The 72,089-nt window shown below is 38.9% G+C and overlaps 3 protein-coding genes across 3 annotated transcripts; all 3 read right to left on the reverse strand.

The window, feature by feature from the left end:
- Positions 1 to 4,589: 4,589 nt before the first annotated feature.
- LOC307120006 (uncharacterized protein) lies at positions 4,590 to 15,335 on the reverse strand (the record flags this gene model as incomplete). The annotated part of the gene is made up of 19 exons (XM_079806834.1): positions 15,270 to 15,335; positions 14,594 to 14,653; positions 12,801 to 13,274; positions 12,546 to 12,593; positions 12,374 to 12,441; positions 12,133 to 12,225; positions 12,010 to 12,047; positions 11,337 to 11,464; positions 11,059 to 11,176; positions 10,865 to 10,923; positions 10,733 to 10,777; positions 10,571 to 10,638; positions 10,402 to 10,445; positions 9,840 to 9,882; positions 9,721 to 9,755; positions 9,515 to 9,642; positions 9,300 to 9,414; positions 4,940 to 5,441; positions 4,590 to 4,838 (listed from the first exon to the last, which is right to left on the reverse strand). The coding sequence occupies exons 3-19, from the start codon at positions 13,066 to 13,068 to the stop codon at positions 4,590 to 4,592; spliced, it is 2,049 nt and encodes a 682-aa protein (XP_079662960.1). The 5' UTR covers positions 13,069 to 13,274; positions 14,594 to 14,653; positions 15,270 to 15,335.
- A 795-nt stretch (positions 15,336 to 16,130) lies between these two features.
- Positions 16,131 to 30,249, reverse strand: LOC307119277 (uncharacterized protein). The gene is made up of 4 exons (XM_079805467.1): positions 30,022 to 30,249; positions 25,373 to 25,473; positions 18,739 to 19,326; positions 16,131 to 16,415 (listed from the first exon to the last, which is right to left on the reverse strand). Exons 2-4 carry the CDS (start codon positions 25,470 to 25,472, stop codon positions 16,327 to 16,329), a joined length of 777 nt encoding a protein of 258 aa, XP_079661593.1. The 5' UTR covers position 25,473; positions 30,022 to 30,249; the 3' UTR covers positions 16,131 to 16,326.
- A 10,401-nt stretch (positions 30,250 to 40,650) lies between these two features.
- ptchd1 (patched domain containing 1) lies at positions 40,651 to 49,176 on the reverse strand (the record flags this gene model as incomplete). The annotated part of the gene is made up of 3 exons (XM_079805686.1): positions 40,651 to 42,302; positions 46,064 to 46,727; positions 48,829 to 49,176. 3 exons carry the CDS (start codon positions 49,174 to 49,176, stop codon positions 40,651 to 40,653), a joined length of 2,664 nt encoding a protein of 887 aa, XP_079661812.1.
- Positions 49,177 to 72,089: the final 22,913 nt, after the last annotated feature.

The raw sequence follows: 72,089 nt of genomic DNA on the forward strand, positions 1-72,089 counted from the left end.
TGACCGGTGAGGTTATTATATTATGTGTTGTATTTGTTGTACTGACCGGTGAGTTTGTTATGTTGAGTGTCGTATCTCTTGTACTGACTGGTGAGGTTGTTATATTGTGTGTTGTATCTGTTGTACTGACTGGTGAAGTTGTTATAATATCTGTTGTATCTGTTGTACTGACAGGTGAGTTTGTTATGTTGAGTGTCGTATCTGTTGTACTGACTGGTGAGGTTGTTATATTGTTTGTTGTATCTGATCTACTGACCGGTGAGGTTATTATATTATGTGTTGTATTTGTTGAAGTTGTTATAATATCTGTTGTACTGACGGGTGAGGTTGTTATATTGTGTGTTGTATCTCTTGTACTGACTGGTGAAGTTGTTATAATTTCTGCTGTATCTGTTGCACTGACTGGTGAAGTTGTTATGATATTTGTTGTATCTGATCTACTGACTGGTGAAGTTGTTATGATATTTGTTGTATCTGATCTACTGACTGGTGAAGTTGTTATGATATTTGTTGTGTCTGTTGCACTGACTGGTGAAGTTGTTATGATATTTGTTGTATCTGATCTACTGACTGGTGAAGTTATGATATTTGTTGTGTCTGTTGCACTGACTGGTGAAGTTGTTATGATATTTGTTGTATCTGATCTACTGACTGGTGAAGTTGTTATACTATCTGTTGTATCTGTTGTACTGACTGGTGAAGTTGTTATGATATTTGTTGTATCTGTTGCACTGACTGGTGAAGTTGTTATGATATTTGTTGTATCTGATCTACTGACTGGTGAAGTTGTTATGATATTTGTTGTATCTGATCTACTGACTGGTGAAGTTGTTATACTATCTGTTGTACTGACTGGTGAAGTTGTTATACTATCGGTTGTATCTGTTGTACTGACTGGTGAAGTTGTTATGATATTTGTTGTATCTGATCTACTGACTGGTGAAGTTGTTATGATATTTGTTGTATCTGTTGCACTGACTGGTGAAGTTGTTATGATATTTGTTGTATCTGATCTACTGACTGGTGAAGTTGTTATACTATCTGTTGTATCTGTTGTACTGACTGGTGAAGTTGTTATACTATCTGTTGTATCTGTTGTACTGACTGGTGAAATTTTTATGATATTTGTTGTATCTGTTGCACTGACTGGTGAAGTTGTTATGATATTTGTTGTATCTGTTGTACTGACTGGTGAAGTTGTTATACTATCTGTTGTATCTGTTGTACTGACTGGTGAAGTTATGATATTTGTTGTATCTGTTGCACTGACTGGTGAAGTTGTTATGATATTTGTTGTATCTGTTGCACTGACTGGTGAAGTTGTTATGATATTTGTTGTATCTGATCTACTGACTGGTGAAGTTGTTATACTATCTGTTGTATCTGTTGTACTGACTGGTGAAGTTGTTATGCTATTTGTTGTATCTGTTGCACTGACTGGTGAAGTTGTTATGATATTTGTTGTATCTGTTGCACTGACTGGTGAAGTTGTTATGATATTTATTGTATCTGTTGCACTAACTGGTGAAGTTGTTATACTATCTGTTGTATCTGATGTACTGACTTGTGAAGTTATGATATTTGTTGTGTCTGTTGCACTGACTGGTGAAGTTGTTATGATATCTGTTGTATCTGATCTACTGACTGGTGAAGTTGTTATACTATCTGTTGTATCTGATGTACTGACTTGTGAAGTTATGATATTTGTTGTGTCTGTTGCACTGACTGGTGAAGTTGTTATGATATCTGTTGTATCTGTTGCACTGACTGGTGAAGTTGTTATACTATCTGTTGTACTGACTGGTGAAGTTGTTATGCTATTTGTTGTATCTGTTGCACTGACTGGTGAAGTTGTTATGATATTTGTTGTATCTGTTGTACTGACTGGTGAAGTTGTTATACTATCTTTTGTACTGACTGGTGAAGTTGTTATGATATTTGTTGTATCTGATCTACTGACTGGTGAAGTTGTTATACTATCTGTTGTATCTGATGTACTGACTTGTGAAGTTATGATATTTGTTGTGTCTGTTGCACTGACTGGTGAAGTTGTTATGATATCTGTTGTATCTGTTGCACTGACTGGTGAAGTTGTTATACTATCTGTTGTACTGACTGGTGAAGTTGTTATGCTATTTGTTGTATCTGTTGCACTGACTGGTGAAGTTGTTATGATATCTGTTGTATCTGTTGTACTGACTGGTGAAGTTGTTATACTATCTGTTGTATCTGTTGTACTGACTGGTGAAGTTGTTATACTATATGTTGTATCTGTTGTACTGACTGGTGAAGTTGTTATACTATCTGTTGTATCTGTTGTACTGACTGGTGAAGTTGTTATGATATCTGTTGTATCTGTTGCACTGACTGGTGAAGTTGTTATACTATATGTTGTATCTGTTGTACTGACTGGTGCAGTTGTTATACTATATGTTGTATCTGTTGTACTGACTGGTGAAGTTGTTATAATATCTGTTGTATCTGTTGTACTGACTGGTGAAGTTGTTATGATATTTGTTGTTACTGTTGCACTGACTGGTGAAGTTGTTATGATATTTGTTGTATCTGTTGCACTGACTGGTGAAGTTGTTATGATATTTGTTGTATCTGTTGCACTGACTGGTGAAGTTGTTATGCTATCTCTTGTATCTGTTGTACTGACTGGTGAAGTTGTTATGATATTTGTTGTATCTGTTGCACTGACTGGTGAAGTTGTTATGATATTTGTTGTATCTGTTGCACTGACTGGTGAAGTTGTTATGCTATCTGTTGTATCTGTTGTACTGACTGGTGAAGTTGTTATACTATATGTGGTATCTGTTTTACTGACTGGTGAAGTTGTTATGCTATTTGTTGTATCTGTTGCACTGACTGGTGAAGTTATGCTATTTGTTGTATCTGTTGCACTGACTGGTGAAGTTGTTATGATTTTTGTTGTATCTGATCTACTGACTGGTGAAGTTGTTATACTATATGTTGTATCTGTTGTACTGACTGGTGAAGTTGTTATACTATATGTTGTATCTGTTTTACTGACTGGTGAAGTTGTTATGCTATTTGTTGTATCTGTTGTACTGACTGGTGAAGTTATGATATTTGTTGTATCTGTTGCACTGACTGGTGAAGTTGTTATGCTATTTGTTGCATCTGTTGTACTGACTGGTGTAGTTGTTATAATATCTGTTGTATCTGTTGTACTGACTGGTGAAGTTGTTATGATTTTTGTTGTATCTGATCTACTGACTGGTGAAGTTGTTATACTATATGTTGTATCTGTTGTACTGACTGGTGAAGTTGTTATACTATATGTTGTGTCTGTTGTACTGACTGGTGAAGTTGTTATGATATTTGTTGTATCTGTTGCACTGACTGGTGAAGTTGTTATGATATTTGTTGTATCTGTTGCACTGACTGGTGAAGTTGTTATGATTTTTGTTGTATCTGATCTACTGACTGGTGAAGTTGTTATACTATATGTTGTATCTGTTGTACTGACTGGTGAAGTTGTTATACTATATGTTGTGTCTGTTGTACTGACTGGTGAAGTTGTTATGATATTTGTTGTATCTGTTGCACTGACTGGTGAAGTTGTTATGCTATTTGTTGTATCTGTTGTACTGACTGGTGTAGTTGTTATAATATCTGTTGTATCTGTTGTACTGACTGGTGAAGTTGTTATACTATATGTTGTGTCTGTTGTACTGACTGGTGAAGTTGTTATGCTATTTGTTGTATCTGTTGCACTGACTGGTGAAGTTGTTATGATATATGTTGTATCTGTTGCACTGACTGGTGAAGTTGTTATGCTATTTGTTGTATCTGTTGTACTGACTGGTGTAGTTGTTATAATATCTGTTGTATCTGTTGTACTGACTGGTGAAGTTGTTATACTATATGTTGTGTCTGTTGTACTGACTGGTGAAGTTGTTATGCTATTTGTTGTATCTGTTGTACTGACTGGTGAAGTTGTTATACTATATGTTGTGTCTGTTGTACTGACTGGTGAAGTTGTTATGATATTTGTTGTATCTGTTGCACTGACTGGTGAAGTTGTTATGCTATTTGTTGTGTCTGTTGTACTGACTGGTGAAGTTGTTATGCTATTTGTTGTATCTGTTGCACTGACTGGTGAAGTTGTTATGATATTTGTTGTATCTGTTGCACTGACTGGTGAAGTTATGATATTTGTTGTATCTGTTGTACTGACTGGTGAAGTTGTTATACTATATGTTGTGTCTGTTGTACTGACTGGTGAAGTTGTTATGCTATTTGTTGTATCTGTTGCACTGACTGGTGAAGTTGTTATGATATTTGTTGTATCTGTTGCACTGACTGGTGAAGTTATGATATTTGTTGTATCTGTTGTACTGACTGGTGAAGTTGTCATAATGTCTATTGTATCTGTTGTACTGCCCGGTGAGGTTGTTATAATGTGTGCTGTATCTGTTGTACTGACTGGTGAGATTGTTATAATGTGTGTTGTATCTGTTGTACTGACTGGTGAGGTTGTTATACTATCTGTTGTACTGCCCGGTGAAGTTGTTATACTATATGTTGTGTCTGTTGTACTGACTGGTGAAGTTGTTATGCTATTTGTTGTATCTGTTGCACTGACTGGTGAAGTTGTTATGATATTTGTTGTATCTGTTGCACTGACTGGTGAAGTTATGATATTTGTTGTATCTGTTGTACTGACTGGTGAAGTTGTCATAATGTCTATTGTATCTGTTGTACTGCCCGGTGAGGTTGTTATAATGTGTGCTGTATCTGTTGTACTGACTGGTGAGATTGTTATAATGTGTGTTGTATCTGTTGTACTGACTGGTGAGGTTGTTATACTATCTGTTGTACTGCCCGATGATATTCTTATAATGTGTGCTGTATCTGTTGTACTGACTGGTGAGGTTGTTACATTGTGTATCGTATCTGTTGTACTGACCGGTGAGGTTGTTACATTGTGCGTTGTATCTGTTGTACTGACTGGTGAGGTTATGTTGTGTGTTGTATCTGAGCTACTGGCTGGTGAGGTTGTTATATTTTGTGTTGTATCTGTTATACTGACTGGTGAGGTTGTTATTTTGTGTGTTGTACCTTCTGTATTGACTGGTTGGGTTGTTATATTAAGTGCTGGAATGAGTGGCAGGCTTGTCGTATTATGTGAAACAGTGTTTGTTTGATTGGCTGTACTGTTGATGGATGTATTAGATATTAAGACTGTAGGTGTATCAGAAGTGTTGACGTTATTTCTGGATGTTGTGACTGCAGGGTGGGTTTGGTTGGTCAGTGACCAGTCTGTAGTAACTGATGGAGAAGTGATGTTTGGAAATGTAGCACTGCTGTCAGAGCTTGTTTTGGGAGGGACAAGTTGAGTGGTGTAGGATTTAGAAGGTGAGATCACACAGCTCTCATTTAAAAGAACAGCAAACGTCTGACCCTGTGCACTAAAAAAAGGATTGGAAAGTTTGTTTAGAAAGTGCTGGAACTGGAACAACATTCTTGTCAGACAAAAAATCCTAACCATTAAATACTGCTAAAATAAGGATGAAATGATAGGTTGATAAGGATGTTCAAGCCACAAATCCACAATGACATAGAACTTAGGGATGCACCGAAATGAAAATTCTTGGCCGAAGCCGAATAATAATAAAACACTTGGCCGAAGCCGAATACGGGTTTTAGATTTTTTTCCAGTTATTTTGCCAATTTTTTCACCATTTGTCACATGTGCTCTGTGTCTGTCCTTGGACTTTTAAGTTGAAGTGTTTCCTGTGCTTTATTTTGTAGTTCTTTGTAGTTTTTCATGTTGATTTGAGTTTCAGTTCAGGTGTGTCTTATTACCTGACAAGTACATTGTATTGCCTTGTTTATACTTTCGCCTTACTCCGCAGCGCGCGCCTCCGCTGACTGCACACGCTCCTCCCCAAACGGACGAGGCATTTATACTCGACGCGCTCGCCGTTGTACTATTCTTTGAAATGACAGAGGGCGACTCTGAGTAATTATTCTTTAAACCATCAGGAAACAGCATAGAGAAGAAGTGGGCTAATGTACACACAGGTGATGATATTTATTTTAGTACACTTCACCGAAAACCACATTAAAAAAAGAATTGTGTAAAATTCAGTAAACCTTGATATTATTAGCCTAACTTACTTGTGACATGAGAAAAAAATATATGCACACATGTATACAACTAAATTAACGATCTCTTAAATATTTCCTAATTTCACTAAACATTTTCATTTAGTTTCGTCAATCTTTTTTTTATTAAACATGGATCTTTATTTAAAAGGGCTTATTTCTGCGTTTGTATGCTCATTTTGTAAATATAAGCACCTAATTTGTGTGTGCAAACTGGGTACCGGTGTGATGAGACGTCATGCTCGGCTAGATTCGCCTAGAACTCGTTCATCTTTGGATGCGGAGTCGCGCGCACTGTTACAAAAATGCACTGCACACCGCCAGGCAAAATGGGGTCTTGCGCACCCAACGTGCACGAACGCCCACTCCGCGTTGACGTAATTTTTGCTGGGCGCACCCTCTCGCTCTTGCGGACGCGTTGAGTATAAACAAGGCTTTAGTCTTGTCAGCTGTGTCTCGTTTCCATGATCTGTGTGCCTGTGTATTTTAACCCTGTGTTCAGTCTTGTTCTTTGTCTGTTCTTATCATGAAGTTATGTTGGTTGTTCTGTTCTTGTTCTTGTCCCCTGTGATTTTGTATTTGTGAAGTTTTGAGTTTATTTAAATAAAGTACAACTGCATTTGGATCCTGCTTCCTCATCTGCTGCAACCAACCAATTTACATTTTACTATTTTGTCTTACTATTTTTTTAAAGGTCCCATGGCATGGCATTTTTCTATTATTTTATAATGTTTCGTGAGGTGTACTTATATTGTTAGTATGATTTTTACATCAAAAAATGTCATAATTTAGAAATAAAAGGCATTTTTTCTATACTGTTATTACCTCTCTGGCTGAATGCCCTGTTTCAAGGGGCGTGTCTGCTGTGAAACTTCAGTGAAAACGCCCACTGTTGTGATTGGCTGACATCTTTGCATTTGAAATGAGTGTTAGATTATGTTGCGGAGGGGACGTGGTTTAGCGAGGCACTGCACGCACTAGAGAGAGAGAGACTGACTGCGCACTCGTAAACCACGGAGAGCTGGAGGAAGTTTTATTGTACTGAGTTGTTGAGAGCGCTGTGCTGTTAGCGCAAGCTTATTTGTAGCTGAGAGTTCTGAATAAACAGTCCCAGTCACATCGACTCTGTCTTCTTCCACCTTATTCTACGAACTTTGTAACACATGTAATGTACCATTACAGCCGTCGAGATGAACGAATCGTCAAAGTGTGGATTATAGCATTATTTTATGATCTATTCCTTTCACATGAAAGGCTGCAGTGATGATCATTGAGTTCAGAGACAGTCTGTTGATCACGTGAATGCAGTGATCTCGTCATTGCAACGCGTTTTCTCTCACAAAATGCTTTCACCACAACTAACGGCAAACATGACATCGACATGTATACAGTAAGAGCTTCGCTGTACTGCATAACAGCGTCATTCATTATAATGGCAGTTTGGGCAAGTGTGCAGATACACTCGCGACGTGTGATTGACAGATCCGAACGATATAAAGAGAGTGTTCTTTGATCACTCTCTGTAGTTTAATCACTTTAAACGATCGTCACTGGCTTGATTCACTGATGCATTACGCTTAGGGCATCAAGACGGCGATCATTAAACGATCTAGAAAGAAAGTCTGAGTGAACTTGAATGATTAGCTACACATCAGAAATCACTGATCACAGATCAGGCATTAATGAACACTGTTACTCACTGTTTGTCACAGTGCTGTCGAATCCATATCGTAAAGTCTGTTTGTAAAGCCTGTGCTGACATAAACTGAATCCATTTTGAATGCTCTGGGCAGGCAAAGCAGAGGAAGGGGAGGTAACCTTTCCTGTTATGATGTCATAACAGGAAAATTCAAGATCAGCTCGCCTGAGCTGTCCTTTTCTCAAAGGCAGAGCAGGACAGCCAGAACTCAGTTTACACCCATCAAAATAAATGTTTAGACACTTGGGGACCATATACAGGCTAAGGGAACTCATATTAATGTTAAAAAACTTCATGAAATGAAATTTTCATGCCATGGGACCTTTAAAGAAAAATAAATTACAAAAATACAATTTAAAAATATTTAACACTGAACATTTTTTTTAGCATTCCAGCAGACATTATACAGACAAAGCACAATATAACTTAAAATACAATTATTTTTTAATGTAAAAAATGTATAAATATTTTTATTTGGCCATCTTATGCCATCTTATCTGATCTTTGGCCTATTATGCCTACAGGTATCATAATCAAATTAATGAGGGTGCTCAATTAAAACAGATGTAGGCTAAGCAACGGCTCCACCACAGCAGCGAGTGTAGCCTACAGTGAGACATTTAAGATTATTTAGAATTTCAAAAATATTTTGCAACAAATATTTTTCAATTAATCTATTAGTCTGCCTTTACATTGCTTTACTGTGTTACTATTTCACTGTCACTTCCGAAACTTTGCAGCATGCAATTGGCCATTAATCCTTTTTACAACATGAAAAACAATACTTTTATTCAATGGATTATATAGACTGTAGACTCGAAAGCGACCCAAGACTACTTCATTACTAAACGCTGTCGCTATGTCAGTTCATCGCGATCTCACAAAGTACAAAGTTCAATTAAGCTGCTAACAATGCACAATAAATATCTTACTTACGGCGATTCGTGTCTACATTTTGTTTGTTTGTTCATGAGAGGTTTTGCGAGCCTGTCACCGCTGCAGAAAGACGTTGTAATGGATACATTTGACGTTCTACAGACACAAATATGCACTGGAGCATTTGCCAATATACAGTATCAACTGAGGGTGCTTGCTTGCATTTGAGGGTGCTTAGACAGTGTCTGCAAACGGCCATTTTTGCGTCAATCTCAGACACTTTAATGCTTCCACACTTCCGACATGTTTGCTGCATTTAGAAGCGTGCACGCCTCTCTCTCTCACGTGCTGGTTGCTATATTTGATCAAAAACGTAATTGTTTGGTTAAATTTAAATAAATATTTATTTAGTCTTTTCACTTACTCGGCCGAAGTGCAATTTTTGCTATTTTCGGCCAAATAATTTTGGTTGCCGAACATTCGCTGCATCCCTAATAGAATTATATTAAAATTTGAAAATGTTTTATTTGACACAAATGTGGTGTTTGCACAGTTTGAAATCCAGACTGAATACAAGATTTACCATCTCAAATGGTCTTTGATATCATCGCTTTGGCTGGCACTGAGATTTACAGAGAACCATGTAAATGTTGAGTTCAAAGGAATGGTTTCTGAATCAGTGGGCGAACTACATATGGCTGTATAGTAGAGAGATAGAAAAATAATTATTGTATTTTTACTGTTTACACCACTTGGATAAGCTGTAAATATGGAATACCAATACAGTTAAAGACTCACCTATTCTACTTAGAGGTCCATCAAAACTAATGTTGGCACTGTCCTTCCAAAGAACGGCAATAGCAGTACTAACAGTACACACATCCAGCTGTTCTGACAGCTGCAGAGTCAACATACATGTGTAGAGCCTGAGGAATAGTAGATGTGTTAAGCTGACATAAATGCATACAGACACTCAAAAACACACGCATGATAGTAAAACTTACCTTGCTCCATCTCCAAAACATTCCAAGTGTATTCCCTGCAAAGCATCAAACGAAGCCTTTCAGAGCAGATACAGAAAACATGATGTGATGTAACAAGATAATTTTTTTTTTAAGTTTACCTGATACAACACGGATACTTCAGAAAAAGATTTACACGGAGACCTATGAACATGGAACATCACCAACAATTAAGAAATAGCATATAATATTAATAGACTTACTCCATTACTTCCTCCATTAATGTCCTTAGTGCCACATGATCCTTCAAAAATCATTCTCATATGCTGATTTGGTGCTCAAGAAACATTTCTCATTATTATCAATGTTTAAAACAGTTATACTGCTTTATATTTTTGTGGAAACTACAATACATACAGATAATAATTTTTTTCAGGATTCTTTGATAAATAGAAAGATCAACAGAACAGGATTGTTTTGAAATATAAATCTTTTGTAACATTATACACGTCTTTACTATCACTTTAAAAATAATAATTTTAATGCATTTCTCCTGAATCAAAGTATTAATTTCTGTAAAATACAATACACTTTTTTTTACAATACACTACAATTCTGTTCAGTACACTACTGTTAAAAAGTTCGAGGTCAGTGCATTTTCTTTCCGGTTTTTATACACACACATATGTGTTACAGTATATTAGGCAGGAATTGCAGACTTACCCAGGCATTCTGGATCCATTGCAGGGAGTGCTCAACTGTACAACCTATTAGATGGAGCAAGAGAACTAATAAGACACTATAGCTATATCTTGCCATGGCTGTACCATGAAAATCTTTATTAGATTGCCATTTTACCTGTTCACTAAAACCTTTAATCTGAGACACTCACCATGTTCTGAACGTAGGTGAAATTCACATCTGGGCTTGTAATATTTAGACGAACAGCATAATATGTCTCTAAAAAAGAGGTAGGGGAGAGAGCTTGGAGTCTGATTGGTCCACAACACAAACTTGAACATACTCATGCATAGATCCATTGTGTTTCACTCACCGTTGTTGTTAGAGACGTGACACTCACAATGTTGTTCGTTCTCAACTAAAAAAGAACAACATTTAATTTTTGAACATCATACCGGTATTAGTCAGAAAATGATGACCAAGTACAAAGAGTTATAACACTCACCGTTGCAGGATTGATTAGCAACCACGTCTTTAGGAACAAAGCCATTCTCCTTATAAGAGCTAATGCAAGAAGGAAAGAACTTTGGAAAATTAATAATACAATCTCAAATGTTGTAAACAGTAAAAATGTCCACATTGTATGCCGCAGGGCTATTGTAAAAGTGTGGCAAGTCTGTAATCAGTAGTATATTGTACCATGTGATATTTACAGGTCCCTGGGTCTTGCAGATACCATCGTAAGACATTGGAGATGTGCAGTGCACAAAACCATCTCCAGGGGGCGTAATATTGTCCTCTGGGCACAGGCCTTTTCCTATAAACACAAGTCATTCTGTGAGACTGAAAAATGAATCACAATTAATCATGCATTGTCTTTTAAACTGCTGTCTGGTTTTCCTGGAGACGCCACTGCTTAATCAAGCCCATATTTATGTCTATATTTTGATATATATGATATATTTTGTCTCACTCACCCACTCTCTCTACATCTCCCAGAAGCTTGATTGATGGGTTGATACTAGTACAGTTTTCCACCAGCTCACGGATGATGCATGTTTTCACTGGCTGGCTCAGCTGTAGAAGCACAGTGCAGTTTTTCCTCCTGTAAGAATGGGGGCAGTAGTAGTGTTACTTGATGTTGAATTACAATGAGTTCATGTTTGTTGTGTAGCATATACCCCTTTTCCACCAAGGAAGTTTCAAATCAGCTCTTTTTCTTTCGACAACAAAAAGAACCAGCTCTGAACCAAGAAAAGTGGTTCTTAAGTAGCACCAAAACATTGCTGGTCTAGAAGTAAGAACCGCTTGTGTCAGGGGCTGGGTAACCGTGACCAACAAGAGGAACACAAACTTGTGACCGCCATTTTTGAATATAAAATAGCTAATAGCTGCTCGTTTGAAATCTCCGTCTATACAAATTACGGCAAGCTGCACGAATGCATTGAATTCGCTGTGTTTTGATGCCAATGTAGGATCGTAAAGCCATGTGCATCAATAGTAACGCAACGTTCACCATTGTTGATGGAAGGCTTGTCGAGATGCATCGGCGCTGTGCAGACGGCTCGTCAGCCGAACCGGCACTAGCACTGGCTCTGAACTAGCACCTGGTTCATGCTGGTGGAAAAGGGGTATTTGGGTTAGACTTACAGGATGTTCAGTTTGTCTTCACATCTAACCTCAGCAGTCTATAGTAATGGAAAAATAAATGTGTAATGTTAGACAACATCAAAGTTCAGGCCTAACCTTTTGAAAACAAATAATACTACTTACCACAAAAACTATGTAATTTTGTCTTGATGTAAAATTGATTTCTGTCGTTGAAACTCCAGCTGAGCAGGTGCTCGTATTAAAAAGATCTGAAAACTGATTATAATGGGGGGAAGCATAAGAAATAAGAAAAATACTTTATTTGCTAATATATATATATATATTTATATATATATATATATATAGATTCTAACACGACTTATTATTACTATTAAAATATTATTAATAAAAAAACTATTCTTACCAAAATTTTAATATCTCCCTCTGTCGTATTAGAGCCATACGCCTCCACAAGCATCCAGTAGTATGATGCTGTGATGTAAGATGAGAGATATCATTACACATTAAGTTGTATCATTACACAACTTATTTATGTCTTCAGAGAATAAAATTGACATTTTTCTAAACATTCTTACATTCATTAGCGCAGTACTGGGAAAAGTTACACTGTACCACAACTGGATCTGAAACAAGTGAAAAGACACATCAAAGCATTGAACCATTAGAATTCATTTTATAATGTATAAATTATGTAATATGTGGCAGAATGAGAGAACGAGGGTAAGGAATTTAATTTAATATCCTGTAATTATCACCGAAATAGAAGCCATCTGTCTTTTTCCAAAAAAGAAGAAAAAAAGACAATCAGAACACAGTGATAATAGCTGTACCTGTGAATAATGTATTGGACGTCGTTGTTCTTAGAACTGCTGTCTGATTGGTTACTTGAGTCATGACAGTTGGTTCAGTGGGAGAGCTTGCTGTCGTGCGATTGGTTGTTGTTTCAGAGGTACTGAAGCCACTGACTGGATGGCTAATAGGATTGCTTGAAAGTGTCTGGGCAGATATTGACGTGCTCTGGGTCGTTTGAGTGGTTACGTAAGACATAGGTGAGGCCGGTGTTGAAGGCAACATGTTTAATCCACCAGTATTTGACATAGTAGTTGTGTTATTAAGAGCTGATCCAGTCAGAGCTTGAGTGGTGGGTGTAACGGTTGTATTTGATGTGGTAGTTGATGTGAGCGGAATTTGTGTTGGTGTAGTGAGATTCACTGAAAGTTCAGAAGTTGTTGTAGTGAGTCCTGCAGGATTCAATGTAGTTCTGGCTTGAGAGGTTGAAGCACTCGAAGTTAGAATGCTCTGTCCTGTGTAAAAGAAATTAAATGAATTAGTTTTGACCACTGAGGAAATATTAAGAGGAACGTTCATAGTTCCTGTAACTATTGGCGGAAGTCCCCGCTTTTTAGCGTGTTCGCACTGCAGGAACTGGGAATTATTTTAGTTATGGGAACGTCTTTTGGGGGAACTAAATTAGCTCCTACTTCAGAGTAGGTCTAACCTAGAACAATAGGAACTACCAGTGATGCATGCCGTACGAAACACTGGCACCCGCCATTTTTAAAAAGCTGTGTAAACACACAGTTTAAATACACCGATCAGGCATAATATTATGACGTAATATTGTGTTGGTCCCCCTTTTGCTGCTAAAACTGACCCGTCGAGGCATGGACTCCACTAGACCCCTAAAGGTGTACTGTGGTATCTGCTGAAAGAGACCACAACCACAAGGGAATACCGTTTCCATGAAAGGGTCTACATGGTCTGCAAAAGTGCTTAGGTAGGTGGTACGTGTCAAAGTAACATGCACATGGATGGCAGGACCCAAGGTTTCCCAGCAGAACATTGCCCAAAGCATCACACTGCCTCCGACGGCTTACCATGTGTTCCCCAGGTAGTGACGCACCCGCACCAGGCCATCCACGTGATGTAAAAGAAAATGTGATTCATCAGACTAGGCCACCTTCTTCCATTGCTCCGTGGTCCAGTTCTAATGCTCACGTGCCCACTGTTGGTGCTGGTGGACAGGGGTCAGCATGGGCATCCTGACAGGTCTGCGGCTATGCAGTCCCATACACAACAAAACTGCGATGCACTGTGTATTCACCTTTCTATCAGAACCAGCATTAACTTCTTGAGCAATTTGAGCTACAGTAGTTTGTCTTTTTGATCTGACCACACAGGCCAGCCTTCTCTACCCACGTGCATGAATGAGCCTTGGCCGCCCATGACCCTGTCGCCGGTTCACCACTGTTCCTTCCTTGGACCACTTTTGATAGATACTGACCACTGCAGACCGGGAACACCCCACAAGAGCTGACCCAGTCATCTAGCCATCACAATTTGGCCCTTATAAAATCAGATTTTTGATGACTGTAGCAGTGGTGCTTTAACAGGAATGAATTAATGCACATTTCTGTAGGTTAAAAACATGCTAAAACCCTCCCAGATCTAGATGAACTATTAAACCTCACTAATCTTGTTGGATGACTAGTCATCGATCCTGACCCATCCAACACCGATACAACACAAGGTAAATGGCTCACTGACTGAAGGTGATTTGGCACTCTCACGCACACTCCAGCTATTGATATTTAGCAGCATATTATTACATCTGTTTACTGACCTTGGATTGTGCTTTTCTGTGCACTGGTAAATATTGAAGCCAAAGTTGTGTAGAGCGAACCTTAGAAGGAGGAAACAAACTGTCACTCAACACAGCACCAAGCAAATTCCATGTAAATCCAACATGCAAATATACACAAAGTTCAATGTTATAAACTCTGGCAGTCAACAGTTTGTAATAATTAAGACTTTTTATGGTTTTTGAATTATCTGCTCACCAAGGCTTAATTTATTTTATCAAAAATACAATAAAGCAGTAATATAACTACATAACTACATGTTTTCTAATTTAATATATTATAAAATGTAATTTATTCCAGTGATGGCAAAGCTGAATTTTCAATCTTAATTATTCCAAGCTTTTGACCTCCAGTGTAAATAATTCTTAAAATAATAATAATAAAAAATAAAAAACATATATTATATAAAAACATGCATGCACGCACGCACGCACGTGTGTGTGTGTGTGTGTGTGTGTATGTATATAATCAATCAGATAAATAGGTTTATGTATGAATTGATTTTTATGTTTCTGTATGATTTTGTTTGATATATAATTAATAAAATACAAAGTATTGTACCTTGTGAAATATGTATTTATGTATATAATGTAATTTATATACATGCCCATGTTTAATTTCTAGGCCTCTGTTGATGTTAGTGAAGCAAACACTTACTTTGAGATGTCAGAGAAAACTCTCGGCTAGTGGCTTCTCTTTGGGATGCTGTAAGTGGAAAAAACATATATACTGTATATATAATTTACATTTACATTTACATTTACATTTACACACACACACACACACGCACGCACGCGCACACACACACACACACACACACACACACACACACACACACAATTTAACCTTTATGCAAACACCTATGCATTTAATTCTTTAAAAAAAGTTTAATTATAACCTACCTATTTTCTTTTGTTGTTACACATTGTAATTATTAAGCACTTTTTTTCACAAAGGTTTTTATTTATTTTACAGGATTCTCCATGACTACACCTTTTAGTTCGCTACATGGACCTGCGCATGTGTCAATATATTCAATTTTAAAATGTGAAATAGCTTAGTAATAGAATGATTTTTATTAGATGGACATATTTCCTAATCTTTGATGATTAAGATGATATTGGTGTGCAGATCAGCTGATCAAATACTACATACATTTCCCACATCCCTGTCCAAATTAACTTTAGAAGCACAAGATTACCTAACCCGCTCACTATTCAAAACATTAGTTTGCGTCACGCACTATGCCTGGTATGTGTGTGTCTTGTTAGTGCAGCATTCCAATGAGATCGAGGACAAAAAGACGAATTGCATTTGCAGAGCAGTGTAAATTACATCTGACGTTAAAGATAAGCACCGTCATACATTCACAAGAAGTATTTATTCCTGGAAACGATCCTAATGATGTAAATTAACTTGTAAAATATGAACTTAATAATGCCTTCGAAATATATAATACAGGTTTGGTTACTAACTTTCTGTTTCGAGTTTTTATTTATTTAGATATTTAACTTTTTTGATATTTATGGAAAGAAAAATAAATTTGCTGTGAGTATATCAGGGCCTTAATGCTGTTACTCTTAATGAGATCATTCATTTAAAACCCCTTATTGTTTTTTTTGTTAGAAAACAGGCAACTTTAAATTACGAATAGCTTATAGTTTGGGAAGTAACTTTCCCAAGACAGTTACCCACCACCACACAACAATAGTACTCAGTGAAGTGAATGCACACTTGCACTGCACTTACTGATCGATGGGGTCATATCTCCTGCACTGCGTTTCATACGCAGATGCCCTAGGCCTAGAAGATGAAATGAAGAAACAGAATTGGCATGCACAAATGATAGAAAGTCAAGACAAGAGCAAGCGAGTGTCGTTACTACTGCCGTTCTTGTACCCTGCATCAAAATCTGATCTGATCATTTCAATCAAGACATCCAAGGTTTTCCATCTAGCCTTGGCATCTGGATGTGTTTTGAAATGTTTCAAATATCCTGTAGGATATTAGACATTGATTTGACTTCATAATTTCCTGTGGAGGAGAAAAGGCCTGTGTCTTACATGGTGAGCTCAGTCACTTCTAGAACAGAGAAGCCAGATTTGATCTGATGTGTATTGGATTTTACTGTTGACCAAAAGCAAGTATAAATTCTTTATTCCAATGATACTTTGTATCAGGCCTATATTTGTTAAATCATTATGGGTTGAGAAAGATTGTTTACTGCTGCAGTTAAAAAACAATACAATTAGGGAAGATTTCCTGTATACATATGAAACATACACTCTAAAAAAAAAGGCTCGTAATCATAGGGGAACCTTTTTTAGTGCTATATAGCACCAATTTTGGTGCTTCAGTGGTTATTCAGCGGTTCTTCAGAGGTGCTATATAGCACCTTAGTCAAAGAACCGGTGAAGAACCTCTGAAGAACCACTGAAGAACCACTGAAGAACCACTGAAGAACCACTGAAGAACCACTGAAGCACCAAAATTGGTGCTATATAGCACTAAAAAAGGTTCCCCAATGATTACGAGCCAAGAACCATTTTTGGTGCCATATAGAACCTTTTTTTTTTAGAGTGTATCCTGTATACATATGATACATATCACATGAAAAATTGATACCTTCTGATGCAGGGAACAGGCAAGGCTAGTGACTCCCCTGTTGAAAAATCCATAAGCCAGTAACTGTCTTTCGGAACATGATAACTGGTTTCTAGCTGGTTCAAGATGGTCATTAAGCTAGTCATTAGGTGATCTAAACTGGTCATTAACTGGTCCAAGATGGTAATTATCGTTCTCTTTAACTGATCCTAGCTAGTTATTAGTAGGGATGTGTGAGACTAGTGGACTAAACCATACTGCTGCTGCTAGTCCCCATTGGAAATACTAGTCGTTTACATTTTTTTGCACATTTATGTTTTGCTTTATATATTTTTTAGGTAACACTTTACAATAAGGTTTAATTAGTTAACATGAACTAATAATGATCTTTGCTAACGTTAATTTCAACATTTACGAATACATTATTGAAATCAAAAGTTGTATTTGTTAACATTAGTTAATGCACTGTGAACTAACATGAATAAACAATGAACAGCTGTATATGCATTAACTAACATTAACAAAGATGAATAAATACAGTAATAAATGTATTGCTCATAGTTAGTTCATGGTAGTTAATACATTACCTAATGTTAACAAATGTTTTTACACATTTATTTGAGAAAATCTGTTTATAATATTGATTTTGTAGTTATTGGTCCTGTATTGCCTATTATTGATTCAGTTGATTTTAATAAACAGTCAATATAGTCATATAGTCAATATACAGCCAATATGATTGTTGACTGAACAGTATATGACCTATTTTTCAGCAGCATTTAGTATAGGATTTGACTGTTTGATTCATAAGTAGCCTATTTCAAATGGATCACTTATACATTATATGTTTTTGACTATTTTCTTGTGGTTTCTAAGACTAGCTGACAAGCCGGTAACAACATTATTGAAATTAGTTGTGCCGCACATCCCTAGTTGTTAGGTGGTCCAAAGTGGTAATTAAGTAGTCCTAGCTAATTAGATACTTGGTCATAAGCTGGTAGATCATCAATGACCAGCAACAAACTGGTTACCAGCTGATCAAGGTGGTTTTTGGAACATGGTGGCTAGTCAATCAGTTAATGACCACTTAAGACCAGCTAGAAACCAGCTATCATGTTCCAAAATACAGCTACCAGCAAAAAGCTTGATTTTCCAACAGGATCATTATTCAATCTATAAATAATACATGGATGAAAGAGAGTTTTCTTGTGAAGTTAAATGAGTAAAATCACCATGCATCATTTTCATCATGCATGTATATGTTAACACTACACAACCAACTAATCCACATGCTGTTATTTACAAGCAAGACATTAAATAGTTTTAAAGATGTTACACAAAAGAAATACATTGGATACTTTTAGTTCATAGAGAGAAAGTGCTTCAGGCTGTTTACAGTTTGCTAAAGATGATCTGACGCGGGCTTAAACACAGTCATTACGCAACTTATCACTGCTATTTTCAGCCCGCCTCTCTTATACATTACCGGTTAAACAGGCTCTTGTCAATCCCCTGTACTCACCACATTGAAGCGTATAATCTTGGACTCTGGCCTGGGCCCGTGTGAAGGCCCAAAGTTGCGAGTCCCAGCCAATCACAGTCCCGTCCTCACATACTCTGTGCTCTCCTACATCGTCCCAAATGCGGAAAAGGTAGAGCTCCACCGTGGCCATTTTCACTTTAGGGGAGGCCTCGTTTGGTTGGCAACCCAGCAGAAGACGTCCAGAAGGGGGAATTGCTCGGGCAATGGCGGTCCGCTGATATACTTCCGAGCTCCCACCTATTGTCAGGCTGAAGCTTTTCTGAGGGGCATCCCACCGTAGACATATGTGGTACCAGCGACGAATGGCCAGCTGGACGGTGAACTGGTGGCGTACGCCCAACAGCCAGGCGTACAGGTTGTTTTCATCCCCTTGCAGGGCCAGTTCATAACGGGGTGCGGGGGGCGAGACATAGCTAAATGCAGTCCACTTGCCTGGGGAAAGCACCTGTACATCCACGCATACCGTCGTTTGAAAGAGCACAGGTATACGCCCCTGCCCCTGGAAAGTCCAGTAGTCATCACACGCTTGCAGGACAGCCTTAGCATCAGACATAAAGAAGCCATTCACTTGGACGAGAGAGAAAGATCAATTAATTTTCAATAAATATGAGTAATTTTTGGGCCATTTTAATGTTATTGGTATCAGTCCAATAAGTAAACAGGCTGATGTATTCAATAAAATAAATTATAAATTCTGGTCAACCTAATGTTAAAAATAAATGAAATAAAATGTTTCTCTGAGCACATCTTTTTTATTCTTTGCACGCATGCATTTTTCAGTATACATGATGTTTGGTGTCATTTTCTTTTCTAATCAGATTCACAAAATATCAACTGATATTTAATACTGACCGATATATCAGTTATTGTATTCAAAATATAAATAATCGTTGGTTATTGTGTTTGACAATGGGTGGATCCATAAAAAATAATGTCCAATGTCCATAGATTTAAAACACAGTTTATTTAAATGAAATGCAGCTGAGGAGAATCTTGGTGATATCAAATGAAAACTGTTTCAGAAGCAGGGCAAGTTATTATTTTTGATTAAACATTACAAAAATTACAAAGACTTCTTTGGAATAAAGTCGGTGTCATATTTAGCATTGCACTGATGTTATAGGCAAAATCCAGTCATATAAATAGGCAATGAACATGGAACATTTTTGCCTGCACTGGAACTGCCTTTCACTGGAACTGCACTACAAATAATAATTTGTATAAGACCTGGAATATTGAGAAAGTAAATGGGGTAAATTTCCCTCAGACCTGTCCAGTTTACTTTTCACTTCCCCATGAAGCCTGTCAGTTTCATAATGCTTGTGTTTGATGCTTTGACAAGCGAACAACCAGCTAAAACAGGCTGGCCGAGATTTGTCTGAACTTTAGCTCTAATGTGTCCTGTCATTAACACTGACAGTCATATGTTGACTGAAAATGTGTGTGCTAATCTAACATTCCATGAATACTTTTAAAGGTGCGAGGTACATCTATGTCAAAATAATACTAGCTGCTAATTCTGAACAAACATTTACTGGACTCACCCAGACTAGACGGCATATTTGATTATAACAGATACATGTAAATTCTGTTCTATATATCTCTCGGGTCACATCTAAATTGTTTGTCTACTGTAAACTTTTTGTGAAGGCTTATTTTCAATGTTATTTCATCTACAAACAACTGAACGGATTGTATTTAAATCCCTCACAAATATGTCAAATATGGGGTCTAACCTGTCCAGTCTTTAAAACACTAATGCTGCAGGCTGTTATTCTGACAATGTTTTTCAGCATACAGTGTTGGCGAATAGCTAGCTAAAAGTATTGACTCTATTAAAGGAACACGCCGACTTTTTGAGACTTTATCTTATTCACCGTATCCCCCAGAGTTAGATAAGCCCATACCATTCTCATCTCCATGCGTGCCATAACTCTATCTGACGCACACACCGATAGCCTAGCTTAGCACAAAGACTGGAGGTAAACGGCTCCAGCTAGCCTACTGCTCAATAAGTGACAAAATAATGCCAACAATTTCCTATTTACATGTTGTGATGTGTATAGTTACATCGTGTACTAAGACCGGCGGAAAATGAAAAGTTGCGATTTTCTAGGCCGATATGGCTAGGAACTATTCTCTCATTCCTGTGTAGTAATCAAGGAACTTTGCTGCCGTACCATGGGTTCAGCGGCGCAATGATATTACACAGCGCCTGAAAATAGGCTAACTTCCGTCAACATAACCAACGTGACATCCTGCTTGCACAGAGAGCATGCTGGGAACTATTTTCAGGCGCTGCATAATATCATTGCGCTGCTGCACCCATGGTACGGTAGCAAAGTTCCATGATTACTACGCAGGAATGAGAGTATAGTTCCTGGCCATATCGGTCTAGAAAATCACAACTTTTAATTTTCCATTGGTCTTAGAACACGTACTTTAACTACACACATCACAACGCGTAAATATGAAAATGTTTTGTCGCTTATTGAGCAGTAGGCTAGCTGGAGCCGTTTACCTCCAGTCTTTGTGCTAAGCTAGGCTAGCGGTGGTTGCGTCAGATAGAGTTATGGCACGCACGGAGATGAGAATGGTATGGACTTATCTAACTCTGGGGGATACGGTGAATAAGCTAAAGTCCCAAAAAGTCGGCGTGTTCCTTTAACTAAACAAAATTTGTTCATAGTGTAGAATAGTAGTAGTATACTATGGTCTTTCCAGTCACAACCTAATTTTTCCAAACAAGCAGTGTAGTGTGACTAGGGTTGCCACCCGTCCCGTAAAATACGGAATTGTCCTAGCCTGACGTCGTCATACTCAATTCTAGTCAGAATATGAGTCTGATACTGCTCCGTTGGGCTGTGATTATGGGGCGTGTTTCAACCGAACCAGGAAAGACCTCAATTGGATAGACCTACAACCAATCTGAGCAACGGAGCGACGCACAACGTTAGTTGTCAAATGTCAACAGAACTCAACTGCACTGTGTTGCCAAGTCCATGGGTTGAAGCGACCCCAATTATGTGATATACAGACCCAGGAATGCGAATTTTAGCAGGCAGCCCTGCCAAAATAACACATATTTTACCCCCCAAATGCCTTTTTTTCCCCCGGAGAACCCCCCCGTAAAGATATTGGGCTTGTTTTTGGCTAGTTTTGAGTAACGTTAGCAATTGGGCGGGTTTTGTTGTAAAAACTTGGCAACCCTGTCTGCACGCTGGAATAAGTAACCTAACGTTAGAAGAAAAAGATGAGTGTAAACGATCTTTGCCGATGTAGTAAAAAAATAATTTAAGGATACACAGAGTACTTACCAACACGATCATCATTTCTGAGAGAAATAGTAATGGTGAATGCATTTAACGTACGAACAAGTTCTCCGTTTAGGATTAGAACAAATTCAACCCAAGCGCATTTGATGACGTGGATGATTACGTTACTGTTTATCATTTGTCCATCATCGTCTAAAGCCCGCCCTGACAATTTCATTGGTCCGAACAGTTTCTGTTTGGGCATAATTACTTCTCTACCGATCAAGTCCAGACCGAACTGCCCGAGTAAAAATGTTGTGGGCGGGGCTAAGTTCGGCTGGCATCCAGGCTAGAATTGTCCCGTATTTACAAGCAAAATGACGCGTCCCATATCAAACCAATACGGGATGCGATTTGTCCCGTATTTTACACAGGTCCACACATAGTTCAATAAACACATACGGATTTTGCAGTGTGGAGAATACTGATAGAAAATATAAAGAAATAAATTTCACAATAAGTAGTACAGGAGCTCATTTGTGCGTGATTGCTTTTTAGCGCTTTGTTGCCATTGCGGTGGAGTCTCGAGAACATGCGCTGTGCCGTGTGCCTGTAAACTTGCGCAGTTTGTCGAGCTTGCGTCGCGTCCACCGTTTGAACGCAAGAGGATCTCCAGATACAGAGCTGAATATCAAAAAGGTATCAATGGGTCTGTCCAGTAACTCATGATGAACCTCAGGCCAACTGCACACTTTATGTGAGAAGCATTTCAGTTGCTCAGACTGTCTGACTTAAAGCAGCAGCGCTGACAGACCGGTCTATGTGACAGAGGATAAAGGCTTCTAAAGGTATAGGCCTATAGTTTTTTTTTTTTTATATGAATTTTAATATATTAATATAATATTCCATACATTATCAGAGCTTGGCAGACAGAATTATTATTTTTTAGACAGGTTCATTAATAGATTATAGCCTAATAAATGTTATTATTAATATAATTAAAAATTTAGCTATAGGCTATATTAATCATACATAATAAATAATCCTGTCATGTAAAGTTTATGACATTTAAAAAAATATTTAGATAAAAATGGGACAAATAATTACATGATAATATAGTCATAATTTAAGTAAATTAATAAATAAAAAAATAACATTTTTGAAATTCAAAAAAGTGATTACTGGTTCAGAATGACTGGTGACAGTTCACCCAAAAATGAAAATTCTGTCATCATTTACTCACCCTCAAGCTGCTTCACACATGTATACATTTCTTTGTTATGTTGAACACATTGGAAGATTCATTCCTACAATGGAATTCAATGCAGCCTGGTTGCAAACTTTCTTCAAAATATCTTCTTTTGTGTTGAGCAGAACAAAGAAACTCATACAGGTTTGGAACATCTTGAGGGAGAGTAAATGATCACGATTGGGTGAACTATCCATTTAAAGTGCACCAAATAGGCTACTAAAGAGTTCTTTAGAAGTAAATACAATAATCAAATGTAAATTAATATAAAATGTGTTCTGTTGCAAGTTCACATAGCCTACTTGATTTCATGTTTTCTTATGGTTTATTATTGAGCTGTCAAGTTGTCAATGTTGAAATAACCATTTCATGACGTATTCTTTATTTCTATTATTTGTGTGTGTGTGTGTGTGTGTGTGTGTGTGTGTGTGTGGGGGGGGGGGGGGGGGGGGGGGGGGTGTCCCTTATTTTGCCACACTGAAGGTGGCAACCCTAAGTGTGACCAAAAAGTACATTGCTGTTTTTAATGCTATAGCTAACCGCTTAGCGATCTGGGAAACATTAAGTTCTGCTGGTTTTGAAGCCTTATTAAAACAACCTTTAGAGAACATTAAGTTCTGCTTGGTTTCGCCGAAACTAGATTACAGGAAAAGGGTCTAGTTCAGAGAAACTGTAAAAGAACAAACTTCTGCCCGGCAACAAGCAGATACAGAGTGTATTTATATTAAGGAATGACATGCTATGTTTATGTGTTTTGGATACATGACTTTTATGTACAATTCGTGTACAAACTTCAACACAGAAAATAAAGAGGAAGTTGAGTGCGGCAGCTTGTGTGCGCGGGGGGGGGGGGGGGGGGGGGGGGTTAAGGTTTTCAGACACAGAGGGAAGTTTGCCTTCGCTCTCTGAAAGCTCAGAGTGATGAATGCCTTTCTTGCAAGAAATAAACAATTGTTAAACCTTTCAATACTTCTCTGAATCCTAAATACTTTTAAAATAAAATAATTTCCACGACAGTATCCTCTAAGGTTCACAGTGTAACTGTTTAGCTCACTTCTGTTCCCATTCCCATCTTGTAGTATTAGCAGTGCATTCATGCAGTGAAGCGTAGCGCTCTGCGGGTACCCGGATGATGTACTTTTTCAACCGAAAAATTAAGTGTGGAATGTGGCAGGACACTTTATTATGTAACAGAAAGTGGAGGGACTAGTGACAACTCATAACACGCATTTGAAACTTCATTTCCTTCAACTGGAAACAGTAACATTTTAAGTGTCTTTACTGTCGCTTTTGATCATTTTAATGTGTCCTTGCTGGATAAAAGTATTAATTTCTTGAAATCCAAACTTTTTTGAAACCCAATTAGGCACTTTTTGCCCTCTGTTCTGTGTGTTGTGTTGGTGGTTTCTCTAGAGGAATGAGGCGTGAAATGCTCTAAATCCCTTTGTCTTCACTGTGATCACTACTAATTAATTCATTAAGGCTAGGACCATCATGCTGCGGACAACTGGACTCCTCCAAACGATCTCAACCAGTCTTTCTCTTGCTCTCCGTCAGCTAGACGTCCTCTAGGTGTGTGCATTCTCCTGGTAATATTTGAATAAATTCAATCTAAAACGTGATCAGATTTCATAATGTGATTAAAAAACGCTGCTCCCTAAAATCTTGTGAGTTTATCTTCTGCATTGAGTGACTCTTCTGCACAGCTGACTCAGTACTTCCTGTTCGCAATTTACAGCCTCCTTCCATTCTTATTAATCGCTTTACTGCTTGAAGCAGTTTTATAGACTTGCATGGGAGTGCTGGCAAGCAATTAAGCAAATGCTGTCTTAGGAGGATATCTGGACTTGATGCTGAGCCAAATTTCAGACTCTCTGTATCTCTGTGCACTGCATATATAGAAATACGGAAACAATACATACACCTTAGTATCTGTTAACAACACCTGTCAAGATGAAATGTAATAATCTTCATATCATCTTTAACCGTTTTGCTCACCCCTACAGTAAATGGCATGTTTAGACTTTTGTAGGCTTTTGTAAGTTCTTCGGTTTTTCTCTGTGTTTTCTAACAAATTAAGTTTGGTAAAATTGCATCATATTGTACTAACCTTGAGGTAGGAGGTAAACCCAAAGAAAGAGGAGCCAGATAAAGTGATGGGTGGACTTCTTGTATCGTCCACTCAGGTGCTTGCTGTGCTTGTAAAGCATCCTTCAGAGAAAAACAAAGAAACACTTTTGTTCAAAGAAGGAAAGGAAACAGTGTTTTCATCTAACACAATAACAGGGTGTAACTGAGTGAGGGTTATTACTCCTATAAAGCTCTTCCAGTGTGTCAGCGTGAAATTAAAACTGTCCCTGTTTATGTTCTGAACACACTTGGACTTAAATCTGTCCTTGGAGTCTTTTATCAAAATAATAACAATTTATATATTAAGTTTTGGGACACATCACAAATATCTCTTTTTCAATCCTTCCCTTCCAACTAACGTATTCTATGTAATACTTATTCTTGTATATAATGCCTACTTTTCACAATCCATTCTATTCTCTTACATTTGATTTAGCTAAAGGGATAGTTAAATGAAAATTAAAATTAAAATTCTGTCATCATTTTCTCACCTTTGTGTTGTTCCAAACCTGTACAAGTTTCTTTATTCAGTTGAAAACAAAGCAAAATAAGAATGTTGGTAACCAAGCCGGCCCCATTGACTTCCACTGCATGGAGAGAAAAAAATACAATGGGTGCTGTCAATTGTTTGATTACCAACATTCTTTAAAATATCTTCTTTTGTGTTCATCAGAAGAACGAAACTCATACAGGTTTGGAACAACATAAGAGTGAGAAAATTATGACAGAATTTTCATTTTTGGGTGAACTATGCCTTTAAATATCCTGTTTCACAGAAGTGCAAAAATCATGTTTCATTTTGACTTTTAACTCAATACAATTAACTTTTACAAGTTCTAATTATATATATATATATTGTAAAATCTGAAATGTTTTATGTTCTGTATATTCTCTATGCTATTGCTTTTTACATCTTTTAGTAGCATCAGTATTTTAGGTTTATTCTTCATGAAAAAGCAATGTTGGCTGCACCTTCTGGTAAAAATTAAGGTAACAGATATGTTATATTGTATATTTCTTTAAAGGTCAGACAAAAATATATTCAGGTTGGTAGCCTATTAAAGGTGCACTCGTGCCAAATAGACTGTCGGGTAGAAGTTCGCAAAAGTCTATGGTGATTCACAACTCTATAAAAGGGGATAAAAGCCCAACTTGGTTTAAAGATAGGAAAGACAGGAAACGTTAAATGTCTGCGGCTGGTTTACAGTAATAAGACTGGTGCTGAGAGTGATTGAATGGCTGTGTGGGGATGTTTGATGAAGACCGATGAAATGCTCCTTCCAGACAGGCATTACTAACTGTGCGCGAGAGGCAGTAATTCTGTCTAATGTAAAGTGGCAGTCAACTTACAGCAGTCCCTTTCATCAAATCTGTCTGGCTGCTTATTCATTCAGCCAGTCACACAATCTCTCTTTCTTATGTCCTCTATCTTCCTTTCTTCACTTTCTAAACATTGCATTATAGCCGTAATTTCCAACAAGGTCTAATATACCTGGTTATGCATTAGCATTCCCATTTACAGTATCTTAATTCAATTTCTCTGTTGCCGCATGCACATATGGAATTATAATGCGCTTAGGCATGGCTACTTTTGAATAGAAAGCAATGGTTAAACATCCTTTTGCCTACGTAATGGTGTAGTTATGGCACATACCAGCAGTCACTAACCAGCTAAGCTGATGATTTTGGCTACTGTTTAAACTTTTTTTGACACAAAATGTGAATTCGTTGAACATTTTGCGATACAATTCTACTGTATATAAATCAGGCAGAGGTTAAGAGGTTGTACCGTGTGCTCATTCAGTAAGCACTTGCATTCAGTAACTGTGATAACATCACAACCTGAGCTCAATTAAAACGCATTTCTCAACATGAAAACAATAAACAACTCAAGTGTTCCCACTCCAATTAGAATCTCAGGATGTATAAAAGGGACACAGATGAGCTCATTTACAGTGGAACAATGAAACTGAACAAAGAGAGTTGATCAAAGTTACATTTTATATATATATATATATATATATATTTTCTGAGCTGTTGAAAAAAACTAAACGATAATCCGTTTTTTGGCTCAAGTATTTTTTTTTTTTTTGTGGTGAGGAATGTTTTAACACCATTTATTCTATTCATTGCTGTTGACGAGAATCATGATTTTGTTGTTCAAGTATTAAAGTTCACTGATTTGTAAATGGCCAAAGACACTGACTTGCAAGCTTTTAAAGGGATAGTTCACCCAAAAATGAAAATTAGCCCATGATTTACTCACCTTTAAGTCATCCTAGGTGTATATGACATTCTTCTTTCAGACGAATACAATCTGACTTATGTTAAAAAATGTCCTGGCTCAAGCTTTATAATGGCAGTGAATGGCTGTTTCTGTTTTGAAGTCCATAAAAGTGTATCTATCCATCATAAAGGCCTTCTGAAGTGAATCGATGCATTTGTGTAAGAAAAATATCCATATTTAAAATTACACAAACTGTAATCTCTAACTTCTGCTAACTGTAAATGTTACATCATTCGCTGGAACGCCAGTCTCTCGTGAACGCACGTATGACAGTTAGCGGAAGTTAGAGATTACAGTTTGTAAAGTTTTAAATATGGATATTTTTCTTACACAATTGCATCGCTTGGCTTCAGAAGGCCTTTATGAACCCCCCGGAGCCATGTCGATTACCTTTATAATGAATAGATGCACTTTTATGGATGTCAAAACAGAAAAAGCCATTCACTGCCATTATAAAGCTTGGAAGAGCCAGGACATTTTTAATATAACTCTGATTGTATTCGTCTGAAAGAAGAATGTCATATACACCTAGGATGACTTGAGGGTGAGTAAATCATGGGCTAGTTTTCATTTTTGGGTGAACTATCCCTTTAAGCTGGGTTTCTCACAGGTCTGGAGAAGTCATGGAAGTTTCTATGTTAAACATAAATTCTCTGGATAAGCTTTTATTGGCATGAGCTTCTTTGGAACTCACATGGGTATTTTTGATTTCATTTTAAATGTGTTATTTGCATGGATTTTTTTTTCATCAACGATAAGATACATATCTCTTTGTTTGATTATTGCAATAATTCTAAGGAAAGTATTGTGACAACCACAGTACTTCCTGCATCAGTTATTGGGAATCAGAGAGGGGATATTATTAACCAACAGGTTTAGACATTCCTTATTTTTTATAATCTAGAAAATAAAATCAGATTAAGGAGTCTGTTGTTCAAAAGAAGTCAAATTTTTACAGTGTTGTTGTTATTTTTGGAATGCAAGCAGGTTGGACAGGATTTAAATGTGCTGATAATCTCCAGATATGTATCTGACCCTTCAAAGGCATTGGCAGAAAAACTGATAATTTCCTGCCAATCTGGGGGTTAGAAAGCCAAGATAAATATGACATCAAATTCCATTCATAGCTGAAAGAATAGTCTGGATTGTTTCACCTGTCCCATACCTCAGACATCACATAACCCCACATCAGGGCCGTAACCACCATAGACATTGAGGGGGACAAGTCCCCCAAATAATTAGAAATATCCAAATTGTGCTTGTCAATGTAAAAATGATTGAGATGGCCAATCAAATAAAAGTACGCGGGTTTACGTTCTCTTTTGGCTCGTGCACAGGCTTCACAAAGACAAGCGCATCAATCTATCAACTCTCTTCTTTCCGGGGAAATCACAAAACAAAATGCACACAAACATGTCCCTAATCTTAATCATTGATGAAACTTCTACCACGAAACCACTATAGTGAATTCAAATGTCAACTGCAGATCTATGTATTTATACACTCATGCGAAGAATCTCGGGACTAATAATATATTTGACACAAATTAATGCAAATATAGAATTAGACCTAGAATATCGTTCACTGTTCCGTTTCTATATGCTTTTTAAAAATAAAAAAATGCAATGTTCAAGACATACGGCCTTGCCCCACATCTATCAATCTGTAAACAAACTGTTTGTCTGTCTGTCCCCGTCTGTCCAAATCAAAATAGTAGTGCTGTTGCACTGTATAGGCTTATAAACTCAGTATTGTCTAAAAGCCTAAAAGTTATCCAATATGTCTCATCACCTGACCCAAAGTGACCCTCCATCTCTGCACCACAGCAGCTGAAACATGTCCATGTACCATGTATAAGGGAAACTGTTGGCTATATCTTAAGTTATGTAACTTGACCATTTTCCAATTTAATTTCCTATAATCATTTAGCTAATATTATTATGCTTGAACAATTCATTAATGTAGTCTCCTAATTAATACGAGCTTATAGAGGAAAGTATATATATATATATATATATATATATATATATATATATATATATATATATATATATATATATATATATATATATATATATATATATATATATATATATATATATATATAAAACGTTTAAAATAGTTTCAGACTGAGTGGCATCGCTGAACCTGTCAATCAATCACAACGAGCATGGCTTTCTACTTTCCGTCTGACTTTGCCATGTTTTAACCTACTTCTTTTTGTGCTTAAGCTGTGAAATTCTGTTGATTCTTATAATATACTTATTAAATACATACATTTTTTCCTGTCTGACTTTGTGTAATACAGCTGTCATGATTTTTTCATGAAGTCTCGCGCTCACCTATCGTCTTGTGTGATGCGCCTGGAGGCATCCTAAATTCGTGGCTCTTTTCCCGCTCTTAACTCCATCCAAACAGCCCCGCGTGAAATAAATCCTACTGTTGGTCGACGTGGGCTTCCGTTGTCGAGAATTATCACGAAAAGATACCGAAAAATAACAAAGCAACGCAGTTTCAAGTGAAGAGACGTTTAAAAGACAGCACTTAGGGTTGAATTTTTTTTGTGACACTCCCATTACTGTGAGAACTTCTTGTTTCCAAAAAAGGATGACACGCCTTCCTCTATTATTCTACAATGGGTGACTCTTCAGTCAGCAACTACAGTACGGACACGTTTCTTTGTCATAAATATAGTTATGATATTATCTGTCTTTAGCCTAGCCTATTGTCTGACATTGTTGCTTAAGTGAATTATTTCATTAGACCTATAAGGCTAGATTGATTTCTCAAATCTCTGATAGTAGCTATTAATTGGCTATGAGTGAAATTACTAATGTGTGAGATAAATGCTGTGAGATGAGATGATTTGTCCATTTTTAAAAAAGCACTCTTCTCATCTTTTGCATGGTTACTCAATGAAAAGTGATCTGGTGGCAACTGGTTGTTCTTTTAGGCACAGCGGGGACCAGGATGTGGACTCAGACATTTCCTGGACCCTCGGCAGCCTGTCAGTGGAGGTAAAACATGCCCATCTGTGCATGCCTTGTGTCGCCCCTCAGGGTTCTTCTCTCTCTTTCTCAAGGGTCAGACACCCTTGCTGTTTTCAGGATTCCTTGTGGAGAGCGATGCTAACGTCACACCGACAGCTCAAATATTCCATGACTTAGCTTTTGTCATGCATATACCTTTCACCTGACTATGTGAAGTGCGTCAGATGTGAAGACAGGTGTCTGGAGGAGTAATAATCTTTTTAAGCAAGAGAAAGTTTACTTTAGTTTACTTTATACATTAATAATGTTAACATAGTCCCATATATATATATATGTGCATTTTGATGTATATCTCATATATATATGTGTGTGTGTGTGTGTGTGTGTGTGTGTGTGTGTGTGTGTGTGTGTGTGTGTGTGTGTGTGTGTGTGTGTGTGTGTGTGTGTGTGTCATTTATGCAGGACGCACCGATTTTTTTTGTCTTTGAGTTATTGTTTTTACAAAATGTGCATTTTGATGTATAGCTCATATATATATAAAAAAATCGGTGCGTCCTGCATAAATGACAAAGTCCTTTTAGGGCATACATATTTTCTTTGTAGGTGGCACTATTTTTCAGTACTGGCAGGCAGTATAATAGTCTTTTTTTTTTGCCTCTGTTTTTTAGGTTTTTTTAGCAGACAAAAGCTGTACCTTCTAGAAAACATTGATGATAGTGACGGCAGTGCATCAGAAAATGAGGTAGTAAGAAAGGAAGGATCAAAGAGGAAAGAAGCAGTGAGGGTGAGTAGAAATTAAGAACATAAGTACATTATCCTATGGCAGTTTGGAAGACGTGATCCATACTACAACCAAAGGTCAGATGGCATTGCCTATTGACCGCACTACACTCACAAGCATGGATGCTCCAAAAATGACGACTAAACAGGCCAAATTCAAGTTACAGGTGAAAAGTGTGGGGTAGCCTATATTGACAAGAGTCTTGTTGATTTTCACTTGTGCTACAAACATTGATTTGGAATTCCAAGAAGGAAACAATGTTTTTAATGCTTTTTGAAACAGTGAGACATGTTTTTTTCTTGTCTGCATTTGAATTTGTGTGACATTTTCACATGCAGGTTCCAAATGAAATATAGTAGCACAAGATGAAATTGAATGTTAAAAAAGCTGTTTAATGTTTTTTTGAAACACTAACACTTTTCACTACTAGATAGTGAAAATGCATATGAATGTGTGTGAAGTTTTAGACATTTTGCCAAAATAATTTACTCAACAAAGTCAATTATAAATGATGGCACCCTAAAAAAAGATTAAAGGTCAGATATAGAAAACAAATTTTGGTCAATTATTATAATCTTAAATATATGTAAAATATAGTCATTTATTTTTTATTTAGCTGTGATTTCATAATTATTCCAATAGAGGGTTGAAGCAATAGTTTAAATAGTTGCCATTAGTTGTTAATCATCACTCAGCTGTCTCCTTGGTTCCTTTGTTTCCTGCCTCTAATCATTTGTCATGGGCATTCATTTAACAACCACACCTGTCTATATTCACTTCATTATCATTGTGTATTTTAGTTCCTCCTTGCATTCAGTTGTTTGTCCGGTATTGTTCGTGTGTTTGTGCTTGCACGCTGTCTCGCATAATTGTGGATTACCTGAGTTTACTTTGTGGTAATAAAAAAACTTCTATTTGAATCGTCTTCATCATCATTGGACTGAAATGTGACAGGATACTGGACCCTCGAATTGAGAAGAAAATGGATCTTGCAGCCAAACTCATCAACTTCAGTAAGATTCGATCTATCTTTGAGTACTCTGCCTGCTTTAGTCAACTGGTCAAAGATCCAACTTTGATGATGGTACAATCAAGTCTCTTTATTGGTTTGGGGCCAACTATTACAGCCCCCTTACCAGATCTGGGAAAAGGAACCTGTAGAGAGGCGATCCTCCATTGTCTGGATGCATTGTCCATTGTCAACCACTACTGAGCCCGATCCCATGGCAGAAAAAGAGCATGAGCCCACCGTCGTCCTCATGCTCCACCGGGCTCTCTCGTCATTCCGGCTCCACCTTGATCAGATGTTGCTTTCCCTGTGCCGTGGACTTCACCCCTTTGGCTTCGGCTTCCCTCCGGATTCGCCTTGGTGTCGTCCGGTCCTGTTATCGTCTCAGCTTTGCCCTGGTCTCCAGATCTCTCAGCTCCATCGCTGGTGGCCGGGCCGCCAACTTCACCGTGGCTCCTCCCACCATCGATTCCACTGATGCTTCATCATCATCATTGGACTGAAACGTGCCACTTGTCTTCATGCTGTATCAAAAATAAATCAAAAAGAGATGTTTTGGAGAATGTTCCCACTACTCTTTGCTATACAAAAAATGTGTATTATTGACCAGGGGCTGTAAAGCTCTAAAAATGGCAAAACAGGAGTAGAAGTAGTCTGTACGACATTTATACACTGCATAAGTCCTGTGAAGCCACATGACAGCTTTTTTTTAAAAAAAAGAATGAAAAAAATTATGAAATTAGGTTATAGGTATGTTTATATGCACTCATTTTCATCAGTATGAATCCAAAACAATTTTAGATTCTGAAAGTTCTGTTTATGAACCCTAAACTTTGCCATCAGATTCACATATCGTCGCTGTCCGATGAAAACCACGTATGTCCATTTTGCCGATTTTGAGATTTTTCGACGGATTGAATGTCCAGGTTCATTTCCGTATACAGTATGCTTCACATATCTAAATGGCCAATGAAAAGTTGTGAAATCATGTCATCTGATTTTCACGTATATCCATTTGGTGTCAAAGCTGTCAATCACGCCGCGTATCTCCCGCCCTGTGGAAGCATCTCGCCGGTCTCGTGAAGTTTCATCGAAGCTCAGCACTGAATAGCCGAATAACACTGTGAGGTAAAGTATCAGCAAACGTTTGTTTTTGACAACTGTTCTCAAGTTTATTATATATTCACAACTATTATTTATCGGTAAATGGTCTAGACGAAGTAATTGTCACCAAATATTTTTATTTATTTTTATATTTGTGAACCTGGCTGACGAAAGTACGACATTGAAGCTCTCCACAGTTTAGTTCTAATTTAATAAACTAAGACGTAGGCTATTTAATAAACTGAGCGTATTCCTCTGTCAATATGAAACGCGACTTGGCCATTCTAATTAATGATCGGAAGAACGCGTATCGACCACCATTACTGTAAAATATGCACGTATGTCCATTTAAACTCAATTTTGGTCAAATGTGGATTATATCATTAAACTGGCAAGAATATGGTTACATGTAAAGATGCCGTACCAAGTAGGACAACGCTACATTCAACTGCTTTTGAAATACGGTGTTTTTTTCACTTCCTGAAAAGTAACCGTTTTGGACATACGTGAGTTTCATCGGGCAGCGACGATATATTCGATTACATGATTACCCTTTCAGAATTGGACCACGCCACCAATACACTGGAGCTACCATGAAAATTAAGCGTAGCGTCAGTTCTGGCAGGTCACATTAGACAAGCTTGCATCTGCTTACTGTCAGATGATCTTGTCAACCTATAGGAATAGGACGTTACATATATAATACATATATAAGCTCCTTGAGTATCAGCAGCTATCGGGTTTCTCCAGAGCTCATTTACCCCCCTCCATCCCCAGCTCCTCCTCTCGTTCAATCAATCATCTATGACGATAGTGGTCCTGACTTGTCATTTCGCCTCGATGAGAAAGCTGGCAGAAGAGTTTTTTGTGCAATTATTTAGATATGTGTAACTTATTTAAATATTTTGTCTCCTCCACAGACCAGTTTGTAAGATGTAAAACATATGTAATATTATGCATAATGGCATGTTTTAGAATCTGATTGACAAAATAGTCGAATTAAAGTTGTCCTGTTGATCAGATTATTTCAGATCTACACCCCTTCCAATCCGATCTAAATTAAAAAATGTTGAGCTCCATTGTATCGATTGCAGTGTTTAGGCTTTTCAGTCTGATTGAGACCTCAATGTAGTTATTGTATTCACATTTTGAAACACGCTTTGAAACAATGTGTATTGTGAAAAGCGCTATACAAATAAATTTGAATTGAAAATTGAATTAAATTGAACATTTACATGTGTTCATTTAGCAGATGCTTTTATCCAAAGCGACTTACAATTGAGGGATACAATCGATTCATCTAAAGAGGCAATAAACACAAGAAGTGCTATTAATACAAAGTTTCAGTCTTCGCTCAGGAGAGTACAAGCTAGGGAGGGAGAGTATAAGTGAAGAATTAGTGAAATAGAATTTAGCTGTTTCTTGACAGGGATTCGGCTGTCTGGATAAGGTTGGGAAGATCATTTCACTAGCAAGGAACAGTGAACGAAAATGTTCTTAAGTGATTTTGGGCCTCTCTCTGTGGCTCCTTGAGGGCACATATACTTATAAGAGAGATTGGAGGAGGGTGTGGAGCCTGTGGCCGTCCTGTAGGTACCAATGTCTTGAAATTGATGCAAGCTGCGACCAGAAGCCAGTGCAGAAAGATAAACAGTGGTGTGACCTGGGCTCTCTTGGGCTCCTTGAAGACTAGTCAAGTTGTTGCATTCTGGATCATTTGTATAGGGGTTTGAGTGGAAGTCCAGCCAGAAGAGCATTGCAGTAGTCCAGCCTAGAAATAACAAGAGCCTGGATGAGAAATTGTATTGTGTTGCAAAGGCCTGATCTTCCTGATGATGTATGGCATCAGCTAATTTAATGAGGCAACAAAAGGAGGCTGAGCAAATGATTACAGAACTTTAATTTAGGATGAACTACTCTTTAAATAAATATGACATTTTTATATCTGAATAGAATGTGATGTGGGTTGCTTGAAAAACGGGCCTTGAAAATGTAGGAAACATGATGTTTATGTATTTGTGGGTGGAAGTGACTTAGATAAATGATGTGCAGAGGAGCACAGACCGGTTTAACATCTCTTTCTCTCTCCCCCTCAACTCTCCTGTTAGCCACTGTGCTGTAGCTCACACTCACACACACACACACACACACACACACACAGACAAACAAAGAAAATAACCCTCACACTTACAGCGGATTACCTTTTCTATTTTACAGGGTGTGGATACCTGGGGCCCTTTTATCTATTTTTCCCTTTTTCTTTTTGTCAAGTTGTGCAATAAGCGTAGTATATTGTTAGTTGTGTCATATGTTTACACTATTAAGTTTATTCTCATTGATTGATTTTAATTTCCATTTTAATTTGAGTAATTATAGTACAGTTTTTCATCTATTTTTTTAATGTAGCTTAATTATAGTGAATTAAAACAATAGTTTAAGTTAACAATAATAAAATTGCCTGGAAATAATGAATGGTAAATATTTAATATTTCTTTTCAAAATCCTAGGTCAAAATTTCTAGGTTTAAATATAATAAATAAATAACAAGTATGTAGGAAGTTAGATGTATCATTAACAAAAGTGTGAGTATTGAATAATGTCTTCCTCATCATGACTTCCTCCTGATGGAGTTTAGCTTTTCAGCAGAAATTGTTTCCATTGTGATGGATCACACCTGAGAAAACCTCAGCTTTCAAATGGTTCATTTTGAATATAACCACTATTTTTTTAATATGCCACGCTATTATAATATATTGTTGATGTTTCTCTTATCTGATGTATTATGTAAGCTGTGGTTGCATTTCATGGGAATTGTATAGTTAGAAAAGAAAAACTGACCTGCACAAAACAGTATTGGGTTACTTTGGCGAGGAGGCACGCCCTTCCAGAATAGTGTCCTCTTCTGTAATCTCTGCTCATGATCAGTCTCTGTGGTACTGATTAGATCCCACCCACAGCCAACCAGGACTTGAGTTTGGGTATTCCACAGCATCTGCGTGACTGCCAGTGGCGTTACACAGAAGGAATTGTGTCATGTGAAATACAACACTCTTTGTGTCATTTTTGTTTCAAAGAAGGGAAAACTCCCCTATTCTTGTGACTTTTGCGCATACACTCAGTCATACTGCCGCTCATATGGCTCTTGTTGCTCTAGTAATGAACCCTTTACTAATGGTAATGGCAGCCTAGCAATTTTCACAGCTCTCTACGCTAAAGAAGTCCTCCGAGAATCTGAGCACTCTCAATTTGTAGAGGCTGTTGGTAATGTCACACTGTGGGAGTCATTCCCAATTATGTCTGTGGGTTTCTTTGGTTATACTGTAACACTATTAACCCTCATATAAAAGTTTCACATGGCATTGTATTTCATGCTTAATTTCATGCACCTTTTTTTCCCACTTTACGTTGCCATGCAATGGCTCTGGCCACTAGATGGCAGCATGCTGCAAAAGTGACAATAGAGCTGAACAATTGATTTGATTTACTATTTAAGACAAACAAATGTGTCATCGTTCACTTTTCATTTCAACCTCTTTTTATTTTTATTCTTCTGAAATTCATAGAAACAGATAAAAAAACAACAATCATCTCCAGAGGCATATCAGTCAGGTAGAATGCATGTACTATAGGCTAAATTTGTGCACGTATGTGTGTGTGCAAGCCAGTGTGGGTGTACAGTAAATACTTTCCCCCTCGTTCTTCCCACTGGATTTGACATCTTCAAAGGGCCTTGTGCCAATACTGCTTCAGAGCAATCATATTTGGGCTGAATAACATAGTGGAGGTGTTTTACAAACTAAATGAAAGGATGTAAGCCTGAGTGAATCTGTAAAGCAGAGGTATGTGAAGGACTTTGCATTGAATGTTCATATCCAGCAGTTTTGACAGAGGAGGCAAATAAGAGATCGCAATGAACTTTTAAACTTCATTTATAAAATGAAGATCATTCTAAGTCCATGATATTTCTCTTAAAGGGTACACGCTTTCAAGTACATTCAAGTACATAGACATAACTGGACCATTTCACTGACATAAAACCACACTGCTGATCCTACAACATGTAGCTGGATGGATGGATGGATGGATTACATTGCACAAAATAATTTTCTTAATGAGTATTTTTCCCTTAATTTTGTTCTTGGGTCTTTTTTCAGTAAGACAAATTTACTTTACCAAAATTGCATTAAATATTTAAGATAAAACTACTAATTGTCAAAGGGGTATAAATAAACAATACAAGTTTTATTCTCTAAAAAAACAAGCCTTAATATTTTATGCGGTTTTGATAAACAAAAGTACCCAGATGACAACATAGTGTACGTGTGGAATCCACATGTACCAGTTGTGGCCCGGATCTGGGTTGACGCTATGTTGCTGTCTGGGTAGGAACATAATGTTTTATTCAGTATAGGGCCTGTTGACAAAAGTGCTGAACAAACAGGATGTATTTGATATATTTCAGTGCTTTTCAGAGATCTGTGAGTTTTATTTACAGTGCTGTTCTGAGATCAGACAGAGCTGAGTGCTCCACTGAGATCAACAGCATGCTGAGATCAGTGAAAGCTGCAGTTGCTGGTCTGAGATCACTCAAAGATCTTAGAAGACTTTAATTAAATTGTTGAGAGAATCTTGCAGAGCACTATACTTGGATTAGTCTGAGAGAGCCAGTGTATACTGGCTACTGCACGGAGATCAGTAAAATCAGCTGTGAGAGGCTCTAGCACTGAAAATATATAGGGGCAGGTTAAATTAGCCATGTGTAGATACGTCTCATCCAGATGCTTGTGGGCTGTGCAGGGATTCAGAAGTACTAATTAGGAGGAGAATGGAGTATGTAAGGACCGGTGGTCAAGTAGGTGAGGAATGGTACTTTTTTTTTTTTTTTTTACAGCTGCCACATTATGATTGTGTGCAAATGTGTTGTCCAATCACGTACATGTCTAACTGTTTTTTTCCCTTTCTTGTCCTTTATGTGATTATCTGGTGCTATGCATTCTTCATCATTTCACAAGCTGCAACATAACCTTTCTATTCTGCCACAGACATCATAAATGTCATTGTCATTGTCCCCCCCACCCCCAAATGTCCCCCCAAGAATCAAAGCTAAATGGGGACGCTGCTTTACCTCATGATTGATTTGACATCAATTGCTTTTGGGGCTAAGGAGAATTTGAAAAGTAAGTGGATTTGATTGGCCAGATGCTCCTTTCCTATGCTCTCTCTATGCTTCAGGTCTCTCTATATCTCTTTTTTCAAGTCTCTCATACACAGAGGGCAAAGTAGGGTGAAAATGAAGGGACTCATGCATATTTATGAAGAGCGTTGTCTGTGACAAGGTGATTTTCAGCATTTTTAGAGGCAAACAAAATAAGCAAGAAGCAGCAGGGATAAATCCTTCATAGATTATACTCCCACTGCAGTGCAACTTAATTGCTAACCACTGCCCTTATTGAACTTAGGGGGTTGGAAATTATACATACACTATGCAACTAAACTGTGACCAGAGTTGCCATGGAAGCAATGCACAGCATACCAACCTGTCAGCAGAGTCTTGCTTATGTGTATCTCTCCAGCACATACCCCCTTCAGTTCTTCTCTTTCCCCGCCCCTTTTTCTTTTCTCTTATAGATTCCTTTATACAAGATCATGCCTCTGAGACATTGGTTATGGCGGGGGAGGTGACTTTCACCATGGTCTGTGAAAATAGTATGAACCTTCTGATCTTTTCAAACACTGTGCAGCAAGGCCGTAACCATGTCTTGAACATTGGAGGGGACCCATTTTTTTATTTTTATAAAGCATAAAGAAACAGAACAGTGAACGAAATTCTAGGTCTAATTCTAGTTGGGAAATAATCATTTTGGGACTATTTGCAAATAATATTTGCGTCAAATATATCGTTAGTCTCGAGATTTTTCCCGTTAGTGAATAAATACATAGATCTGCTGTCAATATTCGAATTCCCTAGTGGTCTGGTGGTAGAATTTTTGTAAACCGTGTCGAAGGTTACAGGTTCTAATCCGCCCTCATTTTTTTTTTCTTCTTCATTAAAATCAAAGATGTTCAATGATTGTATATTAAGAGCATGGACACGTTTGTGTGCATTTTGTTTTGTGATTTCCCCGGAAAGAAGAGAGTCGATTGATTGACGCGCTAGTCTGTGTGAAGCCTGCGCACGAGCCAAAAGAGAACGTAAACCCCGCCTACTTTGATTTGACTGGCCATCTCAATTATTTTTTACATTGACGAGCGCCGTTAGACCTGAGGCAGACCAGAATAAAAATCTAACTTTTAAATCTTTTTGTCATCCAAACATACAGAGCGCTGTGTAACGGAGTGCAGAAGAGCAGTGCAAGAAATTCAAATATTGGGGGGGACAATTTGGCCATTTCTAACTATTGGGGGGGACTTGTCCCCCTCAATGTCTATGGTGGTTACGGCCCTGCTGTTCAGTGGTAATACCACTATATCCCAAAAATATGGTCTCACCAAAACCTCTAACCTCTGAGAAGAGGGGCACATTAAAGTCATGGCTATCAGCAGATATGAATATGGCTGCTTGGTCTTTAGCTTAGTGCCCTTAAAAGTCTTGTTATGGATCCTGGGACATCAGAAATATTGTAGGTCTCTATCTATGCTTTGTCAAAGCAAAATCGTGTTACTGTTTCCGCTCTACTGCTGCTGTAATACTGCAGACCAGAGGAGCCCCCTCTGTGATTATCTGCAACTGTGCAGCAGTGTGGTTCATCTGGCCTTCCTCGCTCTCATTGAGCTGCAGCAAACCTGCATAGGGCTTTTACCATGACAACGATACACGCAGCACTAAAGGCTCAACCTCAAACTCATCTACTGCTTTTACCATCAAACAAAAGCATTGTTTAAAATGTGGGCTCATACTTGTTTATGCTAAAGTACACCCATAAAGTACTTAAAAGCCACCTCTGCCCCAAGTATGGAAACTGGAAGCCCAGCTGTACAAAGGCTAACTCTCTTATCTCAGGTCTCCATCTGTCACCCCCTTGGGGGTGTTTTGGTTTTTCTCTCTCTAGTACATCCTCCAGCCTGCCTCTCTTTTTCCGGCATGTGGTCAGACAGTGGTAATCTGATCAACCACACGTGTGCTGTCCACCATCTCCACGCACTCAATTTCTTCACTGTTTTCCGCCGCATTCTTTCTCTCATGTCGTTTTTTCTTTGAGGGAGGAAGGAAGGTGAGCAGGACGGGGAGAATGGCCAAACAGTGGAAGGCGGTGATGATGGCGGTGAGAAAGAGGCACCTGAAGAGTGTGCGGGTAAGGTTCGAGGGCACGGCTGCAAGTGGGAGCAGAGCTGCCCCATAACACAAGTAGCTCTGAAGGGCAGGAACTCCATGACGCTCCAGAGCCACTTTCACCCAGCGTGTACGAGTGGATTCCCGGCCTAGAGCAAATGCAGATACCAGCGGAGCACTGGAGTCCACAGCATAGTTCACCCCATATATCAGACACAGCACTGAGACGCAGTCCAGCTCAACCCGCCACAGAGTCATGAAACCCACCAGCCCGAACTCAACAGAGGCTACTGTGACAGTCAGCCAGGCATTCACCAGGGGGTCAGCTGCCAAAAAGGTGGAAAAGAAGAGCAGAAAGAGAGCAGCGATGCAAGAGTTCTTCAGCGGTGCTCCAACCGATGAGGCATAACGGTCCAAATACACAAAGGATGGATTGAAGATGATGAACTTCACCCTAGAGGTCAGGGACAACTTTCTCAGTGTGTCTAGTAGGATTGACATCTCTTCTCGTTTGTTTTCTGTCGTCTTGGCCACGAGAAACATGCGCGAGGCCACCACATCAAATTCCCCATCTGCACGTTTGGCAAAGATGATATCGTCCGAGAAATGCACAAAGCGAGGTTGGCGTAGAAAGCCAGACCGCAGGTGCTCTGTGAAGTTGCTGCGTGACAGGCTAGTCGTGATGTTCAGCCCGTGAAGGTAGTTGAGGTAACTCTCAAACCAGGAGATGCGTTCAAAACCTTTGGTGTACTCCAGTAGGTCCTCTTGCACGCTAGTGTTCCAGTACTCAATGGACTCATATATGTAGAAGCCAATCACGGGGCTATAACTGCTGAAATACCGCTGTTGGGCACGAGTGTATGCTATAGTGCTTGTTTCTGTGGCAACCACATTACTAAGATCTGACCCTTCACTGACCTGAAGGTAGCCCATGAGGGCAAAGGAAACATAGACCAAATAGAAAAGAACCACGAATGGTTTGACGTAGGTGTTGGTGATCCAGTCACAGTAGTACCGTTTCATAAAGGCTACCAGCAGGTGACTCTCGTAAGCATGCAGGGGTCCTGCTTCTGTGGCCTCCTCGTTGTAATGTGTGTACATGAGGAAGCGGTACCATGCCGGCTTCTGCTGCAGCAACTCAGGCTTCGGTACACGCCTGCAGAATAGACTGTGACGGTAGTTGTTTTCCAGGTAGCCAGCAAACACCAGGTTGGAGCCATAGAAGGTGAGGATGTAGAGGTAGTTGAAGAGAACTGAGATACAGGCGTTCCGACAGAAGAGACGCACAGCCTCAATGTTTGTGAATGGACTGGCCCCGATGCCGAAGGTGACCACGTGCAAAGCCGTGCTAGCTGTGAAGGGCAGCATACAGTCTGAGAATACAGCAGCAACCCGCTCCTTCACATGCTGGTCCTCGCGCGTCCGTCGCCAAGACGACAGCATCTCAAATGTGCCAAACAAGCCATGACCTGCAAGAGATGAAGAGAGAGTCTTTCAGTGATTTAAAAACCTTAAATAAATAAAAAAAACGTGGTGGAATGGTCTAAGCGACGTTTGGAATGATTTTGGCAGGCAGCTCTTTCAATTGACATAAATGGCTGCTGGGAAAAGAAGAGACGTAAATAATTGAACAAAACGGTGACAAGACAGTCACTCTGCAGCTGCATCGCAACAATGGATATGAGGGAAAAACAGATGCTCTCTTTCTTCTGTTCTGGCACTGCTTTTTTCTTTCGAAAAAGTGTTTGCCACACGTGTAGCATTTTGCACATTCATCAATGAAATCAAATTCTAATCAAATTCAATTCAATCTAATATATAGGCTTTTCAGCCAATAGAATAACAACATTCCTAATATACTGCAACTGCTGAAATCCATCAAAATAAAGAAAGCGTTCCGTCTAGAAAGCAGAGCGAATGAAGCCTCTTGGCCATCACCACCACCTTTATTTACAGAGCGTGATCTAACTATAGCCCACTCTGTCCTCCTCCATCTTCACAGCTGATGAATTTGTAGCTAAATAAATCTCAGTCACACTCACACACGATAGCCACATGCCATGTAAAATTGATCTGATGAAAGGAGAAAGCCTTATGGATGTGAGGAAGGCTGACAGCCCCTGTAGCCCTGGGACTTCATAGAAGCACAGAAGCCCAAGACATTAGACAAACTGGGTCAGCCTGCTTTTAGAAGTTGACATAAAGGAACCCAGGGTCCTACGATTGAGCATAAAGTCAGTATCATGATGACGCTAACATTCTTACACTGAAACATGTATGTACATGTTTAACTCGAGCATTCACAGTTTTTTCCTTTTTAGCTTTCTACATCACTCGCTCGTGCAGGCAGAGTGAGCAGATGGCTCTCACCTACAGGGTTGCCACGGCATCAGTGACTCATCATTCATGACGGAGGTTCCCTCGGTCTGATATTACCAGTTCTGCCTCTCGCAAATACCTGGGATGTGTAGCTAGCACAAAATCCAAAATCTAGCAGAGTCACCAGACAGCGCTGACTTGAGGTCGTGGCCTTCACGATTGGACTCAAGTGTACTGATTTTCGGCAGAGCTAAAGATCTCAACTGAAATGAATAGGTACGTGTAGATGGATCTGTGAGTAAGAGTAAACAAAGTGAAAGAGAGACTATAATTCCTATTCTCATGCTGTTTTCTCACCCTTTTGCCTTCGCTCTCTTCGTCATTTTCCTCCTTACTAAAAGAACCAACTATTTAATTTCCACTCATCTCAAAACAAAATAAATACCAATGTGACACACAGGCTGATTCTCGGTATGCAAGTCCTTTATCTCCTGAACATCTTCGCTCATCTCTTTTTCTCTTCATAAACATGACATTAATCTTAGCAATTATTATGGCCTATGATATCTCCTCCTTCCATCTTTCCATTATCATCAGAGGACCATCAGATGATTCCTGTTGACAGCTAATATCCTTGTAATGGAATTTGTTTTAAATAAAAGGACGGTGGCTTAACAGAGATAAGGCCTGTTGCTTTGTCAGACATCCGTTATGATGTAATTATTACATATATCCCTGCTTTTCTTTGTACCCTATTCAACCCAGTAAGAGCAGCCTGGAATGACATTTATATGCAGCGACACTGGGCGTTTCTAGCAAGTTCTGTTTTTACACTAAGAAAGTGCTCTGCAGGAGTGCGCTGCAAGGATACGCTGTCATTCTCAGGCTGCAATTGAAAACCAGCGGGGAGAATTCTGAGATTGCTGACGTGGATTGGCACAATTGCCAAGGTAAGGATTGAACTGTTGAAGTGTTTTAAGAAGGACACAGATGTCAGTCTTCTTGAGATAGAAAAGCATTAGTAATTTTATGGAGTGGGTGGCACCGGGTCAATCTAAACGCATAGTCTCTCGGCCTTCGTTTCTCTTTTCCATTTTTTTCTTCTCATTTCTCTGTCTTTCGCCAAAGCCTGTTATTTTCTCAACAGAAGCCTCCCACATGTGGCACTAATTGCTGTGTAAGAGATGGCCAACAAGAGCGAGCGAGATGGATGTGATGTGTCAGGATGCATGTATGCGTGTTGGTAATTATCACAAGATATCGGCTTGTGTGAATCTGTTCTACAAGCACACAGTTGATTCACCTAGAATAGCTCATGGACAGAAGACAAAATAAGGGGGTGGAATTCCTCTAAAGGCTGTCTGTTGGGCTCTATTAGGAATTCCTTTGATGTTGAGTGTTTCATTTTTAATGATACACCTTGACAAAAGTGCAGTGCAGAGCTTTGCAGTCAGTCAAAAGGTGTATTCGTTTAACTTGACAGTCACAGTATGAAAATGGAAGATCAAAAGAATGAAACGAATATGCAAACAGCAATGACGACTAGTGATTAAAGAGAAAAGAGCACGAATCACTGGGATGATGCATATACCAATCAAAAATATAGCTGCAAGCAGCAATTATCAGGGCCAAGCACAAAGAACAAGCACAAGCCAACATGCCTGGGAGTATCAGACGAACTGCAACAATGAGCAATTAAAGATGATTTTAGGCAAATTGGCTGAAAAATCATAAATCTAGTCACTAGTAATGATTTAATGGTTTATCACTTTTGACCAATAGATGGCGCTGTGACCAAATTGATGTGGTGTGGTCAGAGACACGTGCTAAGTTTGGTGTCAATATGCAAAGCATTGCAGAGATACAGTCATTTTGGCATCATGCCTCTAATTTGCTGCTGTGGTATATGAAAAAAGTTTCGTCTATCGACACGAAATCCATAGCTTTTTGTTGGCATGGTCTGGAGGTGATATGATTCGATTTTGGCGCAAATCGGACAAACGGTCTAGAAGGAGTTCGAAAAAGTATGTTTTGAAATAAAAGAAAAATGGCAGACAGGAAGTTCGGGCAAAAATAGCTAAATTGGTATCTCGGCATGACCCAAAGAATCTATTAAGACCTATTCATTACAATAGGCTAATTTAAATAAAAAGTTATTAGCATTTTTGGAGTTCGAAAAAGTTGGAAAATTCAAAATGGCGGAAAAATGTTAATGACGGAAGATAGAATTTGTTTCTATCTCTTACGGTTCAAAAGTTATTAGCACAAACATACTTCAAACTTTGGACAGGTGGTGGCACTAGAGGGATTGAGTTACAGACTATGGTGTTAAGGTGACGGTTCAGACTGTCCTCTATCTGTGTGCCAAATTTCATAACTTTCCTGCAAGCGGTTCTATGGGCTGTCATAGACTTCCCGAGCGGAAGAAGAAGAATAATAAGAAGAAAGCCAACGAATACAATTCGAATACTTTGGTGCTTGGCCCCTAAATACGGGGTCAGTAAGATTTGTTTTCGAAAGAATTGAATACCTAGCAAGGATGCATTAAATTGATCAAAAGTGAAAGAAAAAAATCTAAACGCTGTTCTTTTGAACATTCTATTCATCAAGGAATCCTGCAAAATCCTGTTTTTCAACATTAGTGATAAGAAGAAATGTTTCTTAAGCATCAAATCAGCATATTATAATGATTTCTGAAGGGTCATGTGACACTGAAGACTGGAGTAATGGTTATATCAGGAATAAAATACATTTTAAATATATTAAAATATAAAGTTATTTTAAATTGTAATCAAATTTCACAGTGTTACTGTTTTGAATGTATTTCGGAACAAATAAATGCAGCCTTGGTGAGCATAAGAGACTTCTTTCAAAGCGTTTTGAATGGCAGGGAGGAGTCATATAATCTCACCTAGCATGACAAATGGGATGCCCAGGTATGTTGAATTGTATTTCGCTCCTGTGAGGTTAAAGATGCCTGCAGAGGTGAGTGTAGCCAGGCTGACGGTCACCAGAGCCAGCAGACCCAGCCAGGGCTTCGTACGCACACAGTCTCGCATTGAGCAGCACAGCATGGCCAGTGACAGACACACGGCCAGGCTAAAGAGCAGCGGCCGCTCTGATACACGACTGGTCCTTTGGAAGTCCCTCTGAAGAGAAGAGGAGGTAAAGGGGTATAGACTAAGCTCCGGATGAGCCTTTCCAAAGTTCTCCAGCTCCCTGCAGAACAGCAGCTCCCAGCTGGCCGCCACCACTTCGTTCAGTGGGCTGGCCGCTTGCAGGTAGTACGTGAGTTGAAGGGCTCGAGCAGAACGCACCCCGTCTCTCCCTCCACCTGCCAGGACTCCGCCCAGTTGGTGTCCAATGTAGGCCTCCCGCCCATCTTTGAGTTTGGTGATGGGATAACGCAGAGGAGGTACTGAATGGTTGGATGCACGAGCCGATCTCATCTCTTCCAGAACCCGGAGGATGTCGTCCACGATGCAGCTCTTGCTATCATCCAGCAGGCAGAGGTGGGCAAAGGTGTAGTTGAATCCCAGCATAGGAACCTGGATCTGAGTGATTGTGTTGTGTAGCTGGGGGTGGAAATAGAGAAGGATAAAAAATATTACTAATACGTACAGGTAATAGATAAAATAGGTTTTTGTAAGAAGTCTACTATGCTCAACAAGGCGTGAAAGAAAGAAATTTCAGCATCCTTACTTCAGTCTTCAGATCCTTCAAAATCTTTATAATATGCTTTATAAATTATAATATTTGTGTCGAAAACCATAATGCATTTTTAATTAATAGAAATTTTGAAAGAACATTTATTTTTTTGTTACAAGGTAAAAAAATCTTTAATGATATTGATCAAATGAATGTGTCCTTGCTGAATACAAGTATTAATTTCTTAATTTCGTTTTTTTTTTTTTTTTTTTACGGTAATGCAGGTTCATGCACACATTAGAAATAAATTAAAAGTAAAACCTTTAATACTCCAGAGTAAACTTTTTAAGTATGAGATTATGTCACATTTCAACGTATTCAGTTGCTACTATCTTGTTGCCAGGCAACAAGAAAGCATGTTGCTGCAGGAAGAGTGTGCCAACAAGACAAACAGAACTTTTTAGACTTTCTTCCACAGCAATCCATGTGAGAAGAGGATTGATTGTCCTCTGAGGTCAGTCTCTGTGCGTTGTTAATGTCAGACTGATTAGACTGTGTCAGACTCAGATCACCGGGGGAGGCTATACCTCCTCCAATGCTCATTCGGCCTCCTCGAGCAGCAAAGAAATGTCAGACATACACCAATCAGGCCTCTAATTGCTCAAGCTTGATAATTAACCCTCAGTTGGAGACTAAAGCATGACATCTGCATGCCCACAGTCACTGACCTAGACGGACGTGCAAATGGGCTGTCTGCTCTTTATGCGTAGGAAACAGAGAAAAAACGATATATTGCACAGAAAATCACCTCAATTCCTTTGAACCATGATTTTCCCTTCTTTCCGAATCAGATCAGATCTTGGCATACACAATTGTCACACTCTTTTAAATCATGGATCAGTAGAGGAGAGCTCACCAAAGGTGGTCTATTACTGTAATACAGTGAACAAGGTTATACCGAGACCTGTTGTGTTGTGGTGCAGTGAGAATATAAAGAGGGCTCTATTTCTGGAAAATGCAATGTGAATATTAAAAAGTTCTTACGATGTGGTCGCTGCTCACAGCTCAGGCTTAGTTCAATTAGCTTAAGAAAATTGAAATGAATGTTTTGAGTTAGAAAGGATGAGTCTAAATGCACAAGAAGTGAGTACTTTGCATTTCATAATAAAGAGTCTATGCAAGCAAAATGACACTTTAAAATGTCAAGCCGCACATTTTAATATTTCACACACAAAAAAAAGAGGTCAAATGCTCATTTGGTTTTTGCCTGAAGTTAGGATTTCTTGCCAGTACATTATAAGCAGAAGTTGCCAGCATTATATTTCATGTTGGTGGTTTCTGAGGGAGTGAATTGTGGAGCTGAATTGGGAAGCTGTGTTACAGGACGAAAAAGTAGGCCACAAACGAAAACTCTGACTGGCATGAAATATTTCTGATATTAAAAAAAAAAAAATTCCAGAGAGAGCTGTGGGAACACTTTTATTTGAAATCCAGTTAATATGATAGCACCCGTGGCACAGAGGAGTTAAAATTACAGATTTGTTAAATTTTGAAGGGCAGACTTTTGTCAGTTATTCTCCCACTGATTCCTGAATATTGGGAGAAAAAAAAACTTTTATTTGTTTATTAATTTTTGTATAACATATTTATCTGCTTACATTTTCAGTTATAAAATAATGGGTTTAACATGTATTGTAGCCTATAGTATATTGATAAATATAGCATTTATTTTAATGGATTTAACAGTCAAAAACACTAACCAGAACCTGAAATAAAATGTGATAAGTAGAGGATAAAGATTTGATATTACGTCTGTTTAAAAAGCAGGACACAGTTGTGAAGCTGAATAAGAGATGTAGCCTATTTTATTTTATAAGTACTTGATTACTCGTTTTACCTCTGAAATATGAGAAAGACTAACAAGATAAATGTTGTTAGACCTGTCAAAAAGAAGCTAAATTAACAAAATATTGATTCGTGGAGACCAGTGTGAAACAAGGCAAATGACTTGAGTGAAATGTTGCTCACCTTTAGGACTGAGTTGACGTGGTGAGGGTCCAACACGCTCCCCCTGCGCGAAGTCACGATGACCCGGCCATATCTCCCGGGTGTTTGCAAGTCCGAGTACAGCGTGTGTTTGGACCGGTTCACGGGGAACAAACTATCCACCAAGTTCCCCTCGATCTTCGCCAGGCTGTGTTTGGGGGCTAACAGGTACTCCACGTTTTCCTCTATGCGGTATCTGCTGAAGCTCGCGCCCAGCAGGATGGAGATCAGCACGGGCGCAGAGGCGAAAAACACCGGGTGATTGGCGACAAAGTGGCCCAGTTTGTGGAAAGACGTCTTAAGCCCTTCGTGCAACACTTGTCGCAACATCCTAGAATGCAGCAACAGCGCAAGGGCGATGAACCAGCATCAGCATCAGAGATCCGGAGCATCAGTGTTCAACCCACGCAGCTGGATCACTGAAATGATGAAGCGTTGCGTTGAATATCATCAGGTCCTGCTGGGTCAGAGACATCTTGTTAGTACTGCTTTGTTACTACTGCATTTACTTCAAAAAGACAATTCAAACGCATTCGAAACTCTGCAGCGTTTTTGCGTGTGGCAACATCGGTGTGCGAATTAGCCTAATCAGTTACTTTCAAAGCGGACGACTTTTCTTTCGGGATTCTGTCAGTTCATTTTGGGGCGCAGTCGGCTGAGGTTCGTCACACGCAACCCAAACGGTCTTAGGCGCCGCCAGTACAGTTACAGTTAGCTAACCTTCAAAATACACCTCAAAGACAAAACGCGTTTAAACAAAACGCTAAAACGGTTCGTGATATGTACAACTACAACCAAATGATACATAATGAAACTATTATGAGTTATCGAGCAGTGAAACTGTACAGCCTACGTTTAAGACCCCTCCAAACATTTGTTTTGACGTCGTTTGGGGTTTTATCCTTATGGGGTCAACATCCAACCCCCATCCCCACCCCATAATTCGCACTCTGTGGAGTAGTTGTCACTTTCTAAGGGAGTGACAGGTTATATGCTATTAATAGACAAGTAGAAATAATAATAACAAATAAAACCCTTAAACCAGCCTGACGAGCTGAAAAGTGGCCAAACCTGGCTGGCTTAATATCTTTTTTTCGACAGGGAAAGAAAGGTGGTTCTGAATTATTACCAGTCACGTCTTCGCAGTTTCATGCCATCTGAGAGACCCAATTTCCATAAATGCGTCGTTGATCCGAGTGCCAGAGGTGATATGCTCAATTTTCGTAATAGAAACGAATCACTTTTCTCTTTGAATATGTCCACAGCGTCTTGGAAAGGATGAATCCAGTACGATGTATCTTTAACAGTGAACTGGTCATGTAGTAGCCTACTCACAAACAGTTTCAAATGCGCAAATACAGTTTTGTATATTCCATTATCTATGAGGTGCGTGTCATTGATCCATATTAATCCCGTACCGCGCCCAGCACGACCGCTATCCGCTGTTACCAGCCTAAAAACACGAATCTCCACCACCGACCCGCGGTGCAGAATGCGTGCGGGCTCCGCGCAGCTCCAGCTCGGCCACTTGTGTGCATTTCCTTACTGACTTAAGGCATTCGTTACTGCGCTAAACACAAGACAGGTCCACACACACAAAAAGCCATTCACAAACGAACGAGATGCGGCACTTAAATGCTCAGGTACGGAGCTGATTCAGAAGTTCCAGTTTCCCGAGGAGCTCGCCGGTAAATGCCGGTGGTGCCCCCACCCCCATTACACCTAATCACGAGAATGGGGTTTGTGAAAGGAAAGCTTTTCTGATTGGTCTGTTAACGTTAGGCCATACATAATAACACGCATAGAGACAACGATTATGTGCCGTTTTGTGTGACAGCCTGTTATTATAACATGACGTGTTTGCAGTTAGCCTACTACTATTGATCATGTGACGAGCGCTTCACACTTTAAAAATGAAGGTTCCAGAAGAGCTATGGAACAGAAGAACCATTTTGGTTTCCTCAAAGAACCTTTCAGTGAAAAGTTCTAAAAAGAAAATGTTTTTCATAGTGTGAATACAATTTTTGAAACATTGTTCAACTATAAAGAACCATTGGTGCAATGCAAAGATTCCATGGATGTTAAAGGTTCATTGAACCATAGATGCCAATAAAGAAAGACATTACACATCTTTATACCAAAATGAATACATTTGGCGTGCAAAACCATCTCGCGATAGCTATACAGAGTAAAGCCAGCTGAAATCTAGTGCAGTAGTTTTTTTTAGTATAAATGTTAACACAAAAATGCATACTGACATTTTCAGCATGCATTTTTGAGTTGAAACAACATTTATAATAGTTCTATAAACTTTTAGTTGTTTAGTTAAGGACAAATAAACGTAATTTTTTTGTTTGTTTGGACAATTTAGTTATGTTCACACAAAAATATTTTTACAAATTTTTTTTACAGTGCAGGTTGCAATAATGAAGTTAAAAAAATGTAACATTAGCCACCTATACTTTTGATCAACCCCCATAAAATTCTTAAAATATATTTTTATATTTGCCTCTACGGAGGAAAAAAGTTGCTCAGGAATGAAAGCCATTCATAGGCTTGATTCAGCACCATGGACAGAGATGAATGAAGTACCAGTATTTACCAGTTTGATCTTTTTGGATCTACATTTGAAGACAAAATAGAGGCCCATTACATCAATACACTCGATAGTTTACATTAATCTTTTCCTTTTGATGTGCTATTGATATTATTCCGACAATTACCCATGTTCTCCCAGTTTGTATCATTATATATTCAGAGGAAGTTCAATCTCGGCCAGGGTTAAGCTGTCCCGGCTCTCTCTGAATTCCTCAGACAGACAGATCATTTAATAACACTGGAACAGACAGAAGTGCAGGGGCATGGCTCTGGATTTACCCATGCATGTCTAATCAAGTACTGAGCCCGTGATTGAGCATGGCTCCCCTACCTGGACCGCTCCAGTGCCTTCTGCTCTCCTCTGAGAGTTATTTGATATCACATATCCATATTAGCAACTATATTTTGTATGTGGTTTATTTTAATCCACAGTGAGGTTGTTGAAATAGAAATGTTAGCCTATATGTCTTCTTCCTGCAGACCTGTAGACACAAAAACAGGGCTTGTAATGATCATCACTGTTTTATATGGTTATTGCCATGGCAACGATCGCCGGTGCCTCATGTAGCCGATGCTTTGCCATATCATTCCAGCAAACTGACAAAGAGTGGTTTCCATGGTTACAGCTTTAGGGCACCATTGTGACTTCACAGCTGAAAGTGGTGGTTGTGTTTAATATCTGTAATACCTGCCTGAGTAAATGTTTGGACTCATGTTGTATTATTGCTTCTTTATTGTGCTGGCATTAAATGGCACTAACAACATTAAAGTAATGAGGGTTTGATTCCTAGGGAAAACGCATACTGGTAAAATGTGTAACTTGAATGCAAAAGTTGCTTTGGATAAAAGATTCTGCCAAGTGCATACATGTAAACCTATAAATATTCCTGTAAATGTAAATTGACTAACACAAAAAGGCGGAAACGTCTAGGCTGAATTTATTTTAGGAGACAGGAGAATAACTGAAGTTTGTTACCGTAAAAAAGAGGTAGAGAAGGTTCAGTTTTCAGAGAGAGGGGGGAGTTTGTCTCTGGCTGTTTGGTCTCCGGCAGTAGAAATTTACAATAGGTTGTGGAAAGAGTCAAAGATCAGAGCCCAAATCTCACTTGAGCTGTACGGCCTTCAGAGAAAACCTGAACTGAATAAAGCTCACTTCACTTGCTGTGCAGTAGAGTCGGGGGAAAAGTTGATGTGAGAGGAAGGAGGAGACCTGGATTGAGAGAGGAGAAAGAGAGACAGAGTTAGTCGCAAAAAGAGTAAGAGTGATGGAAGGGAGATGGAGAAGGAGAGAGATGCAGAGAAAGGAAGGGAGGAGAGAAAATGTGAGCTGAATGTCAATGATGTCATTTTCCTTCACCCAATCTTTATCCTCATTTTACCTCAAACTTTTCCGAATCATTTTCTTCATCAGAAATGTATTTTTACACTGTAAAAAAATATTGTTGGTTCAACTTAAAAAAGTAAGTAACCTGATTGCCTTAAAATTTTGAGTTCATTGAAATAAAAAATTTGAGTTAATACAATGACGGAAATTGGTTTAATAAATAAAAACTCAAAATATTATTGTATCTCAACCACATAAATAAAAAAATGTTGTGATAAATCATGAAAATAGCATCATTTGGCATGTTTCAATGCATCATTACAAATAAAATGATTTCAATGCTTTCAAATTCTTTTAATAATATTTGAATAGAGGGTGATGTCAATTCTCAAATGTTCATTTTATTAATTAAAATTTTTAATTTCAATGAACTCAAAATTCAAATTCAAGGCAACCATGTAATTTATTAAAAAAAAAAAAATTTTTTAAAGTGTAGATACACATTTTATCAAAACTGTGAAAGATAATAACGGTTGTTGTCAGATGATGTCTTTGATTCTTTGTTTAAGTTTGTTTTAAATTACGCCAATGGAGAATTGTTTTCCTTTTTAGGCATAAACCTAACCAAATGTTGCTAATTCAAACAAACACATAAACAAACATCATGACTTAATCTCTGAAAACAGTCTTAAAGGGATAGTTCACCCAAAAACGAAAATTCTCTCCTCATTTACTTACCCTCACATCATTTATGACCCTGGACCACAAAACCAGAAATAAGGGTCATAAGGGTTTGTGAAATTGAAATGTATACATCAATAAATAAGCTTTTTATTGATGTATGTTTTGTTAGGATAGGACAATATTTGGCCGAGATACAACTATTTGAAAATATGGAATCTGAGGGTGCAGCAAAATCTAAATATTGAGAAAATCACTTTTAAAGTTGTCCAAATGAAGTCCTTAGCAACACATATTACTACTACTAATAATTTTTTTCTATATATTTACAGTAGGAATTTTACAAAATATCTTCATGGAACATGATCTTTACTTAATATCTTAATGATTTTTGGCATAAAAGAAAAATCTATAATTTTGGCTATTGCCACAAATATATCTGTGCGACTTATGACTGGTTTTGTGGTCCAGGGTCACATTTCAAACCTGTATGACTGACTTTCTTCTGCAGAACACAAGTTATTATGAGGAAAGTTCATTTGTTCAGTAGAAGAGAGAAAGTCATTCAGGTTTGGAAGGGCATGAGGAGTTTTCATTTGTGAGCAATCTATTCTAAGATTTACATGCAGATTTCTTGCTTTAAGGATATTTAAAGGGATAATTCTGCTGATAGACCCCATTGACTTCCATATTTTATTCCTATGGAAGTCAATGGGGTCCATCAACTGTCTGGTTACCACCGTTCTTCAAAATATCTTCTTTTGTTTTCAACAGAAGAAAGAAACTCATACAGGTTTGGAACAACTTGAGGGTGAGCAAATGATGACAAAATGTTCACTTTTGGGTGAACTATCCCTTTAAGGACTTGCTCCATCTCATTGTGACTTTGTAGTTTATTTTGAGGATTTTTCTTTCTTTTACCAACAGCTTTCATTGTCTTAGCTCTTGCTCTATCTGCCAGGATCTCTGTCCCCATAAACCCTAAGTGTTGCTAGACCCTAGTGAATACAGCAGCTGCGGAAAGCTATTTGTGTTTTTTCACTCTGATTTCCCCCTTAGTCACTAAAAAACATTCCGATGAAAACACAAAATAAAATGAAAACAAATCTGTCAATGGTTCTGATATACTACTTCTGCTAGCAAATATTCCATTGAGCCACATCAGCTCCTGTTTAAGTATCGGGGGCTGAATTAAATGAACAAAGAATCCCTCCACTAATATGTCTCTCCATCTGTCGGCCCTTATGATGATATCATCCCAAGAGGACCAACACAAATAAGGGAGAGATGTATGTGTATTTACAATGTGGGCATTTCATATCTGATGGCAAACCCTCAATAGCTTTCTCTGAAGGTGAATAAGTCAAGCTAACTGATAGCCAACAAAAGACGGAAAAATCTGCATAGAGACAGAAAAGGGAAGGGTGCACACAATGAGAGAGAAATTACCTTTCTGACAATTTGAATCCTGAATCCTGAATCTCAAACCGGGCACAAGAATTGCATGGTAATCCCCACCACATGCTCACAGGAAACGCTAAACAAATATTCAACAAATGAGTCAATTCAGGAATAAACACACAAACACACACATGTTCATATAAACCAGTCATCTCTATAGTATATGTGGGGTCCAAAAATCAATCGGGCAATTTTTCTTTGATTTTTCTTTTTCATTAAAGACTGGAAAACATTGATTTGGGATTAGCATAACATAGTGAACATGCTGTATTAAATTGATTTATATTCAAATTCTCACTATTGGTATCAGACTTTTATCGAACATTGCATATCCATTTATATTATTCTACAGCCATTGCATTGTTTTATGTACAGTTGTGGTCAGAATGATTGTTGCCTTTTGATAAATATGAACAAAGAAGCCTGTAAAAATAAATCTTTTGATCTTTTATTCCAAAAATGCACAAACATCTAACCTTTCATTGAAGTTTTTCTCCAAAACAAAGGGATAAACAATGATTTATTTTTATAGCCGAAGGGGAGGGGGTGGTCACTTGCATAAAAAAATTCCTAGCACTAGCATTTTCACGCCAGTATTTATGAGTTTTTATGCTTCTGTCTTCCAAACACATGTTGAACTGAACAATGAGTGCAATCTGTACCCACTCACAGTGATAGTACATTCATCTTCTCTTTCTGTACACTCTGAATTTTTCAGCCTATAATGTCCATCACTTTTCAGCTCCCTTAACAATAATCCTTACAAAATAGGCAGACCTATATTCCCAATATTTGTTTTCCTGGCTTTGCAGTTTAAAGCACATGACAACAGAGGAACAATTTGAAGAAGTGCAGTAAATATTGTTTATAACAACAGCCACATGCACTTTCATTTGCCAGGCAGTTAGATTGAGCTCTGGCAATATGAGAGAGAGAGAGAGAGAGAGAGAGAGAGAGAGAGAGAGAGAGAGAGAGAGAGAGAGAGAGAGAGAGAGAGAGAGAGAGAGAGAGAGAGATTGAGACATCTGTGTGAGCAGCACTGGGAAAACTGAACCAATGAGCCAAGGAGTGTCTTTATCTTCTCTGGCCTTCTCTGTTTTCATAATTCCAGTCTATAAGAAGATAGCTTAGATATTAAAAACAATACATGGTCAAAAGTATGTGAACGCCTGAACACCAAATCCATATGTGCTACAACATTTAATGTCAAAAGCATGGGCATTTTGTCCTCCCTTTGCTTTGGAGTTTCAATAAATCCTAATCTCATTAATTAGAAGAGGTGACCACATTCATTTGGCTCTTTGGTGCAAATTTGAGGGCTGACAATCAAATGTTAAATGTAATTTAAAAACAATTATTTAAATAAATGTAGACTTAAGTATATGCAAAATAATCACAATTATGTGCACATGTCAATATTTGAATATTTTTCATTGTAAATTCCCAAAAACTACTGAATTTGCATTTGGGTTGTCATGACAGCAATGTAATTTTAAAACATTTAACTGTTTTATATATATATATATTTGTAATAATTGCACATACCAAATAAACATACATTCTTAAGGCCCATTCACACCAAGGATTATAACTATAACGATAAAGATATAGTTCTAAAAAATCTTTCTAAATATAAAAGAATAGCAGAGTCCATACCACAATAACGAAAACGCACAGAGAAACAATTTCCTTGGAATCACTTTCAGAACGATTTTTTTTCCAGCTGATGAACAATAAAAACAGTCACAGCCAATAAGAATCCACCCTGCTTTAAAGAACTTTAACATTTAAATCGGCAGACGACAAAACTGCGGTGCGTGCTTGGAATAAACAGAACATTATCATGCATAGGTGTGGAAGCTAATATAGTTATCGTCATAGATGTCTTCATAGTTATCGTTCTTGGTTTGAACAGGCCTTTAGAAAGGATGTGTTAAAACGGACTCAAACTGTGTTAAATTTATCAATGAGTGAGTTTTGGGACAACTCTTGTTATGGCATTTTGGCACATTCACTGTGGTGATTTTAACACAGTGACCTCCGGTTTCACAGACAAGGCTTAAAGCCCGGGACACACCAAACGTCGGCGACTTCGTTTTTTCGGTGTGTTCCGCACAAGCGGCAACCTCCCGCAGTTTTTCTTGAAGCCAATACGGAAGTGACTTAAGCTGCAATTCTTCGACTGGCCGCTAGGAACTGGTTTCAGAAGGGAGCAGAATCTCATTGAGCCCCATGTTAAAATGCCCAACTTTACAGCAGAAAGAAAAATATGTTTACAGCCTGGTACAAATTGTGGTTTTAGTCTATACGGCTAATTTTGCCCTTCATGACAACTGTGAGGGGGGTGACTTTTTTTATAACTCATTCATTAACATTATGTAAAGCCTTAAAGTTCTGCATAATTAAGGGCGTGGCCATTTTGAGTGACAGGTGGATAGCCATTTATTTGCTGTCTGTTAGTGATCGCGTCACCTCAGCTCCACCCACGTCCTTGCCCATTTTCTGTTATTCGGGAGTGACACGAGATGACGCGCTGCCAAGATGACAACGGCCAGCTCGTCCCTACTTTACGCTTCAAAACTGCTCTTCAGAATCCTATGGGTGACGTCACAGACACTACATCCATCTTTTTTTACAGTCTATGGTTCCGCACCGTTGGCTCTAGTCAGACACCGTCGGGGCTTTTTGGGCCGATTCAACATACTAGCTGCGTCTCATTTCGAAGGCTGCGTCCTCCGGGGGTCGCATTTGAAGGGTGCATACGTCATCGAGGTGGTCTCATTTCAGAAAAGTAACAATTAGATTGCAATGTAAGAAATTATATCGGCCGAAGAGAGGTGACAACACCGTCGGCTTTCATCGCTGCTAGTTCTTTGACGTCGGGTTGGTGTGTCCCGCCCTTTAAGGGTTAGCCTAACCCTAACCCTTTAAAACTAGTCCCAGACTAAAATTTAAGTTTGAGCGGTCTTAACTGACAGCAACTTGCACTGACATATCTTAAAATATGTCAGTGCCATTGTTTTGTCTCAAGATGCACACCAGTAATGTTTTTTTAACGTTTATAAAGGTTACTTAAATGTCCTAATTGAACTAAGGCATAATCCTGGCTTAATCTAAGCCCTGTCTGTGAAACCAGGTCTAAATGTGCCAGGAAGGTTAAAGGTCCCATGGCATGGCATTTTTCTATTATTTTATAATGTTTCCTGAGGTGTACTTATATTGTTAGTATGATTTTTACATCATAAAATGTCATAATTTAGAAATAAAAGGCATTTTGTCTATACTGCTGTTTGCCCTGTGGCTGAATGCCCTGTTTCAAGAGGCGTGTCTGCTGTGAGACTTCAGTAAAAACGCCCACTGTTGTGATTGGCTGACATCTTTGCATTTGAAATGAGCGGAGGGGGCGTGGTTTAACGAGGTCTTCAACGCACGAGCTGCTGCCAGAGAGACGGATGGACCTGAGTTCACTTCTCATCAGTTCTCAGCACGTCTCAGTTCAGGGTGAACTGTTGTAGATACTAGAATATACTTCAGGTTATTAGTTTATTTCTAGTCGGAGGGACTGTCACTCATGTCAGAAAGTTAGTAACTTTAGTAAATTATGGATCAGCACTGACTCGAGACGTGAACCGTTTAGAACGATTCAGTCCGATTTGGTGAACTGGTTCGGTTCACTAAAAAGAACCGATTCAAAAAAATGATTCGTTCGCCAACCGGACATCACGGAGACGGAGCGATTGCTAACAAAGTTATTTATAGTAACTACTGAGTTGTGAGAGCGCTGTCTGTCAGCGCGAGTTTATTGTGTTTGTATCTGAGAGTTCTGAATAAACACGAGTCCCAGTCACGCCGAGTCCATCTTCATCATTATTCTACCAACTTTGTAACACATGCAATGTAAGTTTGATTAAAGCATTATTTCTAGATATGTTCCAATCATATCAAAAGCGTCAGTGACGCGCATTGAGTAACTTACACAGCGCAAACAAAGACACAACAGCAGTAATCGAATGTAATCCAGTTTATTGTGGGGAAAGCTGGCCCTCCTTCTGCTTAATCTCACGCCGCGTTTGGTGCCTCCGCTGTGGGCCAGATGCAGTACTGGGGGTCGGGGATGTTGAAGGCCGAGCTTCGGCGTGTGTGAGGTTTATCTCCGATGTTGAGCAGAAACTCCCGACTGTATGCACATTTAAGAACAGATAGACGCGACGAGGACGTACAAAAACACTGACTCACAAGATAGAAAACACCGTTCTGTCGGGAGAGAGAGAAGCCGCAGTGTGTGCACGAATAATAAATAATTAGCTACACATAAGAAATCACTGATCACAGATCAGAAGGAACTGAAAAAAGACTTCTGTTTTCATTTGTACATCCAAACACTGAGAAACTGCCAGCGTTCACTCGTTCACAAGCCATGATCTCTCGTGTGTTTGCATGGGCGTGCCAGATTCTCTGGGCGGAGGAAAGGGAGGAAACCGTTCCTGCTTGGACGTCAAACCAGGAGACTTCAGGATTGGCTCGTCTGGCCTGTCATTTTCTCTAAGGCAGAGAAAGACAGCCAGAACTCGGGTTTACACCGATCAACATTTCTATCCACTTGGGGACAATATTCAGGCTAGGGGAACTCATATTAATGTTGAAATACCTCATAAAATGAAAATTTCATGCCATGGGACCTTTAACAAAAAAATGCGTAAACCTGTAATATTATCACATTATGGCTGTCCTTGGCTACACAGGTTGTTTTGGATGCTGGTAACAAATTCACAGGTTGAGTTCATTTTAAAGCTGCATATAACTATGTTTAAAACAGCTGAATTCTTCCAACACAGTTTTATTTAAAGGGGTCATGAACTGGCTTTTAAAAAAAATGTATACTGTTGTCTGAGGTCAACTTATGACATTTGCGTGTTTTTTACATTCAAAAACATCATAATAAATAGCCTGGTTTTGAGGCTCTCTCAAGAAACGCTCGGTTTTAATGGGCGTGCCGCACTGAAGACTTGGAAGTAAACGCCCACGGCTAGGATTGGATAAGATTTGCATATTTAATGAGTTTCTGCTCTCTGTCAGTACATGAAGGAATTGTTTTGAAAGCGTATGGAGAAATGGCAACCGTAATGAATCGCCCACAGGGCTCGCAAAGTGTCTTTATCAAACAAACACAATGATTTATCTCTCATCCACCCGCGATTGATTGGAATGTTATTTTTTTATTACTTGGCCCGCCCGATCGGTGGATATAAGCGCGAACCGTACACAGTGAACAACGCACATCAAGAAAGGTTATTGTTATTTCACTATTTAAGATAGCCCATTTGAAAAACACATAGCCCCGGGACGTTGGGCTTTGCGAGCACTGGCCCATAGGCTACATGTCCGAGTCTGATCCCGAATCGCAATGAACCAACAACACCACAAATAAAGGATTCTTTAGCCTTTGACAGCGTGCTAAGGTACGTTCAGTTTGACATGTACAGATAATCAATACGATCTGTAACAATGCAAAACTATCACATATAAAAAAAATATTTTACTCACATAAGTGTGTTACACCATTCCTGTCAGATCCAATATAGAGGGCACAGCATTGTGTTTTAATCTCAATATGTCTGCAAATCCAGTCTCGAACTGTGTCTTGTTTACAAACGATACCGCGGTGAAATTAAGTGAACAAACGTGCAATGTCTTACGCACGTGAGCTAGAACTTCATTAAAAATAAAGTTCAACCACAAATTCCTAATATTAGAATCCGAAGGAAGCTTATGCAGGGACTGTGTTCTTCCACAACCAGGCACAGCACAATATCTTGCTATCTTCGGCATGTTTATTGCTCGGTAGCGCAAGCCGTTTAGCTCCACGAGTCGGTGGGTGGGGCGAAAGAATCAGGCATGCATATTTATCTGTTGAGGCGCCGTTTCAGCATTCAATGACGTCAAGGGTCAACATATTCTGAGATTTAGCGTTTTCTGGGCCTGGTGTCAATAAAAGCTTTTCTTTGACTAACAAGGAAGTTTTCAGCTCCGAAACTTACAGGATATTCTTATATTGTGATGAACTTTTATATATCAAAGGCTCCAGGGAAAGTTGATTTCTCAATTCATCACCCCTTTAAAATAATACTCATAATTTGTGTAACTTTTCTACACATTTCCTACACTCCCGTTCTAAGCAATTTACCTTCCTATAGCAAGTTAGCATAACGTGCAAATTGCCCTAAGCTAATTTGGTGGCCGCGGAATTATAAACGTTAGCTAATTTGAATGAGTCAATCTCCAGCTCATTTAGACAGCTGATGTTCTTGTTTAATGTGCAACAAAGAACGAGCGGGGAGCATGAAAAGGTAATCCACTGTCCCAGGAGGGGACGGAAATCAGGGTCCATTAGGAGAAAGCAATTAATGATTAATTAGTTAATAAGCAAGATAACAGTCAGTGCATGGTTGTATGGGATATTGCAGATTATGTACCATTTAGTTTATTGCATAGGGACGGAGACTGAGTGTGTAGCCATTCAGGTTGGGCTACAATAAGAAAGACCGCAATAAGCCATTCATCACTGTAATTCAGTTTCTATCCAGACCCTTTAAGGCCGGCTAATAATTCACTGTCTTATTGTCCTATGATTAATTCAGGTTTGTTTAGAGGAGAGCATACCCAAAGGGACTGTCTGAGTAAGTCGATGAACATAAAGAGGGAAAGCGAGAGGATGGATGGATGAAAAGATGGATGTTGCGTGGAAGAGCTCTAGGGCTTTTCTGAGAGGACACATTGCTGTTATATGATCCCAATCCAGCCAGAAGCACATACAAAGAGGTAGTTCACACAAAAATGACATAATTTACTCACTCTTATGTTGCCTCAAACCTGTATGCTGCTGTTTTTTTTTTCCTGTGGAACAGAGAAGATATTTTATTAGATTCGAGGCAGTTTGTAGTCAGCAAAAAGGACAGAATATATTAAAGTACCATAGAAGTATAATAAAAGTAGTCATGCATTGTGTTCCAAGCCTTCTGAAGCCATATGTCCATATTATAACCATATATTATGTAATGAAAAGACGTCGTAACGTCTTTTTTTCACTGATAATCTTGGTCTTCCTGGTCACAAAATGATGACAGAATTAACAAACCCTTTAATTCTCAACCAATGACCGTTTATCTTATGCATACTGGCATAAACACTGGAGAATGTGCTAGTGTGTCAGTCATGAGTTGTCTAGTGTTCTTACTGGCTGAAAGTTAAATATGTAAATGATTCAACTATGTTGTTTCATCACACCCACCTAGACACAAATGCACAAAACGAATAACAAACTATTTGAAGCATACTTTTATACATAATGTGTCTGTCGCTTCTGCATTAGTCACCATTACATCAAACTGTCAATTTAATGGAGAAAAACTACAACTGAAGCACAGAGAGAGAGAGAGAGAGAGAGAGAGAGAGAGAGAGAGAGAGAGAGAGAGAGAGAGAGAGAGAGAGAGAGAGAGAGAGAGAGAGAGAGAGAGAGAGAGAGAGAGAGAGATCTATTCTTACACAATGACTCAGCACATCCAGTCTTACACACATACACACTGACACACTATACTGTGTTTGTACATTACAATTTCTCTGTCTTTGTATGTTTTTGTCTGTCTCTTGGAAAGGTTTGGGTGAATTGCTCTAAAAGCATTTTAGGGTGCTCGTAATCGGTGGATCATTATATCTGTATTAGCTTGTGCAATTTACTACCACAAAGATATAAGATTAGATATAATGTCAAAAATAAGAAATAGTCACATTGTGAGAAATAAAGTCGCAATTGCAAGATATAAAGATGCAAATATTAGATATAAAGTCAATCACAAGAAATAAAGTCACACTATGAGACAAAGTAAAAAATGTGAGATCACATTATTATAAAGTCATAATTGTGAGAAACATTTATTTTGCAAGAAATAAAGACACTGTGAAATATAGGGACAGTGAAGTGAATAACACTGATTATCTCTTCATCAAGGCACCTGTTAGTGGGTGGGATATATTAGGCAGCAAGTGAACATTTTGTCCTCAAAGTTGATGTGTTAGAAGCAGGAAAAATGGCCAAGCGTAAGGATTTCAGCGAGTTTGACAAGGGCCAAATTGTGATGGCTAGACGACTGGGTCAGAGCATCTCCAACACTGCAGCTCTTGTGGGGTGTTCCCGGTTTGCAGTGGTCAGTATTTATCAAAAGTGGTCCAAGGAAGGAACAGTGGTGAACCGGCGACAGGGTCATGGGCGGCCAAGGCTCATTGATGCACGTGGGGAGCGAAGGCTGGCCTGTGTGGTCCGATCAAACAGACGAGCTACTGTAGCTCCAATTGCTCAAGAAGTTAATGCTGGTTCTGATAGAAAGGTTTCAGAATACACAGTGCATCGCAGTTTGTTGCGTATGGGGCTGTATAGCCGCAGACGAGTCAGGGTGCCCATACTGAGCCCGGTCCACCACCGAAAGCGGTAACAGTGGGCATGTGAGCATCAGAACTGGACCACAGAGCAATGAAAGAAGGTGGCCTGGTCTGATGAATCATGTTTTCTTTTACATCACGTGGATGGCCGGGTGCATGTGCGTCGCTTACCTGGGGAACACATGGCACCAGGATGCACTATGGGAAGAAGGCAAGCCGGCGGAGGCAGTGTAATGCTTTGGGCAATGTTCTGCTGGGAAACCTTGGCCCTGCCATTCATGTGGATGTTATTTTGACACATACCACCTACTTAAGCATTGTTGCAGACCATGTACACCCGTTCATGGAAACAGCCTTGTGGCCTCTTTCAGCAGGATAATGCGCCCTGCTAGCCTAGAAATCTAGACACACCCTAGCAGCAGCAAATCTAATTTGCCGCGAGCGTAGTCTAGCAACTCTCCGTTGGCTTGCGAGCTGATAAAACCAAACTCTGGTCAGGCCAATCACATCGTTTATAGAGTCGGTGGGCGGGCTTAACCTAATGACGGCACATCACAGCAGAGTTGCGGCGGTTCTGCGTGCTACCGTGTGCTACTCGTAAACAAAGAAGCTGGCGAACGGCGGTCTTTCGAATTGGCTTTGGCCGCCACTCTGGAAGACTTTGAGTTAAGCTTTTCTTTGAGAAAAGAAAAAAGAACGGCACTGAAGTCATTCTTAAGAAAGGAAGATGTGTTCGGAGTTTTGTCGACCGGATACGGCGAAAGTTTAATCCAGCAACTAGCTCCACTTCACGTTGCTCTCTGGTTGGTTGTAGCGCTATCCAATTGCTTGCAGAGTGAATTTGAAAGACAACCGTTTATCCCGCCCCTCGGATTGAGCCCTGTCAATGGTGAGTTCCCAGACCCAACATCTTGATGTAGGTCTGGCTTGTCAGGCTAGCGCCCTGCCACAAGGCAAAAAAGATTTTAGGAACGGTTTGAGGAGCAAAACGACAAGTTTGAGGTGTTGACTTGGCTTCCAAATTCCCCAGATCTCAATCCATTCGAGCATCTATGGGATGTGCTGAACAAAAAAATTCAGATCCATGGAGGCTCCACCTCGCAACTTACAGGACTTAAAGGATCTGCTGCTAACATATTGGTGCCAGGTACTAAAGCACACCTTCAGGGGTCTAGTGGAGTCCATGCCTTGACGGGTCAGGGCTGTTTTGGCAGCAAAAGGGGGGACCAACACAATCTGATCGGTTTATATTACAATATAGGCCTATCAAATAAAAAGGTTATTGCATCTTTTTGTCCCGCTGTGTGATTCACTGGAAAATATAAAGTCACAATTACCTTTTTATTTATTTTTATCTAAGGCGGAAACGTGCTTCCATACAAATTGCTTTGCTAAAAATATCACTATTGGAGTCTAAATTGTTTGTGTGTTCATTTATTAAATCGATTATCTAGACAGATCTCATTCACATTGTTTACTTCACTGCATTAATGTACAGTATTGTTGCATTAGTATTTTTTAAAAGATGCAGCACTGGCTTTTCTGGCTCAGTTAAGTGTATAAACCTCTAAACCTGACATAATCCAGATAAATCATTAGTCATTAGTATTTCTCAGCATGAAAATAACTGTGGTTTGGAGAGTCTGGCACACCGCAGTACTGCTACATGTGAAAGAAAAAAAAAGATACAGAGAGATGGTCTTCTGTTGTGCCTCTTCTTTCAAGTGAGTGGGCACACGCTCGGCCCCATCGCCCACCGCCTGCCACATTATTTCACACCATCCGCACACACGGCCAAGGCTGAGGTCACCAGGCTTTTCATTTGAAATTCCTGTGCGTCGTCACACCAGTGGATGTCTTTGTGGGTCTGTGTGTAGGTGTTTGATTCTATGGAACAGTGTGACTCATACGCTTTCATAGAAGCTTCTACTTGCCTCATAGCTCAGCTCTGCCTTCAAAGCACACGATAATCAAGATCTCAAGGCCTTCTGTCACTGACAATGCTCAAAAGCACAGACAAAGACAAAGAACAACAACAAGAACAAATGGAACTCGGTTATGGATGTTGAGTTTGATGAATTTTAGTCTAAATCTTAAAGATAGTTGTGACGCTTGTGATAAGATTCAGCAGATAAGAGGCGAACTGGGAGAAAGTAAATTGCTGAGGCTTGAAATGTAACCTTTAACACCTTTTCTTCTTCTAAGATGGAAAAGGGCTGCTGCAGCAAAAGATGTTTCAGAAGATCTATCTGTATAGGTCTCTTTAATGGCCAAGCGTCAGGATTTGAGCAAGTTTGACAAGAGCCAAATTGTGATGGCTAGACGACTGGGTCAAAGCATCTCCAAAACTGCAGCTCTTTTGGGGTGTTCCCGTTTGCAGTAGTCAGTATCTATCAAAAGTGGTCCAAGGAAGGAACGGTGGTGAACCGGCGACAGGGTCATGGGTGGCCAAGGCTCATTGATGCACGTGGGGAGCGAAGGCTGGCCCGTGTGGTCCGATCAAACAGACGAGCTACTGTAGCTCAAATTGCTCAAGAAGTTGATGCTGGTTCTGATAGAAAGGTGTCAGAATACACAGTGCATCCCAGTTTGTTGCATATGGGGACTATAGTCTATAGTCAGGGTGCCCATGCAGACCCCTGTCCACCGCCGAAAGCTCCAACAGCGGGAAAGTGAGCATCAGAACTGGACCACAGAGCAATGGAAGAAGGTGGCCTGGTCTGATGAATCATGTTTTCTTTTACATCACGTGGATGGCGGGTGTGTGTACGTCGCTTACCTGGGGAACACATGGCACCAGGATGCACTATGGGAAGAAGGCAAGCCGGCGGAGACAGTGTGATGCCTTGGGCAATGTTCTACTGGGAAACCTTGGGCCCTGCCATTCATGTGGATGTTACTTTGACACGTTCCACCTACCTAAACATTGTTGCAGGCCATGTACACTCTTTCATGGAAACGGTATTCCCTGGTGGGTGTGGCCTCTTTCAGCAGGATAATGCACCCTGCCACAAAGCCAAAAAGGTTCAGGAATGGTTTGAGGAGCACAACAATGAGTTTGTGGTGTTGACTTGGCCTCCAAATTCCCCAGATCTCAATCTAATCGAGCATCTGTGGGATGTGCTGAACAAACAAGTCCGATCCATGTAGGCCCCACCTCACAACTTACAGGACTTAAAGGATCTGCTGCTAACATCTTGGTGCCAAATACCACAGCACACCTTCAGGGGTCTAGTGGAGTCTATGCCTCGATGGGTCTGGGCTGTTTTGGCAGCAAAATGGGGACCAACACAATATTAGGAAGGTGGTCATAGTATTATGCCTGATTGGTGCGCATATATATATATATATATATATATATATATATATATATATATATATATATATATATATATAAACCAAAATGACAAACTAAAAACACAATGAATAATATAATAACTTTTATTTCTCCAAAGAAATCTGAAAATTATGGAAGCTTGTTACTGCCACTGAATTAAAAATAAAAAAAAGGTAATTGCGTCTTTTTATCTAAAAATTCTGACTTTTTTCTCGGAATTGCAAGTTTAGGCTATATCAAGAAACTCTGAGAAAAGAAGTCAGAATTGTGAGATAAAAAGTCGCAATTACCTTTATTTTCTTTCGCAATTCTGAGTTTATAACTCGCAATTCTGACTGTTTTCTCGCAATTGCGAGTTTATATCTCACAATTCAGAAAAAAAAGTCTGAATTGTGAGATAAAAAAATCGCATTTATCTTAAAAAAAAAAAAAAGTATTCCATGGTGGAAACAAGCTTCCATAGAAAATAAATATCTGAGACTAAGTTAATATTTGAACTCTTAATATTTCAATGAATCTTTCAATCTTTGTCTTTCAATGTTCTTCTGTGAGCCCGAACCTGAAACCGATCCACACAAACACACAGCAGAGAAGCCATCACGACTTTAAGTCATTAAAAGTTAGACAACAAATTATTGAATTAGGTGTACCAGTTTATTACTCGCTGTTGTGTGTTTGTGTTTTGTACCTTTTGGGAACACAGTGAGCGATCAGTCTTGTTAACATGATCAACAGTTTCACGTCTTAACAAGTGTGCCTGTGAGCACCGTGTTTGTAGTGTGTGTAGCAATTGTGTAATGGAGGGTGGGCGTACGGCCACTGAGAGGAGAAAAACGCCTCATTATCGCAGCTAATGGGAAGGCCTCCTAACACGAGCCCTTCGTGGGGGACCGGACACGGTCACCACAGCAACAATCACCACAGCAACCACCAACACAACTCTCATATATTTCCACCAGCTGCAGTGAACCACTGACACCATTATGATCCTAATATTAATACTCACACTTTATGTTTTATAGACCTCCCAGGAAAGAAAAATCTGTGGTCAGATTTGCAATTAAAAGTCTGAAATCTCAAACGTTTATAATTATATTTACTGCATGTCTCTTTTGTGACTGTTTTTTATTTCTCTCAGGGATTTTTAAGAAAAGGATCTTACTGAGGACTCAGTATAACTGAGTATCATGAGCTATAACAGTGAAACCTCCGAACGATAACGTTTTATTTTGGGGACGGCAATGAAAAGGGCAGTGAAAGATGAAGGAAATGTGGACAGGTTAGGAGATGAGATTATCCTGTCTTAGAGATTCTTGTCACGCTCCCTGTCAAATCAGATTGGAACAAATCACTCAAAAGAAAATCATATTTTCCAGCTTGTTACCGTGACGATGCTGCCTGAATCAAAAGTTTCAGCCGATGCATTCTCCCATCAATCATCTCTCTGTTATCTGTACCACCTGTCTCTACTTATACAAGCTCTACATATTGCTCCAAGTGTATACAGTTAAAGCACTTTTGGTCAGACTTCTTCTGAAGTTACCAATGACGGTTTAAAAGAGCTGCCAGGAGTAATGCAATATGACTTATATAGCCTAATCCACACCTTCTCATCTTATCCAGGTGGATATATCAGGTTCAGTCTGTCTATTTCTGCCAAGGTGACATAATTTGGTCTGAATTTCTCCCTGTACAGTAGCTAGGCTTTTTTCATGTTTCCGGGCTCCTTTTTGGGTCTTTCTTCAACTATAGGCTCTTTTCAGCCCCTGTTGTTAATGTAATCTGTCCAGCAGTGTACAAAAATGCGTCACAGGGAAATTATGCAATTTTCCCCCCAAAAGTAATGCACTTTTCCACCACAGTATCATTTCCATCTCATCTTAAATTATGTATTGTGGTAGAAAATTGTGGTAGAAATGACAGTGATGGAATTGAAATTGAATAAGAAAATGAATAAAATGTCACACTCATGTCTTGCTGGGGGCAATTTCTTGGATAGGATTTCATGTTTCCTTTAAATGGGCTAAATGTTCAAAAACCCTTGTGGCAGTAAAGTGAACTGCAGCCAGCAAACATACGCAATTCAAGGTCCTGATATACTTCAAGTTCTTTTCTCAGATGAGGTCATTAAAATTACACTGTTATTAGCCTTGATTATAAAGTATATTTGAGACTACAGACTAAATCTGACTATGTGCGACTATAGTTCATCCCTTTTCTATGCATGACAGATTACAGTAAAGAATGTCTCTTTTGGCATTATCCTGTACATTGTATAAGCATTAATTTTATGTTTCATTGAATGGCTCCAGGAACACAAATGTCACATCCTTTTGATTTTCCTGGCAAAAACCCCCAGTCCACATATATTAGAAGAAACATGTTTGGAACAACTTGAGGGTGAGTAGGGGAGAGCGGGGCACAACCTAACGCGGGGTTAGTTGTAACACACATGGTTTAACACTTTCCACACACGCCAGGATGAACTTAGTGTATTTACTAGTTGCCATATCAACATTATTTAGAGAAGAAAATTATGAAATTGCGCTAAAATTTAAAAATCTTTGGAAGATATCACTGAACATTTATTTAGCCATAGCAAAAGTAAATTTCTTATTTAAGTTTATTTTACATCTCTGTTTTTTGTGTTTATTTAAAATAAGACAGATGTGATATTATTTGAATCCTATCTGTTATTTAGCAGTTGAGATCGTACTTTAATGCGATCTAACCAGCAGAAGACACGAGCCAGGGTTAAATCCCAGTTGCGCTGCTGGTGTGCGTTGTCACACTGTGTTACAATGAGCCCCTATTAGAAATATGCTATTATATTCTATACTTTTATGAATTCTATTGAGAAACCATGAGAAATAGGTGAATAAGGACTGAAAGTCAATCTTCAGAAGTTATTAATTTGTATTACTTTTTGAACTATGCAGAATAGCTGTATTTAGCGATGTGTTTGTTGTCAAACAACATTTTTGTTATATTTTTAACGATTAAAAAATGCCATTATTTTATTTTAAAAAGTTAATAATTATATTTTATTGACAAAACATTTTAGTTTGTCTGGGATATTTTAGTTATATCAGGTAACATTTTAAGCTGTCATTTGGTCATGTTACATTGTGCCCCTCACATGTTACAATGTACTCCACATATGGGGCATGTTGTCACATTTCACTTCCATTCTTTCAGGGCAAATCAAGCAAAAAAGTATACACTGTATTAAGGAAACAAAACCACATCATTGTACTAGACATGTGTGAAATTAATGTGGGGAAAAATAAATACTCTGAACCCCAAGTGGATTTACACAAACTGAGAAAGTCAAAAAGCGTTAGGTTGTGCCCCGCTCTTAGCCTGGTCCTACCAGACTCTCGTACATCTAATTTGTACAGAGAGTCTGGCCACTCTCCATTGAAGCGTTTACTTCCTTGAAAGCGGGTACTCTGTTGAAGTTTAAAACTATTGGATCTGCCATAACCAATCGCTAATGTTTGGTCGTGACGTATGTCATCTCAAACTAGCGCACGACATCAACGTCATCGTTCTCAGCCACTCCCTCTGTTCGCTGATTGGACTGGTTAAAATTTGATCGGCGAAAACCAGAGAATATACCGCAATCCCAGACGGAGAAATTTGAGCAGAAGTATGTAGGAGGGCGGAGCCAGGCTACCCCGCTCTCCCCTAAATGACAGAATTTTCATTTTTGGGTGAACTATCCCTTTAACTAGTTGCTTATAGTATGCATATTACTATATTGGCTGTTTATTAGTATTTATAAAGCACATATTAATAGTTAATAGTGACCTTTCTTTACAGTTTAAGATTGAAAACCTGTGAGAGCAAAAGAATACAAGAGCAAAGAACTAAACCTTAAAAGACATTTGAAAAGCATAAAAAAAAAATTATGAAGGCATTGTACAAAAAAAAAAAAAATCCAAGACAGTTTTATAACAAAAAGAACCAAGTTTTAACACAAATAAACCCCTAGGACATAAAAACCATTTACCTTTCCCTCCTAATTGCTTCCTCTGCCTTTCCATTCTACGTTTTCTTATTTTCACCTCATTTATCTACCTCTCTCAGCCTCTCTGTGTCTCTTCAGTGGGAACGGCAGAGTAATGGTGGCATGTTTTTAGCTGCAAAACCATGATGGATAAGAACCCTTACAAAAAAAAGAGGTCTAATCTAGTTAGACACTGAGTCCCAGGCTTTTCTTCCCAAATCTACTTATTCTGCCTCAAGGCCAGAGCGACTACAACCCTTTTAGAAATGCACTTTCTGTTTTCAGAGTCACGAATGGCAGCGCACCCCGTGAATGCTGTTCGGCAGGGAAGGATGTCTTGCTGAGGGCGTTGTGTTTTGGATTTATATTCTGGGAGAGCAGGTGATTAAAGCGGGCTTTTATAGAATCATGAATCATCTGTGTCTTTCAGCTTGTAAAGAGTTGAAGTGATGTCAGAATGGTTGACGGATGTGTAGCGGTTCAGTCCGCCAGACCCTGAGGCAATGTTCTTGTCAATGACTGATCCAAGTTATCCCACTGACAATGGCACACCGCTCAAATCTGAAGTGCGAGAAAGAAGTGAATTCTACAGAATAGATTTGCGTGAAGGACATTTGTAGACGTCATTTGGCAGATAGTATTGTCAGTCAGTGTCCATAGAACGATGTCCCTTTGTTTTTTTATGTTGAACTCTCGTCTGATGTCTACGCATAGTTTAAAATTTTAGTTTAAAACACATGCACAAAGTTCTTAGAAATTCATCTTGGTTTCATATGGTTTTGAAAGTATAATTTGAAAATAAATATTGCATCATGTGGTCAGGCCCGTATTAAGAACATGTAGGGCCCTGGGGCTATAACAAACCCAAGGGCCCCCATAGTAGCCGATCTTAGTGCCACAACGTTTTCTACCACAGAAATAATTAGTTTTTTTTATTTATTTTTTGAAAATTCAATTTTAATATTAAGTAGGCCTATATATACTGTAAATATTCCAGGCTGCAACACATTAACAGCATAAATGCATAAAAAATAACAGCACAAATGCATTAACTCCAGATATGAGGTCAAAGCAAACAGGTTTCCAGAAACAGCAACAACTTTTGAGTATGCAACTGCCTTGAGGAGTTTTAAAACCTGTAAGGTCCCAAATTTGAGCTATTTTGGGGGGTTGGGGGAGCATGGTCGAAGGCTAAAAAAAAAATAATTAATAGCTTTCAAAACCAGTTTAGTGAGCAGTAGATTATCCGTCACGCTCTCTCCTCATTTCATCACTCTTTCACTTTTTCTTTTTCTCTCAGTCTCCTTCTCTTGCCCCGTCTCTCCCTCTCCTAAAGCTGAGCTCTGGCTTATAGTCTTTTTATTGTTGAACTGTTCTATCCTAAAACTGATGCTTGT

Source organism: Gobio gobio (assembly GCF_949357685.1).
Source record: "Gobio gobio genome assembly, chromosome: 23".
In the NCBI taxonomy this organism is placed as follows: domain Eukaryota; kingdom Metazoa; phylum Chordata; class Actinopteri; order Cypriniformes; family Gobionidae; genus Gobio; species Gobio gobio.

What these genes read in the sequence shown, in the direction of transcription:
- LOC307119277 (XM_079805467.1), bottom strand. Translation starts at nt 25,472, where the DNA reads ATGCTTTACAAGCACAGCAAGCACCTGAGTGGACGATACAAGAAGTCC. An exon ending in GGTTTACCTCCTACCTCAAG is followed by an intron (nt 19,327 to 25,372) that starts GTTAGTACAATA and finishes CTCTCGTCCAAG; the next exon opens with TGAATGGCTTCTTTATGTCT. An exon ending in AGATTATACGCTTCAATGTG is followed by an intron (nt 16,416 to 18,738) that starts GTGAGTACAGGG and finishes TTCATCTTCTAG; the next exon opens with GCCTAGGGCATCTGCGTATG.